This window comes from Uloborus diversus, chromosome 9, assembly GCF_026930045.1.
Source record: "Uloborus diversus isolate 005 chromosome 9, Udiv.v.3.1, whole genome shotgun sequence".
Lineage (NCBI taxonomy): Eukaryota > Metazoa > Arthropoda > Arachnida > Araneae > Uloboridae > Uloborus > Uloborus diversus.
The window spans coordinates 35,950,662-36,022,750 of NC_072739.1; the positions used below are offsets into that span (position 1 = coordinate 35,950,662).

Genomic DNA, 72,089 nt, shown 5'->3' on the forward strand with positions numbered 1-72,089 from the left:
ATTGAAAAACTTGTTAAGGAATTTCAAAAGCTTAACTGATTTTCAAAGACTCTAGAACATTGAAATTATTTGAAGCACTTTATTTGCACTTTTCAGAAGTTGATTGCACAGTCTTACAAAATGATTATAACTTTGTAAGACACACCCGTTTTAAGTTAAAATAAATGTATATATAAAAAAATGTTTTTCAAAACAAACAATTTTTGTTTTCCAATCACAAATAGTGCAGAATATGAAATAGAGTAGAGTAAATGTTATTATTTTTTTCTCATGCTTAAGTTCTTATGCAGGATGTATATCAAAGAGGCTAGGCGCAAGTGTACGCAGTCCTCTTATGCATTTTTGAGCTGATGGCTCCTTGGATAGAAGATAGATATCAAGGAGTTGAATTTGGCACATTGTACACCCTTTGCCACTCTGGAAAACTGAAAATTGCTGGCCTAGGTAACATTTCGCAATATTTGAAATCTTTAGTTTCCGACATTGATCAATACGGTTGTGCTACTGGGTGGAAACTTTATATTTGTTGAACTAGCGGATTATTTTTAGTGAGGACGGGGGGAGGGGGGTTTCGTGCACTCCCAATTTGAAGTTAGTTTCTTAGGAGCCAGGGGAAAAGGGCCAGGTTGGTTGCCCTTTCCGGACGCAGCAGTTTATCTGAGTGCTTCTCTCCGCAAGCGAGGCGGTTTGTTCAATAATAGATATATTACGTAAACATACTGCTTCAGTGAATGAACGTAAAAAGAAATCTTTCTCATTTCTCAAACAAAATTAGTACGTTAAAATTAACTCAAGAGTGGTTGTATTGGGCTTAGTTCGCATACCTCGAACTATAGCTACCGACAGGTTGATCACATGACAGCTAAGGACGTCAGACGAATGACAACAGGTGAAAAAAAATACTTCTTATTGGTCAAAAATGTCACATGTTGCAATCAACCAGCTTCACTAATCGCATCCAACCATGGACTAATTCCAACGAATAATAGACCAAACTCAGCAAGTTCCCGTAGAAGCTACATTCGGAAACAGGCACCTCGATCGTTTCCGAACGCTTGCGGTGGCACTGGTGCGACCGGTGCCTGTTTCCGAATGTACTTTGCCTACCGGAAGTATGTGTTTGCAGTCCATTACAAGTTGAAAATTCAGCAGAAGTATCGACTATTTGGCAACAATTTTGTACGTGATGCAATATTTTGAATTGAATCTTGACAGATCGAGCATGGGCCCTTATCTTGAAGAATCTTTTGAAAACACTTATGTTTTTTAGTCATGCGATGTTTTATGGTAACGCAACAACAAAATCGCAATTCAATGAGTAGTTTTTTTTCTCATATCAAAGTTGAACACTTAATTGCTGGTGTCAGTGGTGGAGTTACATCAACTTTGGTGCTTCATCCACTCGATTTGCTTAAAATAAGATTTGCTGGTTTGTTTAATTCTTTATTTTTCTAAGGCTTTCTATTAAATGTGTGCTTCTTTGATTTTTTTTTTTTTTTTTGGCATGTGTTATTCATTACTAAATGATGCTCCTATAGATTAGCTGTTTTTTTCATATTTTTTACTTTGGTTTTATGTTTTTCAATTTCTCACTAGTTTTTTTCATTTATAGTTAATGATGGTCAACAATTAACCAGGCCTAACTATCATGGCCTAGGCAATGCTGTCACCACAATTGTGAGAGAAGAAGGAATACGTGGCCTGTATAAAGGTGTTACACCAAACTGTTGGGGAGCTAGCCTAGCATGGGGATTCTACTTTCTTTTGTAAGTTAGATCATTGAACTTATTTCATTTTGAGGGAAAAAAAGTATGATCCTGAGTATCACCTGATTTCTCCTCTCCTCCCTAGTTATTAAATGGGATACTGATTTTATGGAGGATTAAATGTTGTCTATTGCAGGGCATTCAGTGAAACCATTCTCTCGGAACATAGGCGGATTTAGGCTGTGATTTCTGGGAGTGCAACAATATAGCATTGGCGTAGCTGCGGAGAGGGCGGCATACTTTTCTGGGCGGCGATTCAGCACTTTTGGTGTGAAAAAAAAATCAAATAAGGGAAACATACTTTAAATCTAATACTGTAGGCAAAGAAAAAAGAAAAAAACCCTTTGAAATGTAAGGTTTTGGTATGACTGAACGGTCATTTCAGTGTTCAAAGTTGAAATATTTTCGTAGTGAGCCCTTGAACCTTCCTCATTCACTTAATGTCCGTAAATTGTAATTCAACACTTCAATTGTATTTTTAAAACTTAAATTTCGGAAAATATTCAAATATGTAATATCAAATATATTTCTGAAATATAACATCTGTTTCTGTATATAAATATCAAATATATTTCTGTAAAAGTTGTTTCTTTGCCAGTGCTGAATTAATGCAGGGAAAACAAATTATTGGAACTTTGTTACGGAATAAAAGCTGACTCTCCATCGTCCCCAAAGGCTTAAACTGACTTCAGTTTTGATAAAGATTTGGTAGGGAACCATATTCCCCCAAAAGTTACTTTTAACTGCAATTTTTGATGAAAATTCAGAATCTTTCTCCAAGATAAGTGCCTGACCCCGCCCCCTTTATTTTTGTAGGAAGAATACGGATTAAATTAGTTTCCCTTTGCTACCTTAAATGAAGTTTTCTATTTTGAGCGATAATTTTCAATGCTTTAATGTATTAGATATATCTCAATGAAAAGGTGGCAAATAGAGGAACCGCCCTAGGCGACAGAAACTGTAGCTATGCCATTGCAATACAGGGGATGGGGGGGGGATGCGGCACTGCAAATGGCGACTAAAGCTGCTATTTTGACTGCAAAGGCGACTATTTTGATGACAAAAGCGAGTATTTTGCAATCAGTCGTAAAATACAGCGACTATTTTAGTAAGTGAATCTAAAATTCGTGAAAAAGCTAGGTTTTTTTTCCTCCTAGGAGAAAAATTTGTTAAAAAAAATTAAAAATTCGCTTTTAAGTTTACCCCCTAATTACTACGGAAAAAAAGGCAAAGTTTTACCGCGTTTAATTTTTGAAAACAATCGTTTTAAAAGGCGAGAAAATGAAATGTAATAAAACATTCACCACCAGAAAAAAATGTGAAATTTACATCTTTGTACAAAAAAAAAGTTTTGCAAAGTTTCGTCGCGATCGTAAAATATCGCAATTTTCGTAACGGTATCGTTTTTGTGAGTGCGATTTTTGTAAAAGATTAGTTTTTGCAATCGCGATTTCTGTTTCTCAACTATTACTTTTTTTATACTGTTTTTTGGTTCTTAATTTCTTTTATTCGTACTATACATTCATTTTTTTTTAAACGAGAGCAAATTTTCTTTCGATCGGAAATATGAATGTGATGCTTCGAGCTCTTTTTATACAGTCAGTCTTTTTCTGTTGTCTTTAATTAACAGTCAGACAGTGAGAAAAATATACTAGAATGTGTCAGTGCTGGTTTCTCTAGTGTTTGTTCAGGGTTAGGCTAAAATTTGGAATATATTTTTTAAAGTTTTCCTTTTTAAAGGTTGTTAGGAGAAAATTTACCCCACGTAGGTCTGTCCCACTAAAAGGTATTAAAATGATATAAATGCTTTTTTTTTTTTAAATAGGAGATTATTTTAGAAATTCCTTTCTGTATATGGTAACTATTTTGGAGACTATTATTCATATTAAAGGCAACAAAAGCAACTAATTTTAGTAGCGGAACTCAATGATAGCATTGTCCCGCCCCCTTTAGAAATTTTTGAAATTTTACTGTGGAAATGTTGGTTTTTAGTTGATTTCAGAGCGATTTTATTGTTCTGTTTACTTGAATGATGTGTAAGGACGTTATATCGTTTTTAAGGAAGTAAATCACAATAAACATATTTTTTGACTTAATGGTTGTTTCAAAGAAAAAGAAAATTATAATGTTATATCAATACATACCCAATTATGGAGTATAAAGTTATTATATAATACAGCGTTTAAAAATAATTAAAGGAATGTTTTATTTTATTTATGTAATTATTCATCATCTTTCTTTTTTAAATTTAGAAATACTTCTTTTTAATTCGTGTAGCACAATTTCTCTCGCACTGGCGATGTGTGGTGACCGTGTCACACAATAAGCTGCCTATTATTGTATTTTTGGGTTTGCTTTCAAATAAATTAACTTGCATTTAGCTGTAGAAAACTATAAGTTGTTTTACAAAATTCCTGAGGAGAAATATATATTTTCTCCTGATAAAATACATTTCATTTAAATTTTCTTTAAAAATCCAACAAAAATTATTGGGGGTGCGGCGCACCCCCTGGCACCCCTGTAAATCCGCCTATGTCTCGGAAAAGTTACGTGTTACTTAAATTTTGCCTTTTTTCAGCTTAGTGTCACACATTCAATCATATTCTGCATTATCATTAGCCTGGTAGCAGAAGCAGCATATTTAAGTCTTAGAATCTTGGGAAAATCTGTAGAATATATCTTAATTGGTAGTACCCCCCCTCCCCTAAATTCCCCCCCCCCAAAATCTTAAATTTTAGGGGAAGTATTTGTACTGTATTTTGTACATGCACTTGTAATTTTAAGTTTAACATCTAAATTTTAGGAATTTCTGAATGCTCATTTAGATTTTATTATTAACTAGCAGCGTTGCCCGACTTTGCCCGGTCTACCTTGAAAATAAAAATTGTATCAAGTGACTTATATTCAACAATCAGGCGTAAAAAAATAAGTAAAAAAAAACGCCATGATTTCCCTTCCAAACAATGACGACAGATATTAAAATACTTTTAAGAAATTAAATCCAGAAAGATGGATTTAAATTGCATAACCATGGAAACACAAAATAAAATAAGTTTAAGGAATTAAAATGCGAAAGAAAATGGTCCACAATTTGAATGGAATCGAGATTTCTTAAACTTGATTTAAAAAGGCTTGTAACTTTTTTCCTTTCGAGATAAAAGCTTACTATTTCGATCATAGGTCGAGTTAGATCTGGAGTAAAAAAGGTCGCTTTTTCCAATGGCGTCAAAAAGAAAGCTGTGGGACAATTCCTTCACTTTTTATTGATTTATTTAGTGAAGAAAGTAGTGCCTAAATTTCAGCTAAGCCTAAAAAAATTCGAGCTAGAAACGCAAATAACTCCCGCGGTAATAAAGTTAGAACATTTGTACAAATTGCGTAGAACGCAGAAAATTCTACCCTTTCTAACCATATGCAATATTAATATGTGCAAGTATTTTTTCACCCCCATATTTGAGAATTTATGTGAAAATTGAATGTAAATTGGAATAAAATAAGAACTATTCATTGAATTTTATTCGAACTGATCTGCAAACCTTTTCAGAACTTAAAGGAACAAACTGAAAATTTCAGCGCAATCGGCCGGGTAGTTCTCGAGTTCAAACACACAGATGCTTTTTGGGGACTTCATTTTATACTATGTAGAGATATAATGTTGGTTTATTTTGCAGACTATTTTTAGAATTTTGAATTTGTGTTGTAGACTGGGCAATTCCATGGAATCGGACGTAAAAAATGAAGAAAAATTTCTCAGTTTTAATTCCATTTACCAAGTATAAACTGTTCCAAAATGATCAAATTTATTTACAAGATACTTACTACATCCCACTGAATAAAAAATCATGTTAGTTTTCCAAAATAGATCCCTAAAGTATAAATTGAAAAATTTAAAGAGTTGGTGTCGGACGTAAACACACAAATAGTAAAATTGATGGTTCACTTAAAAATTACTAAAAGTCTGTGAATTGGCTTACATTTTAATTTTAAAAACAGCATAATTCTAAAGTATACTTATGATTGAAGCATATTTCACAGTTTTCAAATGATATCATAAGGAATAAAATTATTTAAAAAATATTTTTAGCTTGGTGTCGGACGTAAATTTTCAGTGTCGGACGTAAATTGTTCATATTGGACGTAAACTATTGCTCTTAAATGTAAATCCATAACAATGATTTCAGTTATAAATATGTAAATTGTAGGTTACATATACTGACACAAAATTTACCAAGTAAATTCAAAAGTAGGGTTGATTAGGGGAAGTGGGACACTGGGGTAAATAGGTCACCCCAAAAACTGAAATATCCATATGGTTTTTATACTTTTTTACATTGATCATGTCATGGTTCATCACAGTGATTAGTTTTGCATATATTAGGGTTACGTGGCATTTTTTTTTCTAGGTCAGAGAACTTAGTCAAAAAAAAAAATCTGAAAAATATTTTTTGCCGAGTTTAAGCAGCATTTTTCAAAGAAGTGCTTCCCGGTTAGCATTTATTTTTTTGTGATCATTCAACACTCATGTACAGATTAACTTATAGTGCTTACTGCAATCAGAATTTTTGAGTAAAATATTATGAAAAACCGTTTTAAAGGAGGGGCCCCACTTATTCCGTAAATGTTCGCTATAAGAAGTCCTCACACTATGAGGTAAGTGCTGTACCCCATGACAGTAAGGATTTGAAAATCAAAAGCAATTCTGATGAAATATTTGTATTAGTGAAATACAAGACAACTATGCTGACTTAGTAGGAATTGATAGTTCAGCTACAAAAGCTGATGATTAGTTATGTGTGAAACTTACCGGAAAGAAAACCATCAAGATTTATGTGGGTTGAATGTTGATAATAGTTCTTCCTTAGCCAACTTTACATAGACGCAATCATTTAGTGTTTCCAATTTCTTTTTCTACTTATAGTTTTGGCAAATTTACCAAAATTGATCTTAATCAACTGTATTACCCATACAACATACCTTTTCTCTAAAGGTGTCCTACTTACCCCTATCAACCCTAAATGTATATACAGTAAATTCACTAAGTTCTTTTTTATGCATGTTTCACTTTAACTTTGAAATTAAAGGCCAAAAAAGGAGAAACACAGTTGAAAACATATGTTGTTTAAAGGAATGTAACAGTGTCGGACGTAAAATTTTTTTTACGTCCGACACCTAGATTTATGTAAAAAATATTCACTTGTTACAAAATAAAAATAGGTTACATCAATGAGATTAAAAATCTTACTTTGTACCCAAAAATACATGTATGTAGCTTTAAAATTATTGGCTCAGCATAATTAACTGCACATTTTGGTGTCGGACGTAAAACACTAAATGTACCCCAGAGGAATTCTTTTACAAATCAAAATGAATTATATTTTGACACATTTTTGCAACATCACCAGCAACACATTGTATCTTTAAATGGTTATTCATCTCAATTCATAATATTAGTATGTATTTTTTTTAAAAAAACAGAATTTCTTCGAAAGTCATCAAATATGGTTTGAAAATACCCAAGATGTTGACCTTGGTTTAACATCCTGTAACTTATTTATAACTGAAGTGATCAAATTTTAGACAGGCATTTCAAAATATACAACTCTTTACCTTTAAAATGATACCTTATTTGTTTAGAAATTTTAATTTTGAAAATTTGATCATCTGGTTGACCTTACCATGGAATTGCCCGACTGCTGAAAAAAATTCTGCTGCTGAGATCATTTGTTTTTTATTCCATTATATACTTGTTATACTAGGATCTTCTAACAAAAAAGCATTCTAAAATCATTCATTCTTCTGAAAGAGAAACAGTTTGACTTTATTGTTTGTGGCCACTTTTTACTACATGCTTTAATTCTTGTACTTGCACTAGACACAGGACTGCCAAAAGCCATGGTGAGCCCCTTGTCGATTTGGTTACCAGCAGGGCCGTCCGGAGAGGGGGGGGGGCGAGTGGGGCAATGGCCTCAGGCATCACAAGATGAGGGGGCGCTTGTTTCATGTATCAGATACACAATCATGGATACCCAGACTAGAGAATCATTGCTGTGATTCTCTATTTTTTTTCCAAGTGCAAGAAAATATTCCTCTCTCACTGGCTTTAAAACATTCGTTTCCTTTGTATCATTGAAGCAGATATAAATTCTGAGAATATACCAGTTTAAAATAAAACAAAAGGCACTTCTCCATTGTATTGTTTCCACCAAATTTCTTGGTACCCTGTGTAGGCTTACAGGTGGGGGGGGGGGGGGCTCATGCTTGGGGAGCAAGACAGGACATGGGTTTGATGCCAAGAAGAAAGTACTTTCAGTTCATCCCAGTAATTTCATAGACTGTAGCCAATCAATCATTACCATTCTGCTAGTGAGCAGTATTTTATCGAGCTTTATATTGGTATTTTTTAGAGTCTTGTTTCATATATATTTTTTTTTAAATTTCAAATGGCAGAGAATCTTATAAAATGATAAGATAATGTTATTGAAATAAAAAATATTGAAAGTTAATTTTGATTCTATGACCTGTGGCCCCCTGTGCCTTTATCTGGCCTTCAATTATTATTTTCATTAATTGAGTCGTTACTATTTTATTCCTTTTTAAGATAAAAAACCTTAAATACATTCAAAATAATTAGTAAAAAATATACATTCTGCATTGAAATTACAAACAAAGTAAAGCATTTATATGCACTTTTTTTCTTCACAAATTTATGTGCATTTTAAACCAAGGATGATCATTTCGATTCATTGGGAGCCAGCTCCAAAAATCATTTAGTTTGTGGCGGGTTGGTACTGTTGGCTTAGCTTCTGGCTTTAAGAGTGGAAGTAAAATGACAAATTAGGTAATATATATTTGTTTAGTAAATTCATTACAATATGGGGTGATGCTGATGGTGTGCCTATTCCCCCTCAAATGCTTTGAAATACTCGCTAACAAAGCAAAGTCTTACTTGAAAATACTCCTTCTAAAAATTTCAATGGCTCAATCTGAGCGGTATCTTTCCCCTTTGTGATGGGGCATCCATGAATCTAGCTACGTAGAACAGAAACTTTCAAAAATTTGATGCAAAAAATGGGATCTTTGTTCGACATATATAAAAGCTGTTATCAAGTTGGTACAAGTAAAAAAAAAAATCTTGAAAAGCATCATTGGATGAGTCCAGATTGTAATTTAACTTTGATGCAATTTATTTCAAAAAAAAAAAATACTTTCTATTTATATGCTATAAATTATTTATTCATGTTCTTAGTTTGAGTAGCTTATTCTGCTTTTATTGTTTGTCTTTATTTTGTGGGGTAACATTTTACCAGATAAATATTTTGATTTTTGAAAAGTTTTTGGGGGTACTAATCCTCATATATAGTATAATAGCCAATGATAGAGTAACGCTCCTGACATCATCAAAAATGAAGCTCATGCCGAATTTTCCGATTTTTTGTTTTCGAAATCTCTGGGAAGTTGAGATTAAGTATGGTGTAGTCTAGGAATCATTTTTATTTTGAAGTTTTTTTTAACATCGAATATTTTGCTACAATAGGAATGCATACATTAATGTATAATATGAATACATACATTTTGGTGAAATTAAGATATTGGTGAAGAGGTGTACTGAAAGTTGATTATATACACAAAGAAATATTTTATGTAGCTTTCAACAAAACTAGGAAATTACAACTTCTACACTATCACAGGCTGGGTTGCCCCCCCCCCCCTTAAATATCGCAAAGACCCACCCCCCAAAAAAGGGAAAAATACCCCCCCTAAAAATTTCAATGGTGCGGTCTGTACCATGACCACCCCCTTGTTAGGAGGGCACCCCTGGCACTAGTGTCAGCGCTCCCCTCCCCTAAGAGAAATATATTTTTATGTTTTATGTAAAGATAAAATTAATCCGAGTTTCAGCCCCTATAGTCAGGGCCGGATTTGGAAGTGTGGAGGCATCGGGGGCAATGAAGGAGTGGAGGCCCTAATCAGGGTTCAAAAAGATCATCATATTTTCGAAAATATCCGATACTTTGATATATATCCAAATATTTTGATATATATGTATATATCCAATATTTTCGACCCGTGAAAGTTAGGATAGTTTGTAAAAATTTTATTGTGGGGGCCCCTTTGTTGTGGAGCCCCAGGGGCAGTAGCCCCGCCTGCCCTCCCTTAAATCCGGCCCTGGCTAGATGCATTTTTGCTGGCACCTCTCTGCAGTATTTAGCTCCAATTTCTTCAAGATTAGATATATGAAATATGATCTTAGATATCTAAGGGAAATGTTTCAGAACTGATCCATTTTGGAAGTCACCATGGTGGACTGATGCAGTAAGTATTCGTTCAAAAACATTGAACTTTCAAATAAAGGTTAAAAAAGAAAATACAGAATGTATATCAGTGAAACCTCCTTGCTTTGCTAGAGCTCCAAAAGGGTTTAGAATTGGAAGATTGTTATCTTAAGCTTTTTATCGGTTCATGCTATAGCGATGTTTGGCGAAAGCAAACTATATTTCACAAGTATTGCAGCATAAATTTTTTCAGAGTAATCAAGGTTTTCTATCTTGGATAACATAAACTATGCTTCAAAAATTTTTGTTTTTCAGATTATAATGCTTTTTTTTCAAGAATTTTTTTTATTTTTTAGTTATAATGCTATCAAAGCATGGATGTTGGAGAAAGGGAATAAAAAAACTTTAGGAGCTGGAAGTCACATGCTAGCTGCTGCTGAAGCAGGTTTGTTAACTTAATACTGTTCAGTTAATATTTTGTGTTTTGTTATAGTTACAGATTGTTTCAAAAATGTTTTTGCCATATTACATTTGACATTGATGTTATCTTTCTACTTTTTGTACTGATGAATTGTATGAGCTAAAGTTATAGTGGTGTAAGTCAAAAAATTTAGTTCAAATTAAGCATGAATTTAAGTTCGTGTTTAGTTTCTCTATTAAATATACCTGTTGTGCAAAATAGATTCATGGCAAAAATGTTACATAATAAATAGAAAATATCCTAAAATGTTTCCAAAATGCTTTTTTTTTCAATTAGTATACTGAATTGATATGGTTAATATCTGAAGTGCTGCACATTAAGTAACATACTAACATGTCTATGCAGTAATCTTTCTCAAAACATTTTTAAAAATTTGATTTTTAACATTTCAGAAAAATCTAATACAAAGAAAAGATTATTATATTGAAAATTAATGCTAAAATTTAATTATATATATAAAAAAAAACAGAGGAGCCCTGCTAAAATGTGGAAAATGTTAGTGTCTGTTAATAAAGTTAAAATATAATACACATTTAGGAATGTAAAAAAGTATTTGAAATTAAGAAAAAGCTTTGAATTGAACATAAGGGAAATAATCACCTTTAAATTAAGAAGAGTATCATTGTAAACTTCTAAATTCAATTGGTGAAGATTCTAATTAATTAATTTGCCATATTAATTACAAGAAGGGTTTGATTTTATAATATTTTGATTGCTTTCAAAATGGTTTTTCTTTAAACTATTTAAATTTGCTTCCACAAATTGCCTTTTGGAGATGAATATTTAATTTCTACCATTTTTTACTCAGGGGTTATTACTCTTTTAATGACAAACCCTATTTGGGTTGTGAAAACCAGAATGTGTTTGCAGTATTCACAAGAAACTAGTTTACCTCCTTCAAAACACTACAATGGAATGGTGGATGCACTAGTCAAGGTATATCGCCACGAGGGAGTGTCTGGAATGTACAAGGTAACTTTCAAAATCTAATCTTTAAGAGGTGATAAAATATCATTTCTGTACTTGAGAGGTAAAGCACACTATGTCTGTTTTTGAGCAATCACATTGCTTATTGTTCTCACTTGATGGTTTTGATGTTCCTATGATTTTATCCCCCCCCCCCCCCGCCTTTTTCTGCAGCGCCACCGACCTGGCCCCTCCCAATGCTGCTCCTCTAGCGAAAACCGTCCCCAAGTTGCGTCCATATCCTTCACACACACGCATACATACACACACACACTCATGCATGCACACGCATACATACAAACACCTATACACACACACACACACTCATGCATGCACACTCACACAAATACACATGCGTACATACACATACCTATACACACACTCATGCCTGCACACAGACAAACACGCCTACATACACACACACGTGATTGCGAAAAACATAATTTGAATTTAAGAAGTCAAAATTCAAATTAATGTTTTATTTATTATTATTTTTTTCAAAATCAGGATTTAACCTGTTCTCAACTTTTTATACTATGTACAGAGAGATAAAGCATTAAGTTTTTGATAAACAAATTTTCATTTTATGAAAGCATATACAGCAAATTCATAATACAAATCATCACAAAAGAAAATAATTGAAACTCTCATCTCCAGATCTGCACAAATACAGATTTAATTAACTGATATCTATACCTCAGAGCTAGACTAGTCTAAATCGCATAATCGCTTTTTTGAAGGAGAGCCAAATAACGGTCGCTTATTGCATACAAAGGATTAGACTCCTGTTCTTTTAACAAATGTGAAATATTACATAGGTTTTTTTTTTCAGTTTCAATGCAGAATAAGGTTCTACATATAATGCACTAATAAACAGAAAATTGCAGTTTTTGGACCTTTATTAATCTAGCTCTGAGGTACAAAAAATGTGTGAGTAAGGAGAGTTACTATTACTCAAAATATAGGCTTGGCAAATTTTTTTTAAAGAATGTAATTTTAGTTGTGTAAAATTTGCATCTTGCAAAATAATCCATACTTTCATTTTTGCGAAAATTGTAACTCTTGAAAACAAAAGTGCTTTTACAGTAATTGAAAGTTAACCAGGATTTTGAAAATATGATATTTTCGAAAATATCCGATATTTTGATATATATATATATATATATATATATATATATATATATAGGATATTTTGCTATCTATCCGATATTTTCAATTAGCACAAATTAAAGTGTTCAAAATAGTAAAATGCATCCTCACATCACTTTTTATTTTCCTACATTATAATTACAATATGTAGACTTAAAACTAAGGTTATATTCATTATTTCAACCATTTCATTTTACATTTCTATCAATTTTAATGGAGTTAACTAAGCATTAGTTTTACTCATTTTTCTTCTGTCAGCTACTTTTACAGTTGTATGATTCAGTAATAATATGCATTAAGCAGTGCACAGTCGTAAGACATTTTCTTTTTTTTTTCTGAGCAATAATTAATGTTTAACTAGGCACTTTTATATGAATTAAAATTGGAGCATCACAACTAATTTTATGAATATAAAATACCAGTTAAAAAAGGAATATTGTATTACTTTGTTATTTTAATGATGTATTAATACATCATAAAAATATAGTACATAACTTTTTGGTTATTTTAAATAAATGATTACTATGTAAATAATATGTTGCTATCATTATAATGTAATTTTTATGTTGGAAATACTATAGTCGAAAAAATAAATTTTGAAAATTTCAAAATATCATGATATTTTCAAAAAAAATATCAGATACATATCGTGATATATTTCATGCTATATATCCACTGATATATATTGGCGAACCCTGAAGTTAACAAATGAGTAAAATACACATTTGGGTAACAAATTTTGTAACAAATAAAATATATGATGCAATAGTACTTTCAAAATTGTTGTTGGTTTCTCATTTTTTTTCCTCTGAATTTTTTGCCGACTATAGTTTTAGAGACAATGGAGTTTTGAAAAGAGTAGCAATGTATTTTATTCATGCTCTTTTAGAAAATGCATTAGTAAACACTACTAATGTTCTGTTACAGGGACTTGTTCCTGGAATGTTTGGGGTATCTCATGGTGCTTTGCAATTTATGGCTTATGAAGAAATGAAGAAGTTCTATATTGGTTATTATCAGTTGCCATATGATGATAAATTGGTAGGTTGAATTCTTATACTTTTTAAAAAATATCATAATGGTGCATTTAGAAATGTCTTATCTAGAAAAGCTCAAGGCCTGGTTATTATACAGGCATGCTGAAGACAACTAAGCTAAGAAATTATTGGTATGATTCATTTTGAAAAATTTATTTAGAAATATATTAGAAATACCTTTTTATGTAAATTGGATAAAGATGGTGGGAATTATGATTAATCATGACACATTGTTTTAAAAAAGGTGCTATGGTATTAATATGCATTTGGTGTTTTTTTAGTTAAAGCATTGGTTTAATTTTATTACTTCAAAAAAAAAAAAAAAAAAAGTTCAGTGGAAACCATCACTCACTGCAATAATAACACCCACCCTATTCTTCTGCAGTCATATCATTTATACAAAAATCTTATAAAAAATCATTTTCATGTTCTCTTCTGTTGGATCCCTGGTCATGTGGGAATTGCAGGCAATGAAGCAGCCAGTTCAGCTGCCAAAGCCACAACATCATGGTCGATGATAGTGTTCCTTTTAATGACATTAAAAACGCAATATCTGAATGTCTTAACACACATTGGCAGCAGACATGGAATCTTGAAGCACTAAATAAATTGCATTCGATCCAACCATCGGCTAAAGGTTTCAAATCATTACAACTTTCCAGGAGAGAACAAGTTTTGTTAACTCGTCTTCGCATTGGTCATACAAGGTTCACTCATAAATAGCTCTTATGTTGCGATCCAGCTCCAACGTGCATTACATGTAATGTGAATCAGACAGTGTTACATATTTTAAGTAACTGCCCAAATTTTAACCAAAACGTTTTAAATATTTTAATAATTTTAACCCCTCTTTGAAGGAGTTGCTTGGGAACCCACCTCATCGCAATTTATACTTCTTCCTCCAGGACATTGGATTCTCTCTTTTAATTTAGTGTTTGTGCCGTCAAAATGTGATTTTGTCTTTTTCTTGTTACTCAAGGTTTTTTGTCAACATATTATTTCATACGTTATTTAAATGTTTTTAATGTCTACATGTTTTTTATTACTTATTTTAAACTACTCATGTTTGTACCTTTCACCTGGAAACACGCTTACTTTTATATTTATCTATATAATTTATTCCAAAGAATCGTTTGGCGCAGTATAGCCCTCAAAGGCTCTTGCGCCATAAAAAACAAACAAACCAAACCAAATCAAAAAAATAAATAAATAAATAAATAAATAAATAAAAAATATATAAATAAATAAATTTTAAAAAATTGCATTTTTATGCATTTATTCTGCTTTTTTTTTTTTTTTTTTTTTTTGTAAAAGGATCTACATTTTTGGGAAGAAAAATTGACACTAGATTTGTATTACATGAATTATTGGTCGAAATCTTACAAAAGGATACTGACAGCTCAGTTATCCCATCCAGAAACTGCAGTTTCATCCTCATTATGAACTCATCAGTCTGAAATCGAGAAAAACTGAGCTGGGGGCAGACCAAAAATTGAAGGCAAAGCTTGTGTGGGTATTAAGAAGTAAATTACTGTCCCTAAGACAGGGCTAAGACGGAACTACATTCAATGTACCTACTGTAGTTCTGCCTTAGAACGCTTTCAATAATTGTTCAAAAAATATTCTAAATAAAGTTATTTAAAAACTCTCTCTCTGTACTTCATTCAATATGGAATAATTGTGATCAAGAATGAATTTTTAATGTAACAAAGTAAGTGGCGCAAAGGGGGGGGGGGGTTCAGTTTCAAAAAAGTGATTATTTTTTCCTTTTTTGTTTCATCTTGTAGTTAAACATTTCAAAAATATATTCCCAAAATTTCAAGTTATTTCGAGCAAAATTCTCAAAGTTATCAAGCATTTAGTCTCTGCTCCTTCAAATTGTACAGCTGCCAAAGAGTGCAGCAGTTCTGACAGCTGCAGATGCTCAGAATGTCAGTGCTGCTTGCTTGGGGTAAGTTAAGTATAATATAAATAGATAATGAAAAAAGAAGAGGCTGAGGAGATCGAAGCTGCTACAGTGACTGTACTCTATGGAGCAGGAATAAATGCTTTTTACCTTCTAAAACTTTTCTCAAAATCACTTTTTCAAAGTCTGTGTTCACTCCCATTTTAAAATCAATTAACATGTACGTGGTTGATAAGTACACACATTCTGAATATAAAAACTTCCCCCACTGTGAGTTTGAGTTTTTTTTTCTTTTTTAATAGATTTTTTACTATCAAAATAGTAGAATTTTTCGTGAAAAATAACATTTTTACTTTTAATAACCCTGTGTATTGCGAAGAATTACACAGCAGTTATTCAGAGAGATTCAATGAAAGACCTCAAAATTTGACTTAATTTATGTTTTTGTTTCTTATTCTACTATTGTTTTATATCTGTTTTTAGGGAACTTCGCAATACTTATGTTTTGCTGCCTTGTCCAAGTTGTTTGCTGCTAGTGTGACATATCCATATCAGGTTGTTAGAGCTAGACTACAAGATCAATACAAAGAGTACTCTGGTGCATTGGAAGTTATCAAAAGGACATGGAGGTAAAAATGATTTATCCTTTTTCCCCCTGCCCAGTAGAATAGTTTATAGCAGCAATTCTCAACCAGTGGTCCGGCAGACTGAGACTGGTCTGCAGAAGAATTTAACTAGTTTTCAGAGATTTTTCCCCGTTCACATTAAAATATTAAAAAATAAATAAAACAATTAAAAATAAAGTATGACAAAGAGGGGAGGGGAGACACAATAATAGTACCTTTTTAGCATTTTAATTTTTTATGTGAATTTTGTGATTAATCCTCCCAATTTCCTATAATCTCGCCATGGTTTATTTACTTATAACACTGTGTAATTATTAAAATAATTACTTGTCTTTCGTATTTAAATATCTTTATGATGCTTCTTTAACACCGAGTATGGTGTTGCTTATTTATTTTTTAATTTATTATTAGTATTATTTCATAAAACAGAAAAAAAAAAGCCCCTCACAAGTTTGTAAAATGTTTTCATGTTTTCACAAGTTTTAAACAGTTCCTGAGTTATCCCTTTTCTTTCGGCAGAAAAAAAAAAAAAAAAACTAACGGGTCCACGAATTTTTTTCAAAAGCTATCCCCCCCCCAAAAAAGACTGCTTAACAATCTTATTTAGTTTGTGAAGATTTAAAGCACGAGAAGGGAGAATACTCTTGGAAGAATTAGATTAAAATAAGCGTTATGATTGTTAAAACAAAATGAAAATCTTGCTTCCTATCCTACAGAAAATAGAATTTAATTAAAGAGCTCAATATAATTTAAATAACATTAAAATCTTACCCTCTTATGGAGAAAAAGAACTTAATTAAAAGATGTGCAGTAAAATTATTTAAAAAAAAAATTAACTTCATTGGGGTTTTGAACTAACTTGAACAGAATTCCACTGCTACAGGGACTCAGAGCATAGCAAAATGTCTTTTTTGTATGTTTGAAAAGTGTGTGGTCTTCAGCAGGGTTCCCCAAACAGCATGAGAATTGTGCACTTTTAAAAGAAATCTCACTTGAAACATATTTTGATACAGGACTTACTCGCGATTTTGTCACATCTGTTAAATTGAATAATGCAGAGCTGCCAAGTGCTCCGTTTTTCCCGGAGTTTCTCCGATTTTTATTGCGAACTCCGAAAATCCGATTTATTCCAAAAAACTCCGATTTTTCGACTTTTCGTTTTCAGATGAAATTTCCTTATCTTGAAGGCAGGAATTATGTACAAACTCAACAAAAGAGAAGACAATTTGATGCTTTGGAAGCATTAGTATCAGGATAAACACTGAGGAGAGCGATGATTGGAGAACATCAGTTTTTGATCGAGCATTTCAGCTGCACGCGTGTAAAACATCGCCGCCATGTTTGGTCATTCACAAGATGGAAGTCGACGATGCTAAGTGCCTAAGTTTTCAAAGACAGAGCAGATTTGGGTGTTTTTCTTAACTGAAAAATCATTAAAGTAAAGTAAAATGTGCTACATTTTTAAAAAAAAATACTTTAAATAATTTTCTTGAGAAATGAAAAAAATCATACTATTTAAAATTTTATCTTATCCTCACTGCTTTGGAAGTTATTGCGCTAAATATTCTCAATTAAATTGTAGTTTCATGAGGATTTTAAGTTATTTGTATGGAACAAGTTCAAACATTTCTATCCTAATTTTTGACTTAGTCGCCATATTTGGTCATTTTGTGAGATTTAAGCACTTAAGTCTCTTTTAGTGACCTAGTTTCCAAAAACGGAATAAGATGCATTTTGCAATGCAAACTATTGAAAATAATTGAAAATGGGCCCTTTTTCTTCAGAAAATTCTTAATTATTTTCTTGAAATATGCAAAATTTTTTTTCCAGAATGTTATTTTATCCTCATTGGTTTAGATGCTAATCTACTAAATACTGATTATTTCGTTTAAATTATAGTTTTTAAGGATTATTAATTATGTATAGTTACTTTTTTGCAACTAATTCAAAAATCTATTACCCTATTTTTTTTCGTAGTCGCCATGTTTGGTCATCCGCAAAATGTAAGTAGACGAGACTATTAATTACCTAAGTTTCCGAAAATAGAATTGTATATTTATCTCAATACAAACTATTAAAAATAACATACAATGCAAAAAAAGAAAAAATATATGTTTTTTTAAAGGGAAATTTTATTTGTATTTGATCCTCATTGTCTTGGAGGCTTTGTAGAAGCTATTTCATTCGAACTGCCGTTTCCTGTTGACTTCTCATTTATTTATTCTTTTTTTGCAGAAAGATCAGAAACCTATTTTAACTTAAATTTTCCACGTGTAAAAAAAATATTGAATAATACTCTTTTAGAATGTGCAAAGTCCTATTCATTTATTTATTTACGAAAGTTGTAAAAACTCCCCCCCCCCCAGTTTGTATTTTAAAATTTAGCGATAGTGTTGGCCACTAAAATTTTGGGGTCTAGTGGCCACTTGGAAAATTCCTGAAAATTGATCTTTACTATGAAGTTACGTAAGAACTCTACTTCCAAGCACGAGAAGTAAATTGTGTATTTTATTCTTCAATTTGTTCTTATGCAATGCATTTTTAATACACGTATATGCACTAAAAATATTTAAAAAGAGATTGCAGTTTTATTAAATCAAACAGTTATGTTTTTTATTTTTCAATATGTAGCTACGTAACGACGCTTTTTTTTTAGTAAAATAATTTTATTTTAATCTTGTTTGTAGCTTTACTGAAAATCAAACATGAAAATTCAGAAAAGCATCATAATGGTGTTTAAAACTTATAGAAGCTTGTGGTACAGAAGGAAGGCTTAGCAATGGCCATGATTTCTTGCTCCTATTTTAACCCTCGTTGCTCCTATTTTTTCCCTTCATTGCTCCTATTTTTTTTATCTTGAGGTTGGCAGCTATGATAATGAGATTTTTTTTAAATGTCCCTCAATTTTTAAAATTCATTCTAATTTCAACAGAGGGGGAGATTTTCTCACCCACATTTTCCCCTCTAATAGAGACCCTGGTCTCCAGTTCCAGTATTATTTTGCTTCCATGCTCTGCTTGAATGAAGCTTAGCCTAGGATTTTCACTAAATTAGAAACCCTTGTATCTGCTTTTCTCATTTATTGTGAAAACTGGAGCAATCTTCATCTTGTGAAGTAAAAAAGCCTCTTCCCAATGGCATAGAATGTTAAGGGGTGTGGGAAATCTTACATCTCCTTAATATGCAATTTATGTAAAATTTTAGTTCTGAAATAAATAAATGAATTTAAAAAAAAAAGGAGGTTCTAAGTGATATTGTATTAAATTTCAAGGCTGTAATTTCAATGGATTCTCCTGGACATAGAAACAATATGGCAGCCATAGACACAATTTCTTCAACTTTTTAAAAATATATAGTGATAAATGAGTAATCTTAATCAACAAGTTTTTATTTGTTTCGTTAGAAAGTTAAAATATCTATAAATTCAGAATTCTAAAATATATCTTAAAGGTAATCATTTAATTTAGTTTGATTTCTACTTTTTGGAAAATAGTTCGAATATTTTGCAAACTAAGCCCTGTGGTGCATAATCATTGTAGTCTTCTGACTTCTCACAATAAAGACAAAACCCCTGCCGTTAGTTATAGTTCCAACTACCTTTAATTTCCCTCATAATTTGCAGTTTACCATTTAACTGCATTGACCCATTGTGAAACTGCTATTTACATATTTGTGTAATCAATGTGTACTTAAAATTCATTTCATTTTATACCAGAAAATAGTGCTTTTTTGCCCTGCTCATTAGACAGGTTATGTATCTTTGTCTATAGGTATGAAGGCTTGCGAGGTTTTTACAAGGGTTTGCCAGCTTACTTCCTCCATGTGACACCCAACATTTGTATCGTCTTCCTCATTTACGAGAAACTGACACGTGTATCTGAACCTGATGAAGATATTCTATGACACTTTAATAAGCATAGACATTTCAAAACATTTCTTGTAACATTTTTGAAATGCTAAGTGTTGAAAACTTGAAATTTCGTTTCATAAACCTTGATGGCAAAACATGATTATGTAGGGCCATTTGAGAAAGCATTTCAAATTCTAAACTCGAGTAGTTTCTATTATAATTTTACTATACTGCCTCCATATGTCAAGTAAGTTACCTAAAGATATCATTTTTAAGCCTCTTTATTTACCTCTTTTTAATTGTTGTCAAAAATGAATAAAATTGTAATTATTAAGTTAATGTAAGTGATTATTTAGCTAGTTATGAGCGAACAAAGTGAGTGGTGTAATGGTTTGACGCTGGTCTTTTACGCCCAAAGGCTCAGGTTCAGTCCTTGCTCCAGTTGGTGGTTTTTCAAGATGCAGAAAATTGAGTATGTGGCATGTAGAAGATCCTTCGAGCGCTCGTTTGGCTTAGAGTGTTCTCGGCAAAATTAAATTCCTAGAGCAATTTCGCATCGAATAGAGTCCAGGCGCCTCCATCTGGTGAGGAAACTGGGCTTCAAAATTCTCGTGGTAAAAGCATTGGCCGATAGTGGTCTACATGAATGAATGGATGCTATGAAATAAGTTTTTGTACAACAATAAAAAATTACAGTTGATCTTTTCAGTGCTAACCGAGCTCATAGAAATAGTCTTCAGGTTTGAAATATTTTTTTTTTAATTTTTTACTACACAATACTGTCTTTTTCAAGAAGACTTATTGTTTGTTCTATTTCAATGGACAATTTTTTTTTTTTGACATTTCCTTAACATTCCTTTGTTTTCATAAAATTATTAAGATTTGGTTCATACTTATATACATTATGTAATGTATTGGGATTTATGAAATGGTTAAATACTTTACTCTGGTTGTGCACAACCAAGCTAGAAATATATGAACTATTTCATTAAACATGCTACATAATGATGAAAGCCCTTTTAAAAATTTGATATTGATATTGTAATACTGAATAGTATATCAAAACGAATTTCTGTTTTTATAAAATAAGTTCTTTTTAATATGTACCATGTTAAATATTAACTAAGCCCTACAGGCATTCAGCGCAGTACTTATTTATTGAATATAATATTAAGCATGTTTTGATTTGTAGTGCAATTTGACAAGTGCATAGAGGGAAAGGGCGGCAAAGTATAATAGTTTATTTCATTTATTTACTCATCTATAAATTCATTTACATAGTCATTGATTTATTTATTAAGTAATTCTTAAACATTTATCTATTAATTCCTAATTTGATAATTTATTCATTCATTTATGTAATCAGTCATTAATTCGTTTGCTTTTTATTCTTTCATTTGGGGGGGGGGAGGAGGGGGTCAAACTGCATAGGACATGAACAATTCTTTGAAAAGAATCACTCAAAAATGCAACTTTTCCCCCAATTTTAGTCTAATCCTTTTTCTCAAGTGCAAAAGAAGTAAATACAGTCAGACCCCGATTTAAGAAATTCATCAGGGCCGAAACTTTTATACATTAAATCAGGGTTATTCGTAATATCGGGGTGTGAAAATGTTTTAAAAAATTGAATTCTAAAACTCCTAATAAACAACTGCGCAAAAATATCCACAATTAGAAAGTTTACGTTTTTATCCAGCATTTCACGACTTATAACTAGTTAATTTGAAATTTTAAACTACTGAGTAATAGATGTTTGGACAATTTCCTTGATACTTGACTCAAAATAGTTCTCATTCGACGTTAAGGAGAGAAAAAAAATACTGTGTCTTTTGCAGACTGCTGCATGAGATATGTTTTTACAGTTTCCAGGCCGTATAAAGCATTGGAAAAAGTAAGTTTTAATGGGAGTTTCACTATCTTTTTCTGCATCGGAATCACTATTCGTTGGTTTCCCTCTCGCCCGTCACAAATTGCAGATTCCAAAAAAAAAAGTTTTCTGCTTAGGACCATATGGATGTAACATTTAGAAAACAATCTAATATTTCCTAACTCAAATTACCAAAAAAAAAAATAGGGCTGTTAAAATAATTTGTTATTTCGGGGTTTATTATTCGATAAATAGGAGTTTTTGCTTTCATTTTAGTTGGGGGAAAAGAAAAATTCGCTAAATTGTGAAATTTCTTAAATAGAGGTTTGTTAAATTGGGGTCTGACTGTATTCAAAAATTCAACTGTGAAAATTAATTAAGACCAAATCATTACAGCATAAGACCGACTGCTCAAAAAAATGTAAAAAATACCATATTCAAATTTTCCATTAGTAGTTTGCATAAAAAATAATATTGATTACAAAGCTTATTGCAGTAAGGCTAGGCTACAATGTGAATTTTTATTGATATAATTCAAATTAACAATCAAAAATCGCAGTGGCGGAAACAAAACCTTTAAAAAAAATCCCTCTCACAAAAATGAGATTTTTTTGTAGAATCCCGTAAAAGTTGCGTTTTTGATCGTAAGTGTAACATTTCATTTATTTTTGTTAAACGTCGGTCAGGGTATGACGAGGGCAAATTGCCTTTTATCAGAAAGATTGACCTTCAGTTTTGATATGTTTCAATAAATATCTACCTCACAGCCACACTAAAGTATGTCCTCACATTTTTACTACTTTTCGGGAGAGTAAAAATGTTTGTTTACTGCATACAAAGGTTGGGAAGCGCTCTCTTATAAAACTGGTCAATAAATATGTAGGTGTTTTTTTTTCAAACAAAATTATGTTGTTACGGCTTAATGCAGGCTAGGAATTTATCCATATTCTGACCATTGATGAGATGGAAAGGCTAACATCCAGTTTAAAGGTGGAAATGGACGCAACTATTAGTTTTCAGGGATACTACCTTTTTTAAATGAAATCACCAAATTTTAGGAGCTCCAACAATGAAATAATGCCCTTACTCTAATTATTTATAACCTAGCAAATCCCCCCCCCCCTAGAAGTGGGGGGACCTTATTATAACCAATCTTCCTGTGCACGTTCAAATGCGTATGTTGAAATTAAAATCATGCCTACTGTGATATTAATGAGAAGATTAAAAGATGATTAGGTGTATTGTGATATAATATACTTGTTTGAGAAAAATAAAAATGCTGTTTATAGTGTAATATTTAACGGTTAGGTGTTTATTGATATTTATTGTTACATAATTATTTATGTGCACATAACTTGATTGTTTTGGTTATAAGAACTAGAGTTGTTTTCCATCAGAGCTGATGCTGAATTGTATACAGCAAAACAAATCATGACAGCTGCTACCCAAGTTCAATATAAAAAGAGCAATGTTGAAATTTAAATGCAAAAAGTTGTAGAATCTGGATTATGTGCATTAAAAATCATAAAAGTATGCATGCATATATACACCAAAACACCAAAAATGTGCAATAAAATTTATTTTTTACTCACACTTAGAAAGTTGACACATCTGAATTTTAAAAAAAAAAGCTTGTTTTTTCTTTCTTTTCTTTTTTTTTCCTAAAGCGGTAAAATAGATTGTAAAACAAATATTTTCACAAAAAGTGGTATGCATATTAATTGCTTTAACTACTATGAATCACAATATGGTTTTCTTTTTTTAAAAAGTGTCTTTTTTTATTTAATACTGTTTCTAAAGATGAAAATATCCTTTTAACTCCTATAAAACCTCTTTAAGTAAAGAAAAATCTTGTGAAAAACAAGATTGTAATTTCTAAAAACATATGCAATGTTTTTACAAATTACTGTTTTCATGCATTTTTCTGTATTAATGTCAAAAAGGGCTAAAATATGCGTTTTTGTATGTATATATCTTGTTAAAACTGAAAACGGATCGTATTGTACAAGGTGTCTTTTAATTAACCTACAACTATAAAATGAAATAACTAAGATATAATAGCAGAGAATCACTGCATGGCACTGCTGATTAATGCAGGTGACGGAAGGTATATAAAAAAAAACTTTCACACCATTGCCGAACTGTCTCTCCCAAAAGGTGATATTCAACCTAAAAGCGGGTAGGTTTTCAAAGAACGCTTGAAAATTGTAGTTTTTAGATTTTTATCGCAACAGTTTTGGCTTTATTTCCTAGCAGGGTTCTTGAACTCCAAAATAAAAAGTGATTTTTGTATTGTTTCAAACCCAATATTTATTTATTATCAAACTTTACAAACATTTCAAAAACCTGCTTTGCCCTATCAGGGAGCCCAAAACGGGTAAGCTTAACTAATTGTAATTTGGTACATTTGCCAGTCATATATGAAGTTATAAATGATTAAAATAAATGACTAGCTTAAAATAATTGATTATAAAAAAATATATAAAAAAGTTGTACTTATCCAATTTAAAGCACATTTGTTTATAAAACATAAAGAAATAACTGATTAAATTAATAGACTAATTAATTGCCTTCCTAAAAAATCACTTTTTAAAGTTATACTTATCCTATTGAAATAGAAAATCTAAGTCAACACAAAAGTCAAGAAATTATAAATGAATATTGATTAAATCCTATACCCACTTTGCTCGAAGGCATGTTTTTTATTGCAATAATTATAACCATAAATTTAAAACAGAAACAGATGAGAGGACTATCATAGTTTGTAGGTGGATGGTGTCAGAATAAGGTAATATTATTGACAATAAAAAAAAAGCTTGTATTCAATTAATCACAAGTTACAATGCTTTTTTAGAAATGTATCATTTTTTAATTTTTTTTAAAAAGCCTTGTGGCTCTATGCCACTTTACTGCTGCTTCGCTGGGACTGATTAAAACTGGGGGGAGGGGTCATGTAAACACGACATACGTATGCATCGACGCTTATGCACCACGAGGGGGGGGGGCTTACGAAGATCTATCCGCCTTGGGCCACCCTCCCCTATTCATTGTTAAAAATTGGTATTTATGTGGTGAAATTGCAAACTGTTGCTATTTCACAAACAACAGTATGTTTGGAACAGGGTTATTGCTTACCTGAAAACCATCCTGGTGAATTGCATTGAGCACCGTATTCACCGGATATGAATCCATGCAGATTCTATCTTTGGGGTCACATGGAAGGCTTTGTGTACCAGAAGAAGCCGACTGACCTATAGCCTCAAGAAGTCAGTAACTGATTCATTTGCAAGTGAGAGAAACACTTCAAAGAGTTACTTTTAAAAGTTTTACAGTACTGTCTGCAACAATTCTTGTGTTATTTCAGTTTAAAGTTGTTTGTTAATTAAGAGACACGGTGCATATGGTTTGATATACTGTCATATGGTGTGATATACATCTTTAAAAAATTTTATGTTTTGGAAAAATGTATGTGTGATTTAGTGTGTGTAAAAACGGAGTTTTAACTTTTGTAGATGAAATGTGTATGTGATTTTCTCTTGAGAATTACGTGTATAAAATGTAAATGAGTTTTGAGACGCCCTCTTGATACAGCATATAAAGAAATGTATAGATAAAGCAAGGGTCTTTGTGCAAAATTATTTATCACACTTCAAGTAAACATGAAATGTCATAAAACATAGGTAAAAACAGGGGCACTTAAATGGGAGGTTAGTGTGACCTTCCAAAAAATACCTCATTTCGCAAATTTTGTCTGACGATTCGGCAAATTAGGAGATATAATTGCAATTCTTAAGTGTCCTAATGTCGCTTTTCATTAGATGTACTTGTATTTGCATGTACTTATATTTGCATCTGGTGTTTTATCATTCAGCAAAATTTGGAGTGCTATTCAGCAAGTTGAGAATTTCTGCCCTCTTAAAAATTTAAAATAGTGGTGCCCCTGGAAAAATCTTCTACTTTATGCAATTAATATTGCAGCTAGACTGGAGTATTCACCCCTGATATGTATGAATGTATGTGTGTAGAAAGCAGCATTATAAAGAATTAAAATTGTAAAGGCTTGTCATTTCTAATTCCCATTGTGAGAAAAAGAAATATTAGTGTTGTCTAATATTATGTTGTTCATCCTCAAAATTTTCAGATAATCAAAAGAAAAAAAAATTATAAATAAAAAATACATAAAGTATATGAATGACTAAATGAATATTTTTAAATGAAATTCTATTAATGTGTATGAATGTCTGCTGTGAAAAATGTTCTAAAAGTCAGTTTAATTTTGGAAATCTTTAATGCAGATTTTTAGATTAAATCCTCCATTAAAAGAAAAAAAAGGAAAGAAAATATACAACTAAATAAAATTAAGAGGAAAATATGTGCAATTAAATATGCAGAAAATGATAACGCTCATATAAAAACTGATCTTTAGAGTTATGCTTCTGATTAGAGTTACGTACAAAGTTGTCATATCTTTCAGTTTTTGTATTAAGTATGTACTTCATTGTGTGCATTTTTTGGGACCGTTATTTGACATGCATTTAGAAAATAAAGTCATGCCGATTGATTTATAAATGACTTTTGTTGCATTTCAAACTTCAGTCATATTTATATGTCCAAATATCCTTACTGTTTATGATCTTCTAATAAAAGGAATAAAGTATTCTGGCTCGTAATTTTGTTTATTTGGGATGTTTTCTGCAGGTATGAAGGTGTCAAAGGTTACTACAAAGGATTAGTTCCAAATCTGCTGAAAGTAACACCTGCTACAGCTATAACATTTGTAGTTTATGAGAAAACATCACATGCTCTTTCAAACCTATTCAAATAGTATCATTTTTGTGAATAGCCTGCAACATGCCAAATTATTTCATCCTGATAATGTATCTAGACACAATAAAAGAATTACGGAACTCAGAGACATTATTGTGAAAATAGTTTTTTCAGATTATTCATATATTCATTATATAACTTTTATCACACTACAAAAAGAAAAAATATATAAAAAAAACTCAATTATAGGTATTTATGCCTTGTCATGGTAAAAATTTTCTCAAGGCAACATACTTTTAGGTAAGTATGTGAGCTAACCATTTAAGGTCCTTCATTGAAGTCAGACTTCATTAAAAACTTGCTATTGCAGCTCTTTGCCAAGCAGTGTCCGACACGTGAGGAATTTTCCTTAGTCAACCTACTTTTAGATAAATATGTAAATGAAACCATTAAGGTCTTTCGTTGAAGTCAGTCTGACATTAAAAACTTGGTGTTGCAGTTCTGTGGCGGGCAGTGTCCGACACATGTTTAAACTGCTATGTGATTTTTGCGAACTTAAAATGCCATCTCTAAACGCGATCCTAGGATACTTGTATGAGTCTTCAGTTATATTTTATAATCTCTTTAGATTTCATTGTCAGAAAAGACATTTTTAAAAAATTGAACCTAAAATGATTAACAAATTATATCATAAATAGTTTCATAAATGAATACCAGCTTAACTGAACATATTCCATATAGTGACTTAAAATTTTTTCGTATATGGAACCATCCTTCATTAAGATTTTTGCTTTAAGCAAAACTATACACAGGAGGCTCCAGAGCCCACGCCAACTTGTCTCTTTACAACCAACTTTTTAAAAAAATTGTCTTTTTGGAAGAAGCTTGACGTAGTTCAAAGCTCTATACAAAGCGGGGCCCATCAAGAGCCAACAGGGCATCCCTGCCAGTTTGGTTTTACCAGGCCTCTCGTTGGTCCTTGAGATGAATCCCAGATGATGTTTTCGGGGGGGAGGGGGGTGATTATGGTTTATGATGGAGAACAACACTGTATACTTTCAGTTCTTAAGTATATTGCAAAAATAGCTTAACAGAGGCTATTAATGTAACATTTTATGTTGCATTAATGGCATCACATTATTGAATACTATCCAGACGAGTATACTGGAAAATAAATTGGCTTCAAGCTCAAACTTTGGCCACTTTGTAGAACGGTTTAACAGGGAAAAATACGTAAAAATTATTTTTAAAGAAACATTTCGAAGATTGCCCTTTCTCTTGACTCCTAACTAAATTGTAGCAAACTCCACAGCTTAAGAGCCTTCTCATAACATAACAAAATAGTTAAAAGGTGTGGGAAATTTTGCAGGCCTTCAGTAGGCAGTTTATGTGAAATTTTAACTTTAAAAATTAATTCAAAAAAAAGCTAATTTGAAAAAAAAAAAAAAAAAAAATCAGGTGTAAACCCTTAGAGCTCAAAGTAATTTTGTACAAAATTTCTAGGTTATAGGTGCTGTAAAGTCTCCTGGATACAGGCTCATTACAGACAGAATTTCGAATGGGATTGTTTCCTTCAGACAAAAGTACTACTTTTAGTCACTGAAATTGATAGAATAATCAAAAAAAGAAAAAATGTAGAGCCAGAAAAAACTCTTTATGACGTCAGAAGTAATGTACTTCAGTGTATATATTCGAGCTGGCGCATCAGCTTAAGATCAGCTGATTTTGGATCAGAGCGCGTGTTTGAGTGGTTATCTTTTCTGGCGAGTAATCTCGTTTGGTGATTGTTCACTGTGATTGGCCAGTTTGGCAAAACTCAAAACTTTGTTCTGGTAACCCTATAGCTCCGCAACAATGAAAAATCTGATTCAAAATGGCTAAACTTAAGCTGATGCGTCGACTTATATAGCGGCTCTACTTTGACGAGCTGAATGTAAATGTTTATGCATTATTTAAAAAAAAGGGTAGCCGTAAAACAATAATATTACAATACAGATGTGACAAATTGGCTTCAAGCCAATGACGGATTCACAGGGGGGGGGGGAGATTGGAACGATCGCCTCCCCCCCCCGTTCAAAACACATCACAAAAAATCGTCTAGAACTGTACTTTTATGACTTGAAATCTAAAAACTTTCAAGGGGGAAAATTGTTACCCCCCTCTCTTTCCAATGTCATCAAAAATTGTCAAAAGTTTTGAATCTTTGGTTTGGAGCTTCAATTTCGAAAAAACTGCTGGGGGAGATGCTTTGAATCTCATTTCTTTACCTAATGTTACCTAAGTTAGGCTACAACTTCGTTTTTAAGAATACAGTTTCAGAAAACTTACGTGGGAAGACTCTACTCCTCACCTCTTCCTTACATCACAAAAAAATCTTGAAATATGTTTTTGGAACTTTAAACATATTTCCGCCTGGGAGTTTTGAATCTCATGCCTTTGCGTAATGTCTTCAATGGTCTAGGAAGATTGGGCACTGGGAACATTGGGCACCGAGCATTTTGGGTGCTGAGCACACTGGGCTCACTGTTCCCGGCACCCAATATGCTCAGCGTCCAAAGTTCCCGGCGTGCAATCTTCCCATTTCGTGTCTTTAAAGAGTGTCTTCAATCAGTGGCGGCGATTCGGGGTTAGGCAACCCCCCTCCCACTTTATATGGTTCAATTATTTATTTTATTTTCCAATTTGGAAACAAAAAGTAGAAATTATATTAAAAAAAAGCAGAAGTTTCAAAACTTTAAGATCATAATTTGTTTTACTTTGTATATCTGTTTAAGAAATATTGTTTAGGACCAGCAGTAACTTTTAGTTTATATCAGGGTTGGTAAAAAAACCGTTTTTTTGGTTTAAATCAGGTTTTTTTGGTTTAAATACTATTTGCGAGAAAAACAATTTTCGGAAGGTAATTAAGGTTCCATATAATTAACAGTTGTTCAAGTCACATTATACCTAACTTCTTGATTAATTAAAGAGATAATAACAAAATCTTGTAACTAAATTAAATAATTAAAATAGCTTTCTGCTTCCAATGAACAAAAGGTTGGAAAAAACTAAGAATTATCTGCACCCAATAGTCATAAAGCAGCATAGGTGTATAGCCAATCAAATTCTTTTGAGCATGCAGAATCCAAAAAAAAAAAAAAACACCAATGGAGAGTGGTTTATATAGGTAAGATTTATATATTTCTCAATCAATTTTTACACATACATTTGCATTTTGTTCTGAGAATTAAAAAATTTGTCTTTTAATCTTCCTACATTATAATATAAGGAAAAGGAACTATTATGTATCATAATATGAAGTATAAACTTTTTTTTTAGTTTGATTCAAAAAATATTACTTGTGTTCTCCTGCAGAACAAATCTTAATTTTTAGGTGCAAACAATTAAGTTAGATTACCTTACAAGTCAAAGTTAAAATTCCAGGAAAGTGCAAATAAATGGGAAAAAATGTCACACCCCTGCAACAGGAGTGAGCAATATAATGGATTGCATCAACAATAAAAGATTCAATCCTTAGTAAATCTTAACTAATCATGCAAATTAAGCATAATGATGGAGGTTGACTGAAATCTGCTTTATGGCACATATATGAAATAAAAAATATATTAATATTTTTTTCGATTAAAGCTTGTTATACATTTTGAAGAAGCAACTTTGCAGTTTTAGTATTTATCTCTGCAACTTAGCTAGGAACTTAGCATAAATGGAGTTTTACATTTTTCAATATGTGTGGGAAAATCAATGTAAGCCTGTAAAATGGATTTTTTTTTGGCTTTTTTTTTTTTTAAACCATTTAAAAAAACCCGCATGGTTTTTTTTAAAAAAACCAATTGGTTTAAGCCATGGTTTAAACCAAACAACCCTGGTTTATATATTCATTGTTTAGATATTAGTAAATCAATTGTTTTTATACCTAAAACAAGCCATACTTGCTTAGTGAAATTATTACCAAGTGTTCCTGACTTCTCAAAATACTTTAGGGCAAGGTAAGTCTAATTCATTTCTAGGTGTGTTTCTTTGGGGAAAGTTATTGTGTACACAATTTATTAAAATCTTAAGAAAAAATGTGAGTAAAGCTGTTAAATTTGCATCAATTACCACTCAAATACTCTATAAACCAGTCTTAGCAAAATTTTGGACTTTATTCTTTTCTCTTTTTGTTCGGCGCCCAATGTTACCGGCTTCCAATGTTCTCGTTGCCCAAAATGCTCGGCGTCCAACCGAAATTAGACCTTAGACTGCCTTTACCCAGCGTCATAAAGGCACCCCAGCGTTGCATGGCCTGCAACTGCGTTTTCAATGCTTCAACTTCGAAAATTTCAAGAGAAGAGCCCCCAAGTTCTTTCCTCATCTTTTAATATCGTTCAAAAATCTACTAAAACTGCGTTTTTAAAACTTGAACATCGAAACATTGATAAAGAAAAAGTTCTGAACTCCATGTCATCTGCTATGTCATCAAAGGTGACCTTCAATTGCGTTTTTAGGACTTCAATTCCGAAAAATGTTCCGGGGGTAAGCCCTGCCCGACCCCTCTTTTCTTAGCACTATTAATGATCCCTAAAATTGCGCCCTTGGAGTTAAAATATCAAAAAATAACGGAGAGAATTCTAATTCCATAACTATCTTCAAATTTTATTTGTAAATATAATTTTTGTATTTCAATATTGTTTGGTACGAAAACTAGTAAAAGGAGATACCATCTTGATACTCTGCAACCTTTATAATATTTTTTATAATGAAAAAAGACAGTTTTGAGGACCTTAAAGGACTGGAAAATTGTAAGGGGAGGCTCAGATATTTCCCCCATGGTTTAGCAGGATATTTTCCCCATGGAAACTGATTTCAGTGCAGATTAGAGTTATTAAAATTTGGCATTTTTAATAACTTATTCATTAACGGCTGGAGAAGAAATGTTTTTACATTTTTACGAAGAAAAAAAATACTAAAAGCAAGGAAGTTCTCATTTCTAAAGGGAGGGGGCTTGAGCCAGCACTTGTCCCCCCATATGGGCGCCCTTGCTCGTAGAAATCCTTCCTTTTTCTTTTTTTTTTAAATTCTTTTTTCATTAGTCCCGCCCCCTCCACACACACACATAGAATGCAATAGTTGTTCGCCCCTCCCGAAAGGATCGTTTGGATCCGCCACTGCTTCAAGCTCAAACTTCGGCCACTTTGTGGGAAAAATTCGTAAATATTATTTTTAAAGAAACATTTCAAAGAGCGTATCTCCAGTTTATGGACTAAGCGTTCAATTCAGAGTTGGAAGTACGACATGAAAAGGGAGATATTTTCTAAAACCGAGGAACATCGTGTAATATGTCAAGAGATGATTTGAAGTAATATTGGGAAACAAAAAAAAAAAAAAAATCTGATTTTTTATTTATTTTGATATTTCTGTGTATTAGTTAGGATATCACGCGGTGACGCAAAGTGATATATAGCATGATGTTGAACTTCGAGTACGATTGATATCGCCGTATATTGGTTACAACGTTGCGCGATGACGCAGAGATATGTGGGGAGCTATAAAAATTTCGCCGTATACTAGTAACGACTTCAATGTCTGAAAAAGGACATAGTGTGATGCAAACAATACCACACTAGAAACAAAAAACAAAATGTACTGTTGATGCAACACTATTTACCATTTGTCGAATAATGAGTCTTCAATGCAGTTCAATGTCAAAATGCGTTTTTTTTTAAAGCAGCTCAAACCGTCTTTTGTCTCGCCTGTAAAATATTAAAAACGGGATTGAGCTGGTTTTAATATTATATCAAAATTATAATTTTTTAAATGTGAAAATGTTTTCTCCAAGGCTGATTTTGCTGAAAATATTTTACTTATATATATTTAAACATTTAATATTGTTCCAAAAAGTGAAAATATTACACTCAACACACATTAGATGGCGCTACATGATTGAGGAATTAGCTAATACTTCGATTTTTCAGTTGTTTATATGTGACCGCTGTGTTTATGTAATTTACCGCTTGTGATAAAGCCCAAGCGGTTGCTAACTATAATACATTTTCTTAGAATCTTTGTTTACAATTCCCCCTCTCAATTAGTCTTTCTAAATGCCCTCTATGGAGCAAGTTCATTGTCATTGTTAAGCATATATTTACTTAGGGAATGTCGTGCTTTCCGAAGTCATGTTTCAAGGGTTTGTTTAACTACTTTTGTGCTTTACTAATTTGGATTCAAGTTAGTGATGCTACTCTAAACTCTGAAGGTGATTTGAATTTTTCATTAAACTTTACTAAATATTATGTGTCTTTTGATTATGTTTATTATTTTTTTTATTTTGAAACAGTGTCTTCTTTGTGAATTGTTCTTGTGGGACTAGATTGTTTCTTGTGGGATGCGTACTTTTTTTTTTAGAAAAAAAAAATTTGAATGTATATTTCCTTGGATATTCTTTAAATAACTTCATATCACTGATTTTTCTCTCCAAACAGTTGATTTAGTTCTTATAGGTATGTAAAACGTGTTTGTCTAAATAATGCTCAGTAATTCTTTATTCATTCTCAATTTTTTTCAAAAGTGACTGAAAATTATATCTCACAAAAGAACATTTTCCATAAAAGTTACGATTTCAACTTCCAGCGAAACAAATTTTACTTTTAGTGGCGTTACAGTAATTTAAATTTATTCACGAAGTGTAGATAGTTTACTTTGGGCATTTTACAATCTTACCTTTAAGATTTAAAAATTAGATACATGAGTCTTAGTAGAATTTCATGTGTCAAACTTAAGCTATTTATGAAATGAAAGGAAATGGTTGTAGGGGGGGGGGGAATCAGGTCTAGTTTTGAATGTAAAAATGTAATAACTTACACCAACATGCCCCACCTCTCCTTAATTTGTTAAACTTTTTAATCAAAATAATTTAATTCCAAGATTTAATATTTTCTTTGGTTTTTTTTTTCATTTTTTTTGTTACTCAGTCTTGTTAAAGGCAAAACTATCTGCCTCAATATGTTCGTCTTAGGTGCGAATCATTCATTAATTAGGTAAGGTTCTCGAGAGGGAGGGCGGGGGGGGGGGGGGGGTTACAAAAATCTCTTCATACCCTTACTTTGTTGGGAGAGAGAGGTCAAACCCATTCTTATGTAATACTAGCCGTACCCGCACAGCAATGCTATGCTAAAAATTTAAAGAAAATCCGTTGAATTAAAGAAAAGCTAATTACATTTGCAGTAGCTTTCAAATGTAAAAAACTCCATAATTCATCGCCGAATTTGCCAAGCGACTTTCTAATTAAATAGAAAATTAACATACGCACAATGAGTTTAAAGTAAAGTAATAACAGTAACATATTCCTAAGCAACAAAGGCAACTTCCTCCAAAATGTTTAAAAAGAAAGTAATTGAAAAATTGTCTGGAAAATGGACCTAGTATTACAGTTGAAAATTGTCTGGAAAGTGGACCTAGTGTTATAGCAATTTCTCGATAGAGAAGCCTTGAAAATTGGCTCAATTAGAATCACTTATATCTCCTGTTCTAACTAATTGAGAAAAATGGAACAAACATCATCTTGTTTGGGAAGGAAAACCCTTTCCAACGATATATAATGTTTTCGGGGTGGGGGGATTTTTTACCCCCTAATTAGCCAAAATTTAGCTTAATTAGTTAATTAGAAAAAACTAATTCAAAATTTAGAATTTCGGCTTTGAGGAGCACGGGCCCGGCTACATTTGAATTTTTGTGCCAAGTTTCAGGGCTGTACATGCTATGGTGTCTTCTGGCCATCAGGTGCAAACAAAAAAGCACCGTCACCTTGATATATATAGGTTTTCCAAGTCGATATATTATACCTATTAGAAATCGTGCAGTCAAGTGGTTTGGAAGAGATAATGTTTTATTTGCTTCTGGAAGGTAAAAAACTTATTAGGGTGAGCTGTTTTTTACTTGTTTTTCAAAGAATGAATAGTGTAAAATATAATTAAAGAATCACACTATTCATGCCATGTTTCATTTTAACTAGTATCACATCGTATAATATGTTTAAAAACCAAAATCTTTGATTTATGTCAAACTGGGAGTTTTAGTGAAACTGATCCTTTTCTATCAACATTTTATTATTTTGAGAAACGAAATGGAATCTTACGTAAGAATAAGGAGGAGGAGTTTAAAAATCTTGTGTACCCTTAGATGGGGGGAGGGGGGTCAAAAATCCCCAAAAATCATCCTTATGTAATTAATAAATTACCCCTAAGGACCCTGGCTTGCTCCCTATAGTTTTGGTACTTGTAAAAATACATCTTCATGTTTGAAAAGGTCCTCAAGTATTATATGATTGTTGAAATGCTTGCCTATGACTTCAGCTTTTTCCTTGCCATGAGAAATATTTAATTCTGGTTATGGGCCATTTCTCAGTATTTTGTACTAATGTAGAATCCATAACATGACGCTTGTTTTGTCATAACTATTTGATTTACTGTTTGATTTGCAAATTATTTTAATTTGAGTTTCAATTTGGGTAGGACAAACTCAAAATAAAATGTGCTAATCATACAATTAATTCAAAAGTAGAGACGTACCGAGTAGCACTTTGGCCGAGTAGCCGAGTACCGATTACTCGGCCGAGTACCGAGTACTCGGACTTTCACTACTCGGTTCGGGTTACTAAGTACCAATTATGTTTTAAGAAGAACCACTGACACACATGTGACGAATTTTGAACTTATTGGAATAGTAGTATAGACCTCCTTGTCCATATAATAGTTTTTAAAACTAAATTCCTGCTCAAATTTAACTGCACATTGATTAAAAAATTTTGTTTATTCTAAAAATTGTACAAAAAAATAATTTTTAAAATTAAAAATCTTACTAATATTATATATGCGAAAGTTTGTCTGTATGGATGGATGTATGGATGTATGGATGGATGTATGGATGTTTGTTACTCTTTCACGCAAAAACTACTGAACGGATTTTGATGAAACTTTACAATAATATAGCTTATGCATCAGAATAACACATAGGGTAGTTTTCGTCCCGTTATGGGGGGCAAAACCCCCTTAGGGGGGCAATAAAACACAATTTTTGTATAAATTCTCTAATATTGGGATGAAAAAATACTTGCACATATTTACATTATATGTCCATCGAAAGCTCTGATTTTTCTGCTGAAGATGGCACCTGTTCGAAATTTCTAAGTAGAATAAAAAACGAGTTATGAGCTTTTTAGATCCATGTTCGAAGGCTTTCCTCAACTCAATACAGTATTTAGTGTATCATCTCAACTCCCTGTCGATAGCGACAATTGTTGTATTGTTGACTTTCTTTGCTTTTCGTGATTGTTCAAGGCTTTTCTCAAGTCAAATCTTGAAGTAAGATTTTTGCACAAGATTAGCAAATAATACATGATTTGGCTGATGATTTTCCATTTAAACGGAACTTTAAAGTAATTAATGGTTTTTATTATTATTTATGCTAATTTAACACTTACTCATTATCCAAACAACCAACAGATCGCCAAAATTTTTGCAGAAAGATTTCCGTAGCTGATGCATTTGGCAGTTTTTTCAACGTTGCTGTTTTTGAAGCCGAAGACTACGTCATAATGTTTCTCAGCTTTCACCATGTAAACAAAATATCGCCAATCAAAGAATTTTCAAAAGACTTTTTTTACTGTGTTAAATAATCCAGCAACTAAATTAGGCAAATCCATAAACAGCACAAAAACTTCCATTAATTTTCCTTTTTGCACAATTTCAAACAATCACCAAATTTTATTACTTATTTTGGTAACATTTCGGATGAAACTGTTTAGCGCCATTTTATGGTGACCAAAAATATCTCAGCATCTGGCGACGATATCTCTGTAACGAAAATTAATATCATATCGTTTTACAAAGTAAGGAAAGAATGGGGGAGCATCATCGAAGGTACCTCGAAACGACTTTCGCAAATTCGGTAAAATCGCACCAAGAGCCACAATGATTGAAATTTCCCGAAATAACTAAAGCAAGTATAAGGGGATTACGAGCGCAGCTACTTTTTTTTAATCACTTCGTACTTCATTAGCCATACAGAGAAGGTTTTAGACTCCATGTTAAAAAAAAAGTATCAACAGATTAATCTTTTTAAACATGAGAAGATTAATTTCATGTTTTTTAAATTTGTATATGCTTAAATATAGTGCTTTCGTTTCTAAATCAATACTACTTTGTTTTTATACTTATTGCTATTTTAGTTTTATGGGTAAGGAAGAAACTCGATTTTTAATCACGTCAAAAAGATGTGTTTTAAATTCTTTTACTTAAAACAGAAAACAAATGCAAGTAACGATTTTTTCTAATAATTATTACTGACCCAGGCAACGCCGGGTATTTTTGCTAGTAAATAAATAAAAGGTATGATTAATCAAGTTGGAATTAAAACAAAATATACCAATCTATTATAGTTCTAGTCCGCCAAACATAAATAATTTTTGAAAGCAAATAAAACAAATGTGCAAGAACACTGCAGACACGTGTTTCTGCGTTATAAGGAACGTCTTTTTCAGTGCATAAAATGTGAGCTAAAGAATGTAAAGACATTCGACAAAAAAAATCCAACTTCGTCAGATGCCTTTAAATCCACGAGCTCACATTTTGTGCACTGAAAAAGGAATTCCTTGTAATGCCAAAACACATGTCGGCACTGCTTTTAATGCTGTTTTATTTCCTTTTATTTTTTAAGCAAAGGTATTTTTATATTTCTTATAACTAATTTTTGTTTGTAGCAAAAATCTATTTTTAATATAAAATTTCCATATTTTCTATACATACCTTTTTTGCACAATTTTTAATAAATAAGTTTTATTATCTTTTGGGGCATTAAAATAAAGATTTATTCTATTGAAGCATCACAAACTTCCTTATTCTCAAAATTTAAATTTGACTTGTAAATGATTGCAGAATATTATATATGCTTGCTCTTTTTTATAAATTTTAATATGTCTTGGACAATATTCAATTTTTTTGCAACTACTCGGTATTGGCCGAGTAGGCCAAGTACCAAGTACTCGGTACGTCTCTATTCAAAAGTAATGGCCGAAAAAAAAAAAAAATCATGTTACAGACTCTACAAATACACGATGATTCAAAATACTGTGAAATGACCCTAATGCAAGTGCTTCTAAGCAATTCATAAGGCATAAATAGATGCTCAAAAAATCTTGATTAGAATCCTTCAGCTATTGATTGAATTGTAAAAATTGCTTTTTCCTTACCATTGCTTTTCATATAACATAGAATAATAAGATTCAGATCTTTCTCTTCTGATCTTTTCAGCCTAATTAGTTTGAATAAAATTTTTCAATTTCTCCAGTGTGTTTTTTAGCTTATTCAATTTTACTATAAAAAAATTGTCAGTCACTTGTTTCAGAATTGATACATCTGCATTTGGGCCGTAACCAGACTTTTGTTTCAGGGGGGTGTTTTACCAGGGTTCGCCAATATATATCGTCGATATATATCACGATATATAGCCAATATTTATTTTGAAAATATCAAGATATTTTGATATTTTCAAGATTTTTTTTTTACTACAATTTTTTCAATGTAAAAATTAAAGTAATCATAGTAATATTGTTCATTTATTATTAAAAATAAGCTAAAAGTTATATACTATATTTTTGTGATATATTAATTCATCATTAATATAACAAAGTAATATAATATTCCTTTTTATTTTATATTCATAAAATTATTAGTTATGTAAGAATTTTATTTCATACTAGCCGCCTGCGGCGACCAGCTGGCCCGCCTTTTTACGCCAGGGGTGCCGCCTTCGGCGGCTGCTTAAACAATTTAGCAACGACATTAATCAATGTTTTTCTCTATAAATCAGTATTATCATTCGTTTTTTTACGCCAATGTTGCCGCCATCGGCGGCTGCTTAAATTAATTTCGTGGCGTTGTCAATCAATCTATATCTATCTATATCATTAATAATTTTAATAAAATATTTTCTAGATCTGTCTCCAGTTTCGTCGTTTGGAATATTTTTAAAGGAGGGGGAGGGGAGACACAAACGACGTACTCTTCATGCAAATTTTGTCGAATAATAACAAAAAGCACTTCCACTTTTATGTGAAAGCATTGTTTTTTCAAAGTCATGGTGTATGTGGGGAGGGAGGGGGGCATTGACACCCAATGTGCAAGCAGCCACCTACGGCGGCTGTTTGGCTAACTTGTCATTTACCTTTTTACTTCAAGTTTGCCGTCATCGGCGGTTGTTTAAATAAATTTGGCAGCAGTATTAATCAATCCATCTCTATCTTTTTTTTGTGCCATTCACATTTTTACACCAAGATTGCCGCCGTAGTGTGCAAAAAGTAGTGTTTGACAAAGATAAAAAAAAATCTCGCTGTTTTTATTGAATTATGCGCACAACTATGAAATGTAACGTAATATAGATACAGCGAAAGGTCGAGCTTGGGGGGGGGGGACGGAAAAAGAAATAAATGCAATTCCTAAATAAAACAAAAAAAAAAGGAAATAAAAAAAGCAAGCGCTGCCGAAAAAACACGTGGACATCACGTCAGAAAATGAAGTAAGCTATATAGTAAAAAAAAAGATTAACATTGCTTGCGATTAAGATTCCATCGTAAATATCAAATCAAAACCCAAGTAGTGACGTCACAGGCATAAAAGATTGAAGAACGCTTTTTTCGACTGATGCGTGAAAGGACATGATGTGTTCAGCATTAAAAATATTGTAAAAAAAAAACTATTGCGTATTTTTAAGAACTTTTTTCTTTTGAAGAGGGCGAAATGGTTTTACTATTACCAACTTAAATTTCAGAAATGAGGCTTTGATACTTCTCGCAGGATGATATTAGAAAAAAATAAAACCCAGGAAAACATGCAAATTAAAGGTTTTTTCAAAAATTCATAAAAAATACAAAAATTGCTCTATCTTCAAAATTTTTTTGTTCATCATATTTAAAATTAAATTTCCGACACTATAGTATCAAAAATATTTGGCGCGATTGGTTCGGGGTCTGTGAGGTTAAAAGTGCTAAAAATCACATAAAACATTAAATAACTTTTTTCTAATTAAAATATCAAAAATCGAAGCCCGAGGTGCACAACTTCAGCAAAAACTACACCTGTATACCAAATTTCATCTTTCTAGGCCTTACCATTTTCCCGGGATGCGCGCCACACACACACAAACATCTTATTTTATTATATGTATAGATTAAAAGTGCCTAATTAAATATTAAACGTTGGTCAGAAAAAAAAATGTCTAATGGCAGTGCACCAACTAATGCATTTTTTATTTTTAAATCATATAACTGTGTAAAAGTAGCTAACATAAGAAAAATGAGTAAAACAGCAAATGCTAAATTAACTCCATTAAAATTAATAAAAATGTAAAATGAAATATCAGATATAAATAAAGACAGAAACCTTAATTTTTTAGTCTACATATTGTAATAATATACAGTGTTCGAAATTACTGCTGGTCCACTGGTCCCAGACCATTGAAACTTGCACCACAATAAAAGAATCAGTGGTCCTTGGGACCATCAGTCACTGCTGGCTTTTTTTAATCACACTTGGCAAGAAAAAATTCAGAAGCATTAGCCTTATCCAAACTGTTGGTTGAGACTTTTTTTACAATTAATCTTTTTCAAATAGCTTTATATAATTTTAAGTCACACATCCACATTTTACTTAATATAGTCAAAAGGGGGAGGGGTGGAGTTGGAAAACGCCCTGAAACTAAGTAAAAATAGTCAAATTAAGTTCTCAAACTTTTGGTAGCCTATTTTAAAGGCTGCTAATGAAATTGGTTTTCAGACTGTACACTTGGGTATTTAAGATACCATATTTAAATGTTTTATTGCCAAGCAAAATATTTTACATTTTGAAATATTATGTACATTCAAAAAATCTCATCAGCAGAAAAACTATTTACTCTTTGCTTACTTGTTAGTTTTAGTGAAGGATTAAATCGGACCAGTGATGTTGTCTGCGGACCAGTATATATTCATGTGGACTGGTCCGAAGGACCAGTAGGATTTTTTTTACTGATTTCTAACGCTGATAATATAAGAAAAAAAGTGTGATTTGAGGATGCATTTACTAATTTGAAGACTTTAGTTTGGGCTAATTGAAAATATCGGATATATATCAAAATATTGGATATTTTCGAAAAAAAAAAAGATATTTTTAAACCCTGTAGTTTTTGCATGAAATCTATATGCTCAGTTAAATTTGATTTCATTCATATATTCTACTGTCAGAATTTTAAGTGGATGCAAACGATGACATGTCTACATCTACTTACTGAAGGACAAAATCTGATGTGTACTGTGCACAACTTTCTTGTATGCCAAATAATCTTTCTTTTTCAATAACTCAAAAGTAAAGATGTGTGTACTCATATACTCGCATTCGAAGTAATACATTCATATTTTTTTACAAAAATTAAAAATATGTCAAATAAAGAACTTGCCTTTACAAAAAAAAAAAAAAAAAAAAAAAAAAAATGATTTTTTGAATCTGAAGGAAACACTTTGGTTGTTTTGTAAGAAATGATGTTCGTAATAACTCCAAAAATAAATAAATAAATTCTATAGATGCAACACAGTTTTTACAATTTTTTAGTTCTAAAAATTTCATTTTCCAATTGAAATTGAATTAAAAAAATTGAAAAGAAAAAAAATAGTAAAGAAAAGAAGTATGTTTTCGTATACTTTGAAAATTTTTGTAGGGGGTTTGAACCCTAAAAACACACTCCTTGCATATGGTCTTGATCTGCATTATCATTTTATTTAATTTTACTTTGTTTTTGCTTTTGTTACTTTGTCTTTGTTTTATTTTAATCAGTGTTGCTGAGAAAACCATCAAAATATGTGTTATGAACTAGCTGACCTGTTCAAAGCATAACCTACTGATAGCAATAATTTAAAAATTTGATTTTTTTAACGAAATTTTTTGAAAAACAGTAATGATATGAATTGTTTGTTTATTTTTCGCTGATGACTGTAATTAGTTATACGCTACCTACTTTTTTGGGAAAACTCTACCTAGCCTTTTTTAAGGCTATTACCCAATAGTATAATATCAATAGGTTGGGAACCCCTACTCTATGAGTTCATCAGATCAATTCCCCATATCCATTTTCCTTCTCTCTTCTTTTTTCTCTTTCAGTTTTGATCTTCAATTGCTATATTCTTATCCTTGAGAATCCTTAATTGGTGCTTAAGAGGTCATTGGAATTCACAGAGAAAGCTCTTAAAACATGAAAGAAGCTTTCTTATCAGAATCACTTGCTTGTTTTTTATTTCGGTTGGGTTATTAACTGTTTATTTGACTTTTTGGTTTGATTGATGTTATGTTTCAGCTGAAATGTTTTTTGAATGAATAAATTCTTAGAGGGAAAATATGCGACCATTAGTGTTTATTTCTATGATGCATCAAGGCATCTTATTAAAAAATGTGTTAGAAATATTAATTGCATTAGAAGACGAAATATTTTTTTTTGTGTAGCTTTCAACTGTACTATTTTTAATAATTTATATGGAAATTCATAAGCTTTTTAGATTTCTCTCTCATAAGGATTTTTATTTCTTTTTTTTCCTCTAAACAATTTTTAATTTCAGCAATTTTTGAGAAATTCTACTAACTTTTTACAAACCTAGCTGTTTTTACTGAATTTTGCTTTCTTTCCCCATTTTTAGATGACTGGAATTTAATGATAAAATTATTTAGATTTTAATAATGATTGGCTTATTTAAACTTGAATTACTGGATAGATGTCTATGATTAGACGATTATTAGGCCATCAAACTATTTTTGGTCATTGACCCATAAAAAATTACTAATTCTGTTTATGATCCTCCAACATAAAAAATGTTAAAAAGGAAAAAAAAAAACTTCTTAAATAATCTATTTATTTTGGCAAAATACAAGGAAATTTTTTGCTTAAATCAATTAGAAGGATAGGTGATAGGACACTCAGTAAGGTTATCAATTTGGTTCGTCCAAAATTTGTTAATTTCATTCTTAAAGCTAACAGAATTTTGGGTTTTATCAACAGGTCTTTTTAATATAACTCTAAGGAAGTTCTGCCACCTTTACACAGAAGTTTGATAAGGTTTCTTTTAGAGTATACTTTTCTGTTTTTTGTCTCCCTATCTCAGACTTACTTATTGAAAAATATTTAAATAATTGCTGTTTATATAGTAAATGAACTTTCATATTATAATTTCAGGTTCAACATGCATTGTATAAGCAATGGGTAATAACAGGTTACTTAAATTTATTGAAGTCGAGACTGCTAATGGGCTAAAATCTTGCATAGATGACAAAACCAGGGTCATTGCTTTAAGCTTTTAAAATCCTCAGCTAATCTTGAAAGAAAGAAAAACTGCTACTTCAACAGGACTGTAGGCATAACTGAAAGTAGCTGGTTACTTCTAATGATTGATAAACTGAATAGTTTTTAGAGCACTTTTAATCTTCAATGAGGATGGATTTAATTAATTAAATCCAGCCTAGTGAGCCCAGAGCCTGTTGCTGAGAGAGTTTGAAAAAATCCGTTTTTCTTTTGAAAAAGCCCAGCCCACCTGGCTTTTTGATCAAAAACCTGAGTTTTTGATGAAAACCTGGACTTTTTCCGGCTCTTTTCGGGACTTATTTTTAACATTCGCAACTCCAATAAACTATAGGGGGGGTTGCAGCCACTGTCTAATGGCTGATGAAAAAGGTAAAAACAAACATATGCCATAACTTATAACTTGCTTTGAAGCTTAATGAATACAGTAATATTTCATCGTGCTTGTAAGAAATTTTCTTTTCTATTCCTCTGAAACTATGTTGCACCACAACTCCCTGAAGCCTGTAATTTTTTCTAAAGAAAACACCTTTAACGGAATGTTTTACCTTTTTCTTTAGTATTGTTAATCACCTCAAGGTAGCGTATTTGAGCTCTGGAGTTGCAAATTGTACCAAACTGCTTTGCTACTTTTACTTTTCATAAAGCTATGAATTTTTTAAATCATGTATCTCAAATATATTGTAAAAATGTTAAAATTAAAGAAAAAATAATTTTAAAACAGTTTAATTATATGAAATGTTATCAAAATTCTTTTATCTATCACTTAACCATTTAGATGGAAACACCTTCCTCTATTCTTAAACAAATTGTGTACGTAACGTTTTGAAAAAAAGTGCTGCTTGTATTTTCAAAAATTTTTTTTTTTAGTTTGTTCTCACAACCTACTATGACTAAGTTAATATACAGCCATTAGTCATCATTTGAAATATTCATCCGAAGTAATGATGTTTAATTTACATATTTATGGCTAAAGAAAGCTGGTCGTTCTTTTAGAAAAGATTGAATTCATCCTTTCAACTCTGCTATTCACATATAAAGAAAAAATTTATAAGAAATGTGTTTATCCCACCATCACTAACGTAACCAAAGCAACTCAACCACATGTACAATGAGTTTGGAATGGAATTAAGAGAAATGCTGTATGATCTCTGATTAAGACTTTGCCAGTCATGAGCATGATTGGGCTATATTTTCACTTTTGTAACTCGGTTACTATTAAAGCACACTTATTTTTGCGAGCCGCAATTTTTGCGAAAATGAAGCTATTGATTTCTTAAATTTTTTATGAACATTAAAACATTCCAGATTCTCGAATATCTCGTGAGGCTTAAGTTTGTGCAATTATGACGGGCTCGCGAAAAAAAGTGCTTTTACAGTATTTAGGGAAAAAAAGCTAGTACAGTAGACTCCCAATTATCCGGCTCACGACTATCCGGACTCCGTACTATCGGGCCAGCAAAGAATGTTTGAAATCGGTCATTTGTTAAACTGCTCATGGAAGTATCTGAGGAAAATAAAGAATATTTAAATGTTTTTCATTTTCTTCCCCCTGACCACAACTTCCGAGCATTCTGATTAAGTTATTGCTGGCAATTTTGTAAAATCATTGATATCAGCAAATGATAATGATGAAGATTACTTAACAACTTTGAAGAAAATTGACATGCAAGATGTTATAAGATAGATATCTGAAGCATGGGCTGAAGTTCCAATCTCATCACTTTTAAAATCTTGGAAAAATTTGTTAGACAATAGAGATGAACTTTGTGAGGCCGCATCTGAATTAAAGGAAGAAAGAAAAAAGCTGGCTTCATTGCTTGAAAAAATACCAGGATGCAACTGTGTCAGTGAAGAGGATATCCCAGAATGAATAGTAAGTGACGAAGTTCATGAAATGACAGATGATGACATCGTAGAAATGGTTGTGCAAGAAGAAACACCAGAAAAAGAGGAGGAGATCACAGAAAATCTCATCCCACCTTCAGAAGGATTTAAAACAATTGAGGCAGCTCTTGAGTATATAAGTCAGCTAGAGGAAGCGACTCCAGCTGAAGTATTCTACTTGCGTAAGTGGAGAGACGTTGCTGCTTGTAGAAGAGAGCTGAAAATTAAAAACAGTCCTCCATCAAGGACTTTTTCTCAAAATGAAAACTGAATATGTATCTATTAAATAAAACGGTAGGTACTACTACTGCTTTTGTTATTTATCTAAAATATGTAATTGCATATGTTTTAAATTAAGTAATTGATGTTAGATGACGGAACTCCATCCTATCCGGAATTTTTTGTCATCCGGATTGCCAATCTGCCACATTAGTCTGGATAATCGGGAGTCTACTGTATTAAAAAAAGGTAGTAAATGCTGGCATTTTTTTTCGACACATATTTAACAAATGGTAAAGTTTTCCATCATTAGGAAATGACACCTGAATTCTTATTCTGTTTGTTGGTAAGTATTTTATTGCATGCATATTTTGTCATCTTTCATTCCACAATCCTAAATAAAAAGTGTCTGAAGTTTGATATGAAACATTTGTTCTTATTCTCTATATATATTCATCTGAATCACTTTTATGTTTTATTTGCATTTCAACAGTTGGTGATTTTATTGGTTTTATTGATTTTGTACTTTTTAATAGGTCAAGTTTGCCAATTTGGACAGTTTCAATGTGCCAAGACGAGTCAATGCATCCCATTGGGCTGGGTTTGTGATGGCGAAATTGACTGTGCAACGCCTAAAATCAATGATACCTCTGATGAAGATTTTAGATGTGAGTCGCTGAAATGATATTGTCTGATACTTTTAATGAGTACTTGAAATTTATTACAGTCAAACCTGTTTATCTCGAACCTGCCCATCTCAAAAACCTCTCTAAGTGAAAATTTCCTAACTGCCCTGCTTTATAGCAAAAGTTCAATATTTTTTCCCATGTTTATTTCGAATGAATTTTCCTGAAAAACTGTACATCTCAAATTCCAACTACTCTGATTTGAATTTGATTCTTATCTATTATCAATATAGTAGAACATGGAGACAAAAGCATTTGTTCTAATTTTAGCAGTAAGTTAGTCTTCCAAGTCTTGTGAGACTTGTAACCCAGAAAAAACTATTTATAGATACAAGGAGCAATTTTTTGTGAAATTCCATCCTCTTGGAAACTAGGAGAAAGGAAACATTTTCAAACAGCAGAAGTTTACCTGGTGACTTACCCTGCTTTTACTTTTGAAGCGTCACGGTTATTTTGTTACGTTCTCTCAGTTTATACTCGCATAACAGGGGTCTGGCCAGAGGATATTTGAGTCCGTTAACGGACCCTTCACAAAAATCCGATCAACCAAAACGGACCTTTCACAAAATCCCGATCAAACAAAACGGACCTTTCACAAAATCCCGATCAAACAAAATGGACCCTTCACAAAATTCTGATAAACAAGATCGGATCTGTCACAAATTGTTTATTGAAAGAGCAAATCTGAAAGCAAATTAACGCATATTTCTGTGTATAAACCGATAATTTTTGGAACCTTTTTTTAAGTCAAATTAGAGGGATCAGCTTATACAAAATCGGCACAAAGAAAAAAATGGCACTCTTGCGATGCTCCTGCAAGCGATAAATAATTGCTACTGCCAAATAAATGTAATGGTTGTTTGTTTTATCACAGCTAATTAGCAGCGGTGTTGTTGTAAACTTTTCTGAGAGGGCATTGGTAAGCACTTTTCTCCGCTCATGATTTAATAAACAATAATAATATATATCTGCGAAATGAACTTAGAACTGCAAAGGGATAGTAAAGGTGAGGAAAAAATATGATCGCTTCAGATAGGGTTACCAACTTCAAAACTATCACCACTTAGCGCCTGGCGTTGAACCTTTATATTGACTTGATTAGAAAATATTCTCATCATTTTGTCGGCTTGTCAATATTTGCGTTTTTACGGTGCGGTGCGATGTTTAATTGTTATTTTGGAAGAAAATTATATGGGTTTTGATTTCTCGATGCTAACAAGGATGATTAACTTTAAATAAACTCTTTTAATTACCGTTTTTTTTTCTTCAGATGTCTACATTTTGAAAAATGCAATCCGATATGAGAATCATATTTTGTTCTTTTTTCAAGCTAACTTCGCTTTATTAGGATTCAAATAAATGAAAAGTCTCTTTATTTCTGTTAGAACTCTCATTTCAAGTTTTTAAAGCAAAATTCCATTTTCTGTTATGAGTCAAAAATTAAAATGCTGAATAGATGGTTTATTTTATTATAATAATAATTATTATTATTATTTTTTTTTTTGGGTCAACTGTGTCCGCAGATATTAATGATATGTTATCATAGGACTCTAAAATGCAATTTTAAAATAATTTTATCAAAAATATTTCTTTTACAAGCCGTTTTTATACTTTTGATGCCTTCACTTTGAGAATTGCGATCTCTTTGCATCCGCTATGGAAATCCGATTTCTCAAATTTTTGATGATTATTACGCTTTGTTAAGAGGTAAACAATTGAAAAATCTTTTTATTTTTGTTAAAATCACGGAATTTATAGGTATTAAACGAAATTCTGTGCTTTTTAAGAGTGTCTTGGGTCAAAAAGTTGAATGCTAAACCCTATTCTGAATATTGTTTCATTTATTTATATTTTTGTTAGTTATTTTAAATACTGTACAGAAATATATCTAGTATAATTTAACATAATACAGAATGGTAGATAAATATTGATAATTGAAAGAGCGATGCCTCCCCCCCCCCCCCCGCCAAATATCAGAAAAAAAATCCAGAATGATTTTCTTGTCATAGAAGAGGAAAACACTCAACTTTTAGTTTAATTGATGCAGTTTGTGCCGTCTCTAAATTCTAAAATTTTGTTTTAACAAAAAAAAAAAATTTTTTTTGCGAAATTATTTGATTTTTCACAAAAAACGGACCCTGTGAAAAATCCTGGACAGACCCCTGCATAATGTTTAAAATATTAATTGAGTTAGAAAAAATTGAAAAGCTCCACATTTTTGAAAGAAAGTCATGAAAGGATAGTTCTCATCTTTAAAGGTACAGTTAAACCTGTAAAGTTGACCACCCTTGTAAGTTGACCGCTATTTTCAGGCACAGAATTAGATCTATATCATATAATTCAACTTCTATAAATTAACCACTAAAGTAGTGCACTGCAAGTGCTCAATTTACACAGGTTTCACTGTATGCAATTACTTGCTATTATTATTATATTAAAATTAGTAAAAAGTGTAATCACAGCATGTCATATAAGTCTTTGACTTTGTTCCAATTGCTTATTTTTTGTTACTTTTATCAAAGCCTCCATATCTTCAATTTTTCTTCTGACATGTGCAGTTGAAGATAGATTAGATAGTTTCAATTGTTATAATCTATGGCCATAGAAAAAGTTGGTAAAAGCTTTTTGAGGCCATAAGTTTCATTTTCACATCTAGATTTCCAATCCTAGTTGCCAAATTTGACTCCTAAAACTTTGGATTGCATCAAACCTAGAAATGTAAAATTTTCGGAAATTTTGAGGAAGCAGATTTTTTTTCTTTTTTTTTGGACAGAATGGAAAATTTGATTTTTATGAATGAAAAGGTATTAAAATATCTATATTGTCTTAGAAAAAAACTTTAATTAAACTATTGTATCATGTCTGATTCAAAACTTCATTCATTTTACAACCAGATCTGACATTAAAAAAAATCTAAAAAGAGATCTATCTGAATGAGAATTAAATGGTTATCTTCAGGCATCCTGGAAAGTCATCCATTGCATTGAAAAAGAGTTTCCTTGAAACCCCAAAATATGTGTCATGCAGCAATATGCAGTTTTGTGCAGTTAAAACATTGTTATATGTTATTTACTTGTATGAAATTAACTACACAACATTCATCAGTAAGAAAATAACTATGAAATGTTATGCAATCTTTCTGAAGATATTGGAGCGTTAAAATTTGTCCGAATAATTTTGCATTGCATAATGGCTCAAATTTCTTTGTTCATTTAATTGTTTCTGATTATATTTATCTATAATTATGTAAATATATCCTAAAATATGGTTAATTTTATGTGGTAGGCCATAAGGACTTTGTTTGTCCAAAGAATTACTTCCGGTGCTCAGACGGCATAACTTGCAAAAGAATTTCTAAATTATGTGATGGAAATCATGACTGTCCTGATTTTGATGATGAAGGCTCTTTTTGTCGTAAGTATAAGTTATTTTTTAAAAACCCGTTTTAGGTAATAGTAAATTGAAGCATTTTTTGTATATTTTCTTCTGGTTATTAATAAACCTAATATTTTCGATGTTAAGTTTTTAATTCTTTTTTTGGACTAAAAAATGGTAATTTGTACCTTATGCTTTCAGTATTTGAATCAAATGGTTCCCTTTATTTATGCAGTGTCTGAGATAGCAAATATGAGAAGCAACCATTAGAGTTTGAAATGCACATTAATTGTAATAAAAAGAAACAAACAAACCTGAATACCTAGAATTGTTCCAGATGTGTCACTAGAAATTAGAAAAATTGGAAACAAGCAGTCCTAAAGCTAATATCATACCAATTGTGACTGGTCTAGGAAGATTGTGCGCCGGGAACATTGGGCGGTGAGCACTTTGGGCGCCGGGAACTTTGGGTACTGAGCATTTTGGGCGGTGGGAACATTAAGCGCCCAGCATTTTGGGCACTGAGCGCGTTGGACCCAATGTTCCCCAGCGGCCAAAATGCTCGGCGCCCAAAGTTCCCGCCACCAAAAGTTCCCGCCGCTCAAAGTTCCCGCTACCCAAAATGCTCGCTACCCAATGTTCCCGACGCCCAATCTTCCCATTTCGATTGTGACAGTGACAAAAATTTAGTTGTAGACTTTCAGCATGCCTTATTAGTTCTACATACTGTTGTCCCTGGCCATTTAATGCTTCAGCATTTGTGACTTCACTCTGTCTAGCATTTTAAAAACTGATTCGTTAAACTTTTCTAATGGGCTAGAAGGCAAGTTCTTCTGAGGGTCTATACAGATCTAGTTTCTGCTCATTCTGTTTTCACAGGTTAAAGGTTGAGTGTAAAAATTGTGTGTGTAATTATATGTGTGGTAGTAATAATGTAATAGGTCTAAATGTACTCTCAAATTTTCTGTTTGGTTCTCTTTTTTTCCATCAATACATCTGGTAATACGAGTGTTAATTCGTGAAATAATGATAAAAAATGGAGTTTAAAAGTCGTAAGCCAATTTTCTATTCTTTACAAAAATGTTTTAATTTCAGATAAGGAATCTTATTTCACAGAAATTCACTGGTCCTAATAGAGTTTGGAGTTGATTAAAAAAGATAAAAGAGGATCAACTAGTTTAATTAACACACTCATGTGGCCAGTTACTTAATGATTAACATTTTCCATTCAATTATATATATAAAAAAAAATTCATGCAACGGACCATGATTTGTTGATTTTGTTATGATGCCATTGAAAATGTATAAATCCTAGTTGTTAGAGCAAAGACCAAGGGTGGATCAAGCTTCTAGTTTTGAAGTGGTCAGTGGCAAATAAAGGCATCAAAATTGCAATATTCGAGCACAAATAAGGCTCAGAGATGAAATTTTCGAGGTATTGATTCTTGAAATACTGCTTTTGTTTATATTTGGTCACTTAAGGAGGAGTTGTAACTCCATCCTCTCTGGACCCGCTCTTAGTGAGTATGCTTGTCAATAGACAACCACAGCAAATCTGTTATAACAGCCATATTTTGTTGCTATCAGAATTTCTATGAAATAAAGATAAACATTGTGTAAAGCAAAAATTTAACAGAGATATTAAATAATACTGAAACAAGATGTAATGCACTGATATGAATGTCTGATCACAGGGTGGCAACAGATCAGGGAAGTCAGGGAACTTTATTAATCAGGGAATTTTGAAAAAATGACAAAAATTCAGGGAAAATTGATTAACTGAAGAAAGAAATTTTTTTTTTTGCTTTTCAACATCCTACGCATCTTCCGCCAATTATCTGTTTAGAAAAAACTAAAATTAATGAGGTGCGATTATACACTGCCGCATTTTTGTGCATCTTTTTTTCTCAACATCAAAATGTTGAATCTTAACTTATTAAACACGGTATGAACTTCCTGCGATTTCTTCTGTGTCTGAAAAGTTGTTTATTTTACGTAGCTCGAATTCACCTTGCACGCATTCTATGCTACGTAAAATAAACAACCCTACAGGCAAAGAGGAAGCCGTCATTAATGCCATAGCTTCCTTTCCTTAACTCATTGTCTTGAAGTAATTAGCATACTGTAATCACAACTTCAAGAAAAAATCTTTGTTTTTTAAATTAATACAGATAAAAATTACTTCTTTGCGTTTTTATTTTAGTTGCTAAAATTGAATGTTGAATGAAAATCCACTTTGTTTTTCACCATCGTATAATTCGCTGTCGCCTCATATTATAGGAAAGGTTTTTTTTTTTCAGACTTAAAAATTCTTTTATTTTAAAACTAAGGAATATATATATTTATATATATATTTTGAAATTAATTGATTGTTTTTTGCATTTCAATGTTGTTTGTTACAAAAGTAATTTAAGATTTTCCCCCCGAAAAATAAGGAAATAATTTGAAATTGAGTTACCTTGTGTCCATAAGTAAATATTTTTATTATTTTTTAATATTTAAATTGCTGTATTTATTCATTGAAACCTTAGTTCTTGATTTCAGAATAGCTCAATATGACTGGTTGTTAAAAGGTTTCAATTTGTTTTTCATAAATATGTCTATTATTTAGTAAAACTACATTATTTCTATACTTTCACTATTACTTGTTATTCTTGCAGCAATAATTACACTGCTTAGAAATTTAGTTCAAAATTATTTCCGTACAAACTTTTAGTTTTATCATAATTAGATATTTCTTTAAGAGTGTTTGAAAATTTTCTTAGAATTCTTATGTTAACTGGTTACTGGAAGTAAAGTATTTGTTTTAGGTTTCCTATTATATATCCCAGTATATAGATAATTTAATGTACTATATTTACAAAAAAAAAGGGGGGGGGGGGGAAGCATCTTTTTTAAATATATTTTTAATTAACAGCTTAAAACGTTTTAAATACTGCATTTTATTTTGTATGCAATAGTTTTCAAATAGGACAAAGCAAGGAAACCATTATCATTGGTAACATAAATCAGGGAAATTTGGTGAACTTAATCAGGGTAATCAGGGAAAAGTCAGGGAACTTTTTTTCACAGTTTGTCGCCACTCTGTGATGATGTCTCTTATTTTGGTTAAAATTTATATGGTTTTGATTATATACTCTGAATCATTTCACATTGCAGTTCCTCTTTTTAACCAATGACCCTAGATATTAGTTTCATATTGTTGGCAGCTATAAGTAAAACTAGTTTTATTATTGTCTCTTATGCTTATTTTTCGAAATCATTTGCAGCAATGTTTTAGACAAGTTTTTCCCTTTTAAAACAAATAGTGTTCATGCAAAGGTTTTGTTGATGCCTTTCAAAGTTAGTAACATTCAATTTTGCTGCAATTACAAATATTTTAACAATCTGTTTCTTTGTCATATAGGCGAGAAAAATGTGTGCTCTACAATCAATTGTACATATGGTTGTAAACCTAGTCTTAAAGGTCCTCTCTGCTTTTGTGGGGAAGGCAAGGAACCCAATGGAACTGAATGTGTTGGTAAGTAAGATTTTAGGCTTCATTAATTAATCCTCACATTTCACTAAGTATCTCATTTCATTAAGCTTTTTTAAGTTAGAAAGCCCTATTATCATATTTGTATATTATATATTTTTTGGTATGCACAATGTATATGACATGATATACAGTTTTCTTAAAACTATTCTGATTTTATTCTAGAAGTAAAAATAATTCCGCAACTCTATTGTTTATCGCCAAACTCCCCCAGCAACCATGCTATCATAATTCATCCGTCTAACGAAAAAAAAAAAACATCCAGTGGAACATTCAAAAGTCATCGTCAGAAAAAACAAAGAAAATGTCGTACATTTCACTCGGATAAAAACAAATCAAAGGTTTCTTACCTTTCAAAACAAATCGCCAAAACAATGAATTACATTAACAGTTGCTTTAAAACAATAATCCTAGACTAAACTGCTCAGCGCCTAATGCTCCAAGCAACCACCCTAACGGAACCCAGTCTTTTGGGAGTGAAGCGGATGTTTTTCTTTGGTAATAACAAATTGATTGTCTCGTACCTAGTCCGAAAAGTTGTCACTCATTCGTTTCTGTTGTTAAAATATAATTTCTAACTCAAGAAAAACCACACAGCCAGCTGGCACACACATCTATTCTCATCTAGGGTCAGTACACTACTCTCTGAAAAGACACAAGAAAGCAACAAAACTCATAACAGTTGTGGGATAAAACTGCATCACTGTGCTGCATCCCCACCCCCTTTCTACGAACCAATGAGTGAAACAATAGGAAACAAAATCATGAAGTCAGTATGAACAGAAATAAGTACTACAACCCAAATTCAAAATAATAGAATATCAGAACTGTTTGAACAAAACTTGTCCCTGAGTGGAAAAAAATGAAGACATGCAAATTAACACTAGAACCGCCGAGCGGGTCATTTTGACCCCAGATTAAGAAGCAATAAAAAGCGCTTAACTTAGCTAACTAAAATATTTTATTTAAAAAGTATTTCTAAGCAATTACATGAAGTAGTTTACATAAATCAAGAGAAATTGACTTGTTCTTTTTTAAAAATCATAGTTTTTGATATTTATTATTCTTGAGTATCATTATATCTCTCTTCAACAAAATAGGACAAAACTTTCCCACTTTCAAAGAAAAAACATAATATCTCTTTTAAACAAATTTAGATGTTTATAAAGAATTAAAAATTAAAACTTTTTTCATTTACTTACTAGTTCTTGAAAGTAAAAAAATCTGATTTACTGAATACATCTCGCACAAAATTTAGTGAATAGCTTTGTACATTTTCCGCAAATGGGTTTTCTACAGTTCGAGCAGTTATCTGTAGTTTTATTCTCACATTTCACTCTGTGACATCTGACTTGTTTATGCTTAGCTTGTGCTTCATTCATTTCATTTTCATTGGTTGCTTCACACTTTCTTTTTGCAGCCTTTTTTTGTCGGGAGAGAATAAACTTTTCTCTCAATTCTTCAACTAACTCTTGAATGAATTTTCGTCGACTTATAGATTGTCCAGTAATAGCTTTATACAAAACATTGATTGCAGCAAGATCCAAAATATTACAAAAAACCTGCACTGGCCACCTACGTGAAGCAGACTTGACTGTATATTTCCTTGCCATCTGGTCAATCACGTCCACACTGTATTTAGTTGCATTGTAGAAAGCTATTGAATCAGGCAGTTTTTTTGGGTGATCTAAAATTTCTACGGTTGGATGGAGACTACTGAGTAACAAAACGTTTTTTTGTTTTTTTGCCTTGATAAACAGTTAGACTAATGTCTTTATGTGTTAGTACTGTAGTCGTATGCAATGTGGCTTTTGACATTCTCACTGAGTCCGGTATTTCTCTTCTAGAACGTTTTACAGTTCCAACCAGACTTGTATTTTTGAATTTTAATTTCTCTGCAAGCTTCAGTGTTGTGAAAAAGTTGTCCGTAGTGACATTTCTGCCCTTGTTTTCATAAGGACTTATTAATCGCATCACAACATGTTCAGAAAGAAAAACATCGTTGGATCGACTTTCGTTATTTTTCCCAAGGTATGGGAATCCATTTATCAGATATTTTGAATGAACATAAGCAGCCAACCAGAACTTGATTCCAAACTTATCTGGCTTGTTTGGCATGTATTGGGTGAATTTACATCTAGCTTTTGTAGGAAATAACTGTTCATCTACAGTTATATTTGGGCCTGGTGTATAGTTATTCTTGCAATTATCAGTGAAACAATTCCTAAAATCCGAAATAAGAGCAAATTTGTCTGTCTCTAGACGCTTTGATCTCATTGATTTTATATCAAAATGTAGAAATCTCATTATTTCTCAAAATCGGTTTCTTGGCATTGTATTTTGGAAAAAGGGTGGTCCCCAGTCTTTTGACCACAAGCTATCCAGTTCAAGCCCTTTTGCACAATAAATTCCATGAGCATATAAAATTGCTACAAAAGTATCTATTTCTTCTAATGTTATACTCCACTCTTTATCATGAGTCTGCCGATGAGCTTCATCTTCAGTACATTTCTGTATATGCTTCAAGATCCATTCATCTATAAAAAGCTTCCAAGCACTTAGAGGACTGTTGTCGATAACATAGCGTTTAGCATGTGCTGTTGGGCCTCCAACTTCTTTCAAAACATTACATTTTGATTTTCTTCCTCTGTCGTTTATTCCTCTTTCAGCGACATTCCAAACTGTGCCATCTTTGCCAACTTCATTATTTCCAACTTTGAATGTTCGTGTTGGTTCCTTTTCAAAATTTCTTTGCCTATGTTTATCTTTTCTTCGAATGTTTGATTTCCCTTTCACATCGGATAAATTGTCCTTATTGATTATAAGAAGGGCCAGCGGCTGTTACAGCATTTTCACTGTTATCTTCACTTTCATTTTCTGAATCCGAATCCAAATTTTCTTCACTAGGAGGCAGATATTCGTCCTCACTATTCCATACCTGCCAAGCCTTCCGGATTTCCCGGAAGTTTTACGGATTTTTATGTCCTTTTCCGTTTTTCCGGTTATGAGCAAAATCTTCCGGATTTTTCACGTTTTGTATTAAAAAAAATAGTATCTCGCCAATTTTGGTGCTAACGATTCTTTTGTGGAATGCGGCACCGCGTTTTAGGCCAAGTAGCCAAGGAAAGGTTGCCGTAGGAGAATGGCACGAGAAGAAGTGAGGCAAGATTATGACGTCACGGAGTGATACAGCGCATGACTTCATCGGGATCCAATCAAAGCAAGCGTCGCACCTGGCAACTAAGGGACTAGGGGCACAATTTCGGCGCCGATTATCTTTCTCTCAGTTGGAGCTGTTTTTGCTTTGTTCTTTTTTTAAAATGAGTACCAAATGTTATTTCCAAACTTTTAAAGAGAGCAATAAAAGTAATATTTACTAAACGAAAGTAAGTTCAATTGATTTGAAATTCGTAACTAATATATTGTTGAATGTAAAGAGGATAGGGGTCCTGTTTGATTTTATTTTGCGTTAAAATCTTGTGGATAAAAATAAAAAAATCTTCCGGATTTTTTTTCTCGGAGGTTGGCAGGTATGCTATTCAAAATCGAAACTCGTTCATCGTTATCTTCACCATCTGAATCATTTTCAGACAACTGTTTTAGATATTCTAACGCTTCATTAACAGTAAGATTTCGGCGTCATGACATAACTTTCATACATATACTAATCACAGCAAAAATGCAATTTGGAATTCTTCTAAGTATTACCTGCCACTTTTCTTTGCGATCGAAAGTAAATCGTAACGCTTCAAGCTAAATACAACTGCATTGAATGAAGACCTTGACCTTGAAGATTCCTTCCTCTGGAGCAGTCTATTCTTGCAACGAGGGTGGGGAAGAAGTACTACTGATACTCTTCGAAAAATACAACTGTTTCCCGTCATTTGCGTACTAACGTATCTTACGGGTCAAATTGACCCGGTCGGCGGTTCTAGGTATAAGTGTTATTTATCAGAAAAATATTTAAGTTACGAATTTTATTTTTAGGTAAGATGTTGTTCACCATAATTTATGAAAAGTCACAAAAGGATTTTTTTCTCCTATTGATACTTTTCGTGTGGTGATGAGCGAAACATTGTTTTGGGTCAAAATGACCCGGTTGGCGGTTCTAGTGTTAAAAAGACTATAACTTGTTATTTATGAATGGGTAAATCAATTTAAACAACTTTTCATGTATTATTTTAACAATTTATGGATCATTAATACTTAGAAAAAATAGTTTTTTAAAAAAATTTCAAAAAATTAGAATAATTTATTCATTCAATGTGAATTTTAAAAGGTAGCGAAAGTATTTGCATAACTGTTACCCTATAGTTTGTCACAAATATGGAGTTTGGCACCCGGATAGTTTTACGCTCTTTTAAAGGTCTTTTATTGCTCAAAATGGGTCTTCGAGGTGATAAATAGGAAAAAAACAAAGTTACATACTATATTATTTCTTAAAGTTAGAACTAACTACACTAGGACGGTTGCATAAACTAGTTTTAACTACTGATCTACGAAGTAAGACCAAAGATAAACATGAAGCAGAAACGTGTGCAACTCTCCTGGAGCAAAGAGAAGCTCTAACAGGGGCGACAAGGTTGGAAAAGTGTTATATTCAGTGATAAATCTTTTTTTGAAATATCTGTGAACAAGAAAAAGGTGTTTGGGTTTGACGTTTAAAAAGAAAAACGTCTGAGAAATATTGTGTAAGACATTCTCTCCACTTTGACACATACTTCTTGGTTTGTGGGTGCATGTGGGCTGCTGGAATTGGGAAATTATATATATCTTAAAATAAAACAATGCGCAACTTCCGCTGTTTTTCAACGATATTGCATGATACTTCATCTGAGGCACAGTAGTTACACATTTAGTGACACATTTTATCTTTCAGCAAGATTCTACTCTGTGTCACATCTCTAAAACGACTCATAGATTTTAAACAGAAAAAGGAATTTCAGTATTAAACTGGTCAAGCAACTAAACCAATCTCAATACGATCAAGAATTTGTGGTACCCGTCAAATCTGAAGAAAGCGGTTCAAGACTTGGTGCTCGCCAACAAAGTTGAGCTCGACGCCGCATTTAAGAGGGTATGGAAACAGTGTCAGAAACGATTAATGTAAACAAGAGGTAGAGTCAGTGTGAGAAAGGGTTAAAGCATTGAATCCAGCAAAAATTGACGCATTGTAATATTGATATTGTTTCTTTTGAAAGTGTGTTTTCCCATTTAATTTGAATATTCTAATTTTTTACTCAAAGTAAATCTTCATCACTATAAAATTTTGGATTATTATGTCTGAGATTATTTTTAATTGCGTATATTTGAAATGAAATGCACACTTTAAGGTCTAAGAAAGGTGGCACGTTCATTTAAATACCCAATTTGCACTTATATTTGGTTAGAATAAACTTTTTCCAAAAAGTGGGAAGTATTCTATTATTTTGAATTTGAGTAGTATATGGCTACCAAATGAATATAGAAAATAAACAAAGTTAGAAGAAAAACTTTTTATCATAAACAAACAAAAAAGTGGGACTTTTAGAATGAAATCTTTTTTGATGAAAAAAAAAAGAAAAAAAAAAAAAAACAGAATTTTTATGCAAGAATGCCCAAAACTAAAGCAAAAATTTAGAACAAACACTTATTGGCTGAAAACGTCAAAATAAACATTTGGTTGGAAAAATACGCAAAATTAGAAAAAAAAAGGAAAAAAAATGTGATGGTCATAACAAATCTGCAGTTGTCTACTGTCGGTTCGTTTACTTAGTTTCAAGTTCTTCAAAATGAGATTATGTTATCTGCGTTATGGCAGCCATTACACCTAAAACACAACTCAGATTGCTGCAATTCTCATGCTCCTGTCCACCGTGTGAACATTTAAATTTGCTTTAAAAAATTTTAGGATTTTAATTAGTGGTAGTTGTTGATTTTTAATTTGTTCCATGTGTTTTTTTTAAAATTTGCATTGTACAAAAAGGATTTTATCCCATGCATTTTACTTCCTTTTACATGGTAAAGGAAGTATTGTATTCGCGAAAAAATTTCACTCAAAAATAGGCCTTAATTTCCATTTTGCCGCCCCCCAATGAATATTGAGTTTTTTCAACCCGGCCGCACGTGGATATATGTCTAAGAACGTATAGACACCCAAAATATCCATTTTGACGATCCCCGAGTTAATTACAATGAGTTTTCTCGTGACGTCTGTATGTACATATGTATGTGCGCATGTGCGTATGTATCTCGCATAACTCAAAAACGGTATGTCCTTGAAATTTGGTACGTGGACTCGTAGTGCGGTCTAGTTGTCCAACCTTTTTGGTTGCATTCGTATGTTCATAAGGAGGTCTTTTATACCCTTTTTTTGGGGGAAAATCATTGTGGTTTTATAATCTTGCAAACACTGGGCAATATATCGCCAAGCTTTTGGTCGTTAAGTTTTGTTGCCAACTTGGCGAGAAATGTGGCAATTTTTTTTTTCTTTTAAATCTGGTTTCAATTTGGCCATATTTAGAGAGTTAACCATTGAATCACATTAAAATTGCCAATATCGGGAAAAGTTTTCTGTATAAAACATTTTTTTTTTTGCTTCTGTTTGCTACAAACTTGGGGTGAAAATATTTTATGTGTTTCTTTGCTTGCTTACTACAAGGCACTTTTATCATTAAATTGGAGTGAAATGAAGTCATGTGATGCCCACAGTTAGTTTTATTATAATGGCATGAAGTTGTGATAGAGTTGTTTCTAAAGCATTCCTAGAATGTATGACTACTCACATGATGATTGAAATTCATTAAATAGTGTTTTGTATTTTTTTTTCTTAGCTGTTCAAAATAGCAGATGTCAAAATGACGAAATATGTGATCAGATATGCAAGCAAAAAGATTCATCTTTTGAATGTCAGTGTGTTGAAGGCTATAAGAAAAAGAGCCATAAATGTATTGGCATTAATGGTATGTAATGTTAGTGCACTTTATGTATTACAGTTGCTTCTCTCTTAAACGACTTTCAAGGGACCACAAAAAATCGTCCTTAAGTAGAATGCATCCTTAAATAGAATGCTTCTAAAACTACATTGGATCATCCGGTGCCGTTAAAAGTCGCCTTTAAATAGAAAAAGTCATTGAGTAGCGCGTCGTTAAAAAGAGAACCAACTGTATATAGTTAATGTATTTGAAAATTTTCAAATATATGCTATATGTTTTCTTTTGTTGAATTTCTTTTGGGTATTTTTGAGTGATCAACCTTCAAGAACATACCTCTCAACAACCACATTTCCAATTTCAAGTGCTTCAGTCACAATGACTGTTATATTTTTATTGTCGTTAAACTTTTATACTTAGAAACACACATCACTTCCTTCCCTCTTTTTTTTTCTTTTTTAAAATTTGAACTCTATGGGATCAATTATAAAATCTTAAGTGAATTCAGTTGAAATTTTAATGTAATATTTAAAGCTTTTGGTGTTTACTACTTTTTATCGAACAAGGACCTCTCTTAATCTTTGGTTTTTGATAAAATAAGAGAGAGTGTTTTAGAAAAGTTTGATTGAAATGTGCTCTTTAATAATTTAAAAAATCATAACATGCATGTAAATGCCTTGTTATAACCTATGCTATGTAAATGTTTCAAAATTATAATGCATGATTTTTGTATGTGATTTATTAACCATTTTTCTTCCAAAATTTTTATTCTAGTTCCATACGAAGCTCCTCCAACGTTGATATTTACAAATTCAGCCAACTTACAGCACATTTTCATGAATGGTTCCCTCATTCAAAAAAGCAGCATAGTTAAAGTTGTTGAAAAGACGGCAATGGATTTCATTCATAGAAATCAAACGATATGTTGGGTAAAATTTTCTTTTATACTTACATTTTTATTACTTTATGTGTGTATAACACTAGTAGACTTAATTCTGGACACTTTTCAATTTTATAACAATTAAACAATGAATAATGAAATATTAGATTTATTTATTTCACTTAAATCATTTATTTATAACTTCTCTAATATTTAAGTATGCATTTCATGTGAATATTATATATATTTTTTTATGTTTAATTATTAAACATTAAAAAATGTTAAAATAGCAATAATATAATTTCACATTATTAATTCAATATTTATTAGTCAATATTAAATCAATGATTAATATTTTCCAGGAAAATCATTACTTTTTATTACTGCTTCAATTCTACTATGCATAAAATCTTCATTTCAAACTTCATTTGAAAACAATTTTTGTTTATAGTTTGCATTAAAAAATAAAATAAAGGTAATACTCACATGAAATGAATGCATACATATTAGAGAATTTATAAATTAATGATTTAGGGGAAATGCATAAATTTAATAATTCATTTTACATTCTTAAATGATGAAATCTTTAAAAAATTGAAAAGTGTCCAGAATTAATTCCACGTGTGTACGTATCATATGTCATCATCAGCATTCTAATGCATTATGATAATTTGAATTTTCTTCATAGGCTTTCAATTGGGGTCATGTCTCTGGAATTCACTGTGCAAATGCTTATAATTTTTCTGAACGATGGGATTTTGAACTTCCCGACTTCTTTGCTCAATGCTGTGAGTATTTAAATTTTCAACTTTTAAAAGTTTATTTATGTTTAAAAATGCTTGTGAAGGTTGGTTTAAAGGTTGGTTGGTAACTACATATTAGACAAAATATTTATTTTTTGTATGTGAAAAGAAAAATAAATATTTGTCTGAATTGTAATTATTTTATAATTTTAATATAATAATCTTGTTGCAAGTCCAGCACACTCCAGAAATTCCTTAAATGGCAGCTCCGTTCTTATGAAAACCCATCAAATTTATTTACAAATATGCACAACAAAGTCATTAACAATTGCTAAAAATGTCCACAGCAAATAAGCAAGTATCATTAAACCGTAAACACAGCAGTAAACACGTAGAGGTTAAAACACTAAATCAAAATCTCAGCTCATAGGCTTCGTAATAACAGCTAAAACAAGCTCTCCAGCAATAAGCTGACTGCCAAACTAGACTCCCATTGATTTAGCTGTTTCAAGTACATTCTGTAGTTGGGGCAAACCTAACCTGGTAGCATACATTGCAGTTATTTGAATCTGCGTAGCATTCACAATGCTCCCAGGTTACGTTTGCCACAACCAAGGGCGCCCATATAGAGTGGTAAGGGGGGCTCTAGCTCCCCTTAGAAATTAGAACTTCCTTGCTTTTAGTACTTTTTTCTTTGCAAAAATGTAAAAACATTTCTTCTCCAGCCATTAATGAATAATTTATTAAAAATGTCAAATTTTAATGACTCTAATATATCCTGACATTGGTTTCGATGGGGAAAATATCCTGCTAAACCATGATTAAAGTATTTGAGCCTCGCCTTACAATTTTGCATATTGGCGCCCATGTCCACAACTAGAGCATTGATTTTTCATTTAACTATTCTACTACATCCTAGAGGTTATAGGGGTTAACCATTTAATTATTCGCTTTGAAATACTAACTACATGTTAGGTTTGAAATGTCACCTAGCTTCGCGACATTTGGTGCCAAAAAAAAGTCATCAAAAATGGTGCCAACTTGACGATATATTTTAAATTTTCTTTCCAAGGTCAGAGATACTATGTTAAATGGTACATAGCAGGCAAAGTCAACATACAGATAAAGTTTCGAGTTCAGTAATTTTGAGTGAAAACTAATGGAATTAATGCCAAGTTTATCAAGCTTACAACAAATCAAGAGCATAAAAATAATAAATATTTACAAAATTTGTGACAAAATTTATTTAATTATCCAAATATTTTTTTGTATACTTTCAGTGCATATGTCGATCTTATCGAAAGTTATTTCAATTGTTCTTTTACCTTTATTTCAGCTATCAACCAAATGATATATGAATGGGTTTCTAGGAATTGGTATTTCTTGGACGATGAGCGTGAAATTCTCTTTGTCTGCAACGAAACACTTTCTGTATGTGTTATACTTATTGATACATCATTTAGTAAGCCTAAAAGTTTAGCTTTGGATCCATCAAAGGGGTAAGTTAGGAATATTTTACAACTATGCTGTAAGTGTATCATTTCCATGAAAGCCACTGACAAAAAGTGCTTTATTAACTGCTTAGAATGTTACTGAAGTTTTTACTCATACTTTTGATTGTGCATGGCATACTTTTAAATGCTGTTAATTTGATTAATCTTATCTATAGAGATGACCTAGAGATTATAAATGCATGTTCATGTGCCGGAGAAAAAAATAATTTAAATATACGATGAAATCTCATTACAACAAATTTCAAGGGACCGATTGTCTTTAAACTTTCTGTATTTTCATAAGTGTTAAGTTTGTTAATCTACACACTACAATAATTAAATCCGCAACATTTGCAATACTAACGATCTAAAACATAGGTTAATTCGTTATTTATTCCGTAAAAACATAGAGAAAACAGACTTTTTATTTATTGATTGTGTTCACACTAAGTGTTATTTTCCTTTTTACAAGAGATTTGGTCCCACAGGACATTATAAAAGATTTTAATTTATGAACGTCACTTATACTAATCACAAGAAAAGTTAAAATCTTGCTGACTCCGTTGCGAATTCACAGGGAGTTTCATGCTCTGTGCAACTAGACGCAGTCTTTTGCTGTCGCACATCAGCTTACGTTTCAGCACGAGCGGATTTCCACCTTGAATGGTTCTGTTTTGAAAGTAGAGTTTTCACGTTACAACTTGTGAAAGTCGTTTTTTAATTTTTGAAAACAGCATTAAGTAAAAAATATTCAAACTTACGTGGAGAAAAACATTTTATTATAGCCTATTTTTCAAGAAATTTGTTTCCTTAAAACGAGATTTTTTATGCATTATCTTAATGGGTTTTAAAACAGGACCGAACATTTTATTCCTTGTAACGGATATTTCATTGGATCGGTATTCATTGTAACAGGATTTCACTGTAATTGCATTGCATATAAGTAATATACAAAAAAACTGGTTTGAGGAAACAATATTATTGTTGTAGTAATTGTTTTTTGGTCTTTCTTTTTAACAAGAAAAGTTATGTGACTATTGTATCTGGTGTTTTAAATAAAAATAATAGTGGAAAATTGCAGGGACTTGTTGGGCTTTTTTGGATTACCAGAGGAATCCTTTACAAACTTTTTAATCATGAACTTGGGTTTTAAAAAATTATCAGCATTCATTAGCATAAAATAATTACTTCAAGATGAGGGTGATTCAAAACAGCCGATTTCAAAAAAATTGCGTGCACAACAGCCTACAACAGGCTGTTGTGCACGCAATTTATTTCATAAATATTGAACACTTAACTATTTATCACTACTATGTTGTTCGTTAAAACGTATTTTTTCCTTGCATAATAAAATACACAGCTTAATTGAATGAAAATGGTTAGAACCATTGTCATTCATTTAAGTGGAATGGACACTGGACAGTATCTATAATTTGCCAGTATTAACCCCTTAACGATCGGATAATTTTCAAGTAAATGGTCATAAAAGTGTCTATTTTTTTATTTAAGATAATGATATAAAAATAAGTGTATGAACAACACGTGCAATTATTTTTTCATTTTCAATATTTTTTATATTGAAATTAAAAAAAATTTAAAACTTTATGAAAAGTCAACAAGCAAGCCTGAGCGAAAATTTAAGAAATACGTCTTTTATATGTTAAAAAATAATTTTATTAATATTTTGTGTAATATAAGTAAAGATAAGTAAATTTTTCTTGTGTGGTAAATTTCAAAGCTTGAGATACAGAGGCCAACGTCACAATCTGGTAAGTTAGAACCAAATTTCCTTTCTTCATCTCTGCAATTACATTTAAAATGGACTGGTGCTGCCATCTAGTGTATAAAGAGAAATAAAATGTATTCCGGGCAAAATAAATCAATTGGTTTTAATAGTTTTGTTGCATCAATATTGCACACCCCAGCACGGCGCTATCACAGGAGCGAGAAATGGAGGTCGAAACCCCATGAGTGAGCGAGAAGGGGTTAAAGGAGTTATTTTTTATGTGCATTTTTTGAAGCATGTTTTCTTAGAAAAAATTCTGATAATATTTTAATTTTGAAAATTTCAGTTTGATGTTCTTTACTGAATGGGGTTTTGGATCACGAGCACCTGTTCTAGAAAGAGCAACTTTAGATGGAAAGGAAAGAACCCACCTAGTTGTGGAGAAAATTGTGTATCCTAATGGAATTGCAATAGACCTTCCCACCCAGACTGTTTACTGGGTTGATACTTACCTTGGCACCATAGAGCGAGTAAATTATGATGGAACTCATAGGAAAACAATTTTACGAAATACTCAGGTGATGAGTCAAATTCCATATTTGTTGTAAACTTGACCAATAGAATAATTTTTACAGTTCTTTTTTATGACTTTCTTTGTATCCTTTTTTTAAATGCGTGAACATTATTTTGTGAGTGTAGACTGAAAAACTACAAGAATTGATGTTTGTTTTATTTCAGGAACTAAATTTTCCTTTTTTTCAAAACTGTTAGTTATTTAAATTCTAAACCTAGCACTCTGCCTTTTTTTTTTATTTTTTACAAATCATCTTGTATGCCCTGATTTGTGATGCATTAAGCTCATCTTTGCTTTCACTGATAGAATACTTAATGATTTAAATTATTTTTCTGCTGCTGAGTAAAAAAAAAAAATTGAAAAATTAATGTTTTTCACATAAGTGAGCATGGTTTAGTTGTTTTTTAGTAAAATTAGCATTGAATATACACCCTTTTCTTCAAAAATTGAAATGACAAGCCAGGGAAGATGCAAGGATGAGGGTATGGGCCTGTGAAGAGATAGACTAGTATAAATGAAATGCCTAATGATAACTTTCAACTGCTATTCTATTACTATCAACATATAGAAGAATTTAGGAATTAAGTCGCAAAGATACTGGAAGAAAATAGAGAGAAGAACGTTATTCTTTGGATTTACAGAACTTTTAAACATCTTTGGAATTTTGAGCTTATCTTCTGCTCATTGTTGCACTAAGTAAAACATATTTTTCTACCCAATTTGGTGCTAAAGCTTCACAAAACTGTATTTGTTGTTGAGATTACCCCTTTTTGGACCCTTTTTTTTGAATATGTGGGATAATTTTTTTAGGACCATGGATAGTACTTCATTTGCACACTGTTTAGGTTTAGGAAATAATAGATTAAAAGAAGAATATTGTGCTTTTGTAGCGGACATTGAAGGAGATGTTTATTAGGGCAATAACTTGCTACTGTCAATCTTATTTCTGTTGTCAGCATTTTGTTCATTAAGAAAATTGTATGCTACATAATACGTATTTATTTAGCTCATGAATATTTATCTAAAATCTAAAAAAAGCAGTAAACTAAACTGAGAAAAAAAAAAATCCCACTTAAAAGTTAGGTCAGAATAGAAAATTTCAACGTACCACTTCTCCAGTGTTATCACTGTTAATTTATCACTGAAATGTGCATATTTAACTTTGTCAAATGCATGCTTTACTATCATACCTTTTTCAATTCTGTACTAGTGTATTTGTCTAGGCCAAAACATAGTGTTTTTGAACAATTGATTTCTTTGTAAGCCGTTTTATTGTAGGAGACAAAACCTTCATTGTTCTTTTATCTTTGCAGGTGAAGAATCTGTATGGTATATCAATGTTCGAGGATTATATTTATGTTACTAGTGTAGATGGAAATAACATACTCGCAGTTCAAAAGCACAATCATACGTCACCTAAATTCATCAAATCTAACATGACCCATCCTTATTCCATTCGTGTCTACCACAGGCAAAGGCAGCCAAATGGTAAATTTATTTGATGCTTTAATTGCTATTTGTTATTTCATAACAAAAGGGGCACCCCATCCAACTGCTTTTTTTAAAAATCTTTACTCCTTGAAAAAAACTCTCTTAAATGGTTTAACGTCCAAAATAGTTTTAGTCTGTAAAATTTTATTTTTGTATGAATCTCAAATAGCACTGATTAGTTTAGGATATAGTAAAATCTTAATTGTTCAAAACTTTTTGAATCAGAACCTTGTTTAACTTTTTTTGGTTTCCTTGATTATTAGTTTGTATCAAGTAAATGATGTTACTTTATGGTCACCAGAGACAGCCATTCCTACTGCAAGCATCAAATTATTTATATATTTATCTCGTTTTTCTTTTTCACTTCGTTTTTCCCCCTACCCACTATGCTTGTGTACCAGTCTCAATAATTCTAGTTTAAAAATACTATTAGATTTAAAGTTTATGAAACCTAAAAATAAAGATTTTTTAAAATTTAGTAATCATTTTTGGATTGCAAATTAATGTTTAAAATTGGAAAAACCGATCATGAACTGCATTTTTATTAACATATTAAATATTTAAATTTACCATGTTATGTCTATTGGCTGGGTGGCATAGTAGTAGGGCATTGACCTCATATGCCTTTCTTTGGTCCCAGAATCTGAGCCAAGGTTCAAGTGGCCAGTAAGTGATTTTCGAGATGCAAAAAATGGTCAGCTCACATGTCATGTGATTATACCGTAAGTTAAATATTCCTTGGATATTCATTTTGTTTTGAGTACCCACAGCGAAATTAAAATCCCTTGTGCAGTTTCGATTTGAAGAGAGGCCAGATGCCTCCATTTTGTGCTAAACTGGGCATAAAAGTTATTTGTGCTTTGACATTCACACCTTAGTAAAAGATTGCATGTATCAAAGGGGCACACTAGGTCTGCAAAAAGAGCGCTTCTAATGCAACATCAGTAGAAGAACAAATTATTAAGTTTTATTAGGTTTATTTTTCAATTTCTTGTGGCATTTTTTGAACAAATTTTTAGTTTTAATAATGGTAGTTATTTTGTAAATCTGTACATGTTTAACACTAGAATTATATCGATCTTTTCATACCTAAAAATACGGTGGGGGTCATTTTGACCCCTGAGAAGAAATCTGCATAGTTTCCTACATAATGTTAAAGATTTTTAAAAATTAGTTTAAAATAAACATATTTATAATAAATGCAGTTTATTTAAAGAATACAGAGATTCTCAGGGTACATAATAAAATATTTTTAAAAAAGTTTAAAATGCTCTTTAAAAAACCGTCGCTGTTTTAGTTGCATTTCAGAAGCTAGCGGCTAATGGTTCCTTTTATGTGCAAAAACATTATCAGTGCTTCAGATTCTTAAAATGATACGTTCTAAGAGACATTTTTGAGTTTCTGCTCTGTTTCAGCATCAGTAAATGTATTTGCAGTTCTTTTTTTCTCAAAAGGGTCAAAATGACACCTACCCGGAATTTTAGTTGGAACCCTTTAGTTTGGGTTTAAAAGAATTACAATTTTCTTGAAAACTTTTTATTATTACACAGCAGGATTATTTAGGAAAAGTCAAGGAAGGATTAAGCTTTTTACGAAAATACAGAGGAGTAGTTAGCAAAAAAAAGTTTGATTGGGGTCGAAATGACCCCTCCCGTAATTCTAGTATAAAATCATGCGTAAAACTGTACATGATAAGTTTCTGCAGCCTCTTGACAGCCATTTTTTAAACCTTCCTAAAGTTTTGATTTACAAACGTGATCCAGCCGTATTTTTTCTGTTAATCAAGGTTTTACTATGCCTGAAAAAAAAAAAATCTTCTTTATAAAGAGTTTTATGGGTGTTTAAATGAGGCAGCGAGAAGCAAAGGAATGTACGTGCCAAAATTAAAAATTTGGAAATGATGAGTACGAGTGGTAGGAGAACCTGTCCCCTGTTGTAGGGCAAGAGTTGGTACTAGTAGTTCTGGTGGATGCTGCCATAAACATGATATAGAAAATTTCAATGAAAGCTTTAGGACCTGAACTTTAAATGCACTTCATTTGAAACTTAAAAAAAATACACTTGCATCACTTTGCTTCTCACTGCCTCAAATGTACTATCATTTTTGCTCTCATCAAGCACAAAACATAAATAATAAACTAAAAAGTAAAATTAGATTCTTAAAGTTAGTATAAAAGGTGTACAATACAATTAGTGATTTTAAAAGGGTGTGTAATTAGTCATTAGTCTGGTTTTGACAAATGGTTCATTAAAATTTTTTTGTAGAAGATAAATACTTTTTCTTCATTTTTACCTTTTCTGACTCATATTTTTGAAGAGTAAAGCTTTTTCACCACTACAACCAATGGTTCTGCTTAAAATGCAGCTGTCTTGGAGGCCTGTTTTTAATAACATGAAAATTATTTTAGGTGCTTGTTTGTGTTACAATTGAAATTCATGAATGCATACTAAAATAGGAGTACGGCTCTGAGTCATATTAGTAACTCAATGCAACAAAACTGAGTAAATTTATCATTTATTTAGTTGATAGAAATCTAAGTTTGGTTTGAGGTTAGAATAAACCATTTACCTTAACCTATTCATCCTTTTTCTTTTGTGTGTGTCATCATGTTAGACTGCAACGATGTTTTATTTTCTTAATTCTTGTTTTAATTATAGTTGAACATCCTTGCTCCATTGAGAATGGTCAGTGTGAGCATATCTGTATACCTCTTTATAAGTTGGGAGTGCCAGTTGCAAAGTGTCGATGCAAGTCGGGGTTTAAACTTCTTGCACGTGGCAAAAAATGCGTTGGTAAGCTAATTTTTGAGGATTTATTAATCAAGTTATTCAATTTTGAGAGCAGGAAGAGTATATTGTGTGATGTGCATTCTGTTCTATTTTTATGTAATTTATAAGAGTGTGCAGAATATTAAAAATTCATCAATCTTAATTTTAAAAGATCTTCAAACATCAGGTATCTGATATATGTTGCCTTTTATTATAAAATCCTAATTTTTAAAGCACATTAAGACTAAAAAGACGGAATAGGCTAGCAAGGCCCCTTCTAATTTTTTAAGTTAATTCTTTTAAAACTTCTTTCCAAATAAGTCCTCATGCCCAACATATCTTCTCTTATGATTAAATAGAAACCAAGTGTACTTAATGTTAAGTGATGTTATCTCTATATGCCAAGATGTAGCGTTAGTACATCTTTCAAAAGACAATGGCTGTCGTTTGGTTGGTGAGCAGCCAATTATGTTTAGCATTTGGAATTCCAACTGATTCAAAAAAGAAGAGGGTAAAGTTGAAACTAGAGTTAAAAGTATTTTTCTATGCTACAATGAGTAGGAGAAAGGAAGAATTTCTGTTTTTAATGTAAAATCCTGTAGATGTTACTGTGACCCTTCTCTTCCTTCTAGTTGTAAGGCACAATATTTACTGTACTGTGACGCTAATGAGAAAATAATTAAATAAGCACTTGTATAGGGTTATCATCATACGAAATGTCGGAAATCTCTCTTGCATTCAGCTAGTTGGTATTCGATTTATAGAGCAACAAACTATGCTAACCCCCCTGTCTTTCTAGTGTTGGTTGCAAATGTTCCTTTTAATTACTTTAAACCATACACCAGTAGTTTTCTACAATTTCAAGACAAATATAAGTACTTTTAATTCATTTATGTGACTTGATCCCCGGAAAATATTCATTCTTCATTTTACCGTTTGTCTTTTTCTCATCTCCACTCGGTTTGCTATGTTACTTATAATTCCCTAAATGATGAGCAGCTTTATTCATACTCTGTGAAAAACTTTTTTTTTCTTTTTCTGAAACTTTCTCTTTTTTTCTTTTTTTCAAATAAATTTTATTTTTCTAAATCTTGAGGTTTAAATTTTTTTCTTAGAAAATTTTAAAAGTTTCTTTGAATAAATGCTGAAGTTGCGATGAAAAGATTACTGTTAAGTTATAACTAAAAATATAAATGTGCTAACAAACTTTTTTTAAAATGACTGCTACTTTTGGCAAAGTTTGAATAGAGTGTACAATACAGCTCTGTATCCTATTATGTAGACTGAATTCAGTTATCTTTTGTAGCACGGGCGCCCTCATGCAAAATTGTAATGGGGGCTCAGATATTTTAACCATGGTTTAGCAGGATACCTATGGAAACTGATTTCTGGACCGATTAGAGTCATTAAAAATTTGACATTTTTAATAACTTATTCATTGATGGCTGGAGAATAAATGTTTATACATTTTTACAAAGAAAAAAGTACTAAAAACATGGGAGTTCTAATTTCAAAGGGGGGGGGGTCAAGGCCCCCCTCGCGCCCCGATATGGGCGCCCTTGTTTTGTAGAGGTAACGAGCTGAATCGGCTCAATGTCACTTCCTTATGCTGTACTGTACTGCATACTTACAACAATATTCCTGCTACCAATATTAAGTACTCATGCTTTATCAGAACTTGTAAAATTGCTTTATTATTAACTTGAAACAAAGACATCTAGATCACCTATGAGCTAATAACAACTGTTCAACTAGGTCACCTGGTAAATTTAAACTTTCCAGAATTCGAACAGGGCTCAATCCCAATAGGTTCAGAGTTCTGAGACTCCACAGTATCTTGCAAATAATTTTCAAAAATCCCCCCCCCTCACCCCTTGACTATAAACTCAGTGTTGCTTTCAAGAAAAAAAAATGGAGGATGAAACATTTAGGTGTTATTAGAATCATTATTTTGTTATTAATCTGTTTCAATTCAAACACTAGGTCTTTTTTCCAATTTTCTTAAATAGTCAAATTTATGACAATGTACTCCAATAAAAGTTTTCTTTCCATGCAGCCTATATATGTATCCAAGTGATAAGTGTGTATTATTGTATATCTATCAAAAATTGAAAATATTTTACTGTGTATACATCTGAAAATATTTGCTATTAAAGAGTGTTATTATATTGTTTTATATTTTCTCCAAATATTTGGCAATTTTACCATTTGTACACTTTAAAAATTATGGAAGCATACTTTTCTTGGAACCGCTTACTATAAAATGTTTTGAACATAACTCTTGACTGCTGGATTTTATTTAAAATTTTAGTTGCTAAACAAGGACAGCAGTTTTTACTGTATGGTCGTGGGCAGCCTGGTGCCATTAAAGGAATTCCCTTGGAAACAAGTAATAAACAAGAAGATGTTATGTTTCCTATCCTTGGATTAAACACTCCAGAAGTAATAGATTATGATGCAAGAAGTCAATTTATTTATTACTCTGATGTTGAAAGATATGCAATTGAAAGGCAAAAAATTGATGGAAGTCAAAAGGAAATATTTTTGGAAAAAGGTATGCTTTATAAAATAATTTCAAGAAATAAATTGATGTCATCAAGTGTTACTTTTTGTGTATCAATTTGGTGATTTAGTTTAAAAACCGTTTCTATTTAGAATTTAAATTTATTTAAAAAAGCACTTAAATGACCAAAATTTTTTGAAAAAGTGAGTGCTTATTTTAAATTAATAGCTCTCTTAAGACAAGATATAGTTAAATCTGATTAAAA

The 72,089-nt window shown here is 31.8% G+C and overlaps 2 protein-coding genes across 3 annotated transcripts in view; both read left to right on the plus strand.

The window, feature by feature from the left end:
* The first annotated feature begins 1,210 nt into the window (after positions 1 to 1,210).
* LOC129230689 (mitochondrial folate transporter/carrier-like) lies at positions 1,211 to 26,800 on the plus strand. Of its 2 annotated transcripts, none has more exons than XM_054865106.1 (7): positions 1,211 to 1,429; positions 1,613 to 1,766; positions 10,396 to 10,484; positions 11,329 to 11,492; positions 13,563 to 13,676; positions 16,062 to 16,207; positions 19,975 to 23,542. In XM_054865106.1, the coding sequence occupies exons 1-7, from the start codon at positions 1,273 to 1,275 to the stop codon at positions 20,105 to 20,107; spliced, it is 957 nt and encodes a 318-aa protein (XP_054721081.1). In that variant the 5' UTR covers positions 1,211 to 1,272; the 3' UTR covers positions 20,108 to 23,542. The 2 variants fall into 2 exon arrangements, with proteins under 2 accessions (XP_054721081.1, XP_054721082.1); XM_054865107.1 differs by lacking the exon at positions 19,975 to 23,542 and adding an exon at positions 26,620 to 26,800 and having other exon boundaries at positions 1,217 to 1,429.
* Positions 26,801 to 66,497: 39,697 nt separating this feature from the next.
* The window catches only part of LOC129230158 (low-density lipoprotein receptor-related protein 6-like), a 10,382-nt gene continuing 4,790 nt past the window's right edge, over positions 66,498 to 72,089 (plus strand). The window contains exons 1-2 of the mRNA XM_054864559.1: positions 66,498 to 66,549; positions 71,633 to 71,831. Of these exons, the coding sequence (XP_054720534.1) occupies positions 66,498 to 66,549; positions 71,633 to 71,831 (251 nt within the window). The remainder of the gene's footprint in view (positions 66,550 to 71,632; positions 71,832 to 72,089) is intronic.

What these genes read in the sequence shown, in the direction of transcription:
- LOC129230689 (XM_054865106.1), top strand. Translation starts at nt 1,273, where the DNA reads ATGCGATGTTTTATGGTAACGCAACAACAAAATCGCAATTCAATGAGT. An exon ending in GCTTAAAATAAGATTTGCTG is followed by an intron (nt 1,430 to 1,612) that starts GTTTGTTTAATT and finishes TTTCATTTATAG; the next exon opens with TTAATGATGGTCAACAATTA. An exon ending in TGCCATATGATGATAAATTG is followed by an intron (nt 13,677 to 16,061) that starts GTAGGTTGAATT and finishes ATCTGTTTTTAG; the next exon opens with GGAACTTCGCAATACTTATG.